We start from the raw sequence: 72089 nt of genomic DNA, 5'->3' as shown, positions 1-72089 counted from the left end.
TCTTCCGAAATTCATTTTTGTGATACGCCAACTTTAAAATCATCAATATTTTGCGTTTTATTATGTTGATTATGCTTATTGACGGTAATTTTACTGAATTATTCAAAAAATAGGGCATTAAGGTCTATGGCGATCAGTTTACGGCCAAATTAAGCAATGAACTTACACAATGCCATTTCTATACATTTAATCCATCTTCTTATAGGTCCTTATAACTATTTCAGGTAAAAAATGCAAAAATAATGAAGAAAATATTACAGGGTGCTAGGTTAGGTTAGGTTAGGTTATGTGGCAGCCCGATGTATCAAGCTCACTTAGACTATTCATTCCATTGTGATACCACAGTGGTGAACTTCTCTCTTATCACTGAGTGCTGCCCGATTCCATGTTAAGCTCAATGACAAGGGACCTCCTTTTTATAGCCGAGTCCGAACGGCGTTCCACATTCCAGTGAAACCACTTAGAGAAGCTTTGAAACCCTCAGAAATGTCACCAGCATTACTGAGGTGGGATAATCCACCGCTGAAAAACTTTTTGGTGTTCGGTCGTAGCAGGAATCGAACCCACGACCTTGTGTATGCAAGGCGGGCATGCTAACCATTGCACCACGGGTGCTAGGTAGTTGCAAATGTTTTGAACAGGTCGAATCATACGATTCTTTACCTTTCGTGAAATAACAATTTTTAGTAACAGCCCATTAATTATTATTATTATTTATTAATAGATTTATTTATTCCGTACCATATAAACATATAATAAACTAAATACATATAAATTTAAATTAGAAATCTATATTGGCTTGTATATTGTACGTTTGTTAGTATTTTGTTTATATGTAATATCTTGAAAAAAAAATGTTTCCTCATTTTGTTCTAAGTGTTGAATTCATTTATAAGAAAAGTTCTATATTTTATGCATGATTTTAGATATTTATATAAGGTATTAAAATTCGTGCCATTTAGTATCGTATATACTTCATTTTCAGTAAGGATATTTCGGCCAAAATATTGTCTTCTAAAATTACGATATATTGGACATACGCCGATAAAGTGAATCGTATTTTCAGACGCATCCATGTTACATATTGAACACAGTCCGTTAGTATTATCTCTAAAACATCTAGCATTCAGATCTAAAAGATCACATCTAGCTCGGATAATTATACCAGTGGCACGACATGAAAATACGGTAGATAGCGCTGGAGCGATATTGTAACTCAGTTGGGGGTACAGATCGTGAAATTGCAAATTAGACGCATCTATGCAGAAATTTTCAAATTCCTTAGACCTAAACCTTTCCATTATGTCTTGCCAAAACACACATATGGGAACTGACGTGTCCGGTGTAACATAGTCAAGGTACTGGCATAGAGTTGATTATTCATTAGCCCAATATATATTTAATTCAATAACCCTCTCAGCAAGAACACGTGGAAGTCTATGATGTCCGAGTTTCAGAACCCTGTTTATATATCTAAAATGTGACTCTAAAGTAGATACATACATGGAGCCACATCCCATCTCTAGATGCAAAACATAATTCGGAGTATTTCTGGGGAGATATAGCATTCTCTTAATAAAAAATCGGAGCAGTTTCTCAACATCTATAAGTTTTTCGAAGCCCCAGATTTGTGCGGCATAACACATTATCGATCTGGAACAGGCATCAAATATTCTCATCTTATTCTCTTTCGAGATATTTGGGTGATTAATATACTTCCCCCAAGTAGAATTTATAGCAATCTTAGAGGCAGTGAGTTTTTTGTTTACATGTTTTCTAAACGAAAGATTATATGTCAGTTCAACCCCAAGATAAGTATAACAATTAACCACGTCTATCCGCTGATTCGCAAAGTACCAATCCAAATTAGACGCGATTCTGGAGCTCTTGCGAAAACCCATAACCTTTGATTTTGTTAAATTGACCTTTCTAGGCTATCAATCATCTTCTGGAGGTCTACAGAATTATCGGTAAGTAGGACAATATCGTCCGCATATAACAAAACCTTTATTTCCACATTTTCCACACTCACGCCACATGGTAACATGGATGGAAGGTCATTGACGTATAGAGAGAACAAAATAGGGCTTAGTCTACAGCCCTGTTTAATTCCAGTCTGTACTGGGAACGAGTCAGAGAAAGAACACCCATCCCATATTCTACTCTCGCACTTTTTATATAGAAGCATCAGAAGTCTGATTATCTTTGACGATAAGCCCATACACGAAAGTTTGTAAAATAGACTATTTCTGGGTATCAAATCGAAAGCGCAAGAGAAATCGACAAAAAACGCATATGTTCTCTTACTATCTGATTCCCTTATCTTGACTATATTAACTAGGTTGAATATGCTATCAATGGTTGAATAATCCTTACGGACTGGAATTCAGTCGAGTATGCGATTCAAGATAATACCGTTGAAAATCTTACAAACAGAATCAATAAGAGAAAGTCCTCTGTAGTTAGTTACTAAAGTGGGATCACCTTTTTTATGAAGAGGTATCAGAACAGATTGCGTGAAAGATGTTGGTACTGATTCCGACAGGAAAATATTGTTAAAAGTCCGCAAAAGTAGATCAAGAAAGTTGGTGGGAGCATATATGTAAAATTCATATGGTATGCCATCCTGACCTGGACATTTGTTAAGTTTAAGGCCTTTAATAACTGTGTATAATTCGATATGTTCAATTGGGGGGTCAAGAATATCATTTACAACAAACGGCATACACCAGCTCACATTACTGGAATCATCTCTTTCGAGTAACATCGTACCAAAAAATGAATGAAAATCATTGCTACACAGAGCAGTCCTTTGTTTGAATAGGTCGGTTTTAAAGGTATTAGCTAGGCTCCACCAGTCTTTGCCGCAGTTGACACTATCCAATTTCACCAAGTCATTATTGTATGACTCCAGTTTCTTCTCCCTACATAATTTTAGAAAGTTCGATCTGGAAGTATAATAACGTGTTTTACTGTCAATCGTATGAGTTCTCTTAAATACTTTTAGATTCCTAAGCATAGCTGATCGTAACCGAAAACACTTGCAATCGAACCATTTCTGTATCGGCTTAAATAAGCATCTTTTCGAATCCCTGGCATATGCCTGCCTCATTTTGATACCTAGATTACGTATCTGTCCCTCTGGACCCATATCATTGAATGCCGAGTCAACTTCTGCAAGATTACTTAGTCTACACTGATAATCAGAAGCGAGATGCATATTCCAGCCCATTAATTTCCCCAATTAGAATTTGGAAATACCACTCGATAACGATTATTTTTTAAGTGGAAGCGTTAAAGTTATTGTTATGGGAGATATACCTAGATTAAGTTCATGGTAGGGCTAGTTGCAAATGTTTTGAACAGCACTGTACATTAGAGGTGTGCACGTGAGTGAAATTTCATTCACACTCACGCACATTCACGAAGTAAAATGTTTGTTCACGCACGATATGTTTGGTAATCACTCACACTCACGCACGTTCACGAAATGTAAACAGGTACTCACGCACGCTCACGCACGAACTACTTTTGAAGACTTACGCTCACGCACGATTCACGACAATTAACGTGACTCACGACAAATTCGCGGGACTCACGACATTTTCCAACACGGAAGGAGGAACTGTAACAAAATTAATAAATAGGAGATAGTTCGACAGCTAAATAGAATTCAGTTATCGGATCAGAAAGAATTAAATCTTTATTTTATTCGTGAGCGTGATTTTGCAGAAATTTTATTGACGCACATTCACGAACCGATTTTATTTCTCACGCACGACATATTATTTTTAGTCCCATTCACGCACATTCACGAAAGTGTCTTCAGATTTTGTTTACGAGTCTCGTGATTCACGCGTGTCACGACAGTTTCGTGTCACGCGCACACCTCTACTGTACATACATAAATCGGAGTGGTTGGCATTTTTTATACCCACACGTTGTCGCTAAATCCGATTTGTGCCACAACAATTTTCACAGTTTCAACAATTATTATTTTGAGTAAAAATATTCAAGTTTTAGGTAGCAAAAATCTAAACTAAAAAAGGTTTGTATAAAAAATGTAGAGAAGCATGATATACACAAAGTTGTAAACCAGCTGATCGCTATGAAAGTTATTAATATTCCTTCAAATCAAATAAATCGTCAATTTTTACAAGCCTCTTAATACTTTGCTCATAAATTATCAAACTGTTACACGCACAACGTTTGAAAACAATAAAAATGTTGCTGCCATGAGTAGTCAACATCTCTCCATAGTAGCTTGCCAATTTAACGCTACCAAATACTTCGATAGCATAAGTAGCAATGCATTTCTTATTTGAAGGAAAGAGGTACATACCGGCCTTTAGCGATAAAATGAAAACAATTTTTGCTTCCCTAAATTTTTTGGAATAAATAATAATTTGAAAGAACCTGTGTAAAAATATTCCTATTCATGTTATTTTGATCCTATCACTAAAATCCGATTTGCTTTCGTTGTTCTCGAATTTCATTTTATCTTTCAATACCAAATAAATTGTGGTTTCAGTTTGTTTCTAGTGTGAAATTTTTAGTTCATCTGAAATGTATCCTAGGAGGCTAAAGGCTGAATGAAATGTACTCAACATATTGCAAATGAAGTTACTGTAAAAGACAATGAAGCAAGTCGAGAGGAATGCAGAAGAACAAACAATTATCTGAACACATCTATTTGACATGCAATGACCCCAGAAGTGCTTTTATTAAATTTTGTAACAATATTACAACAAGTCCTTGTAGTTTCTCACTTTGAACGAAGAAGGGGCAAACAGAGGGTCACAATCAATACAGCACAGGCCAATCCAGGCCAGCATACCACATCAGTACATCAATAATGGAAACAGTGGCAGCAATATCAGAAATTACAAAGTGAAGAGCACCATCATCAAATTCCCTATTAAAGTTTACAAGAAAAACATGTTTCGTTGGTCTCTATTAATGAAACCTTCACACAGATACACAAACAAACTTCTATTATGAATAGCGTTTGTGCACATAAACACACACTATTACATACAGAATAGACCGCACCAAGGACATGCCCAACAAAAATTCCAATAAAAATAAACTTGAAGCTTTTCGAAAGTAGTTTGTTTGCTTTTTTCTCCTCGTTTATGGGGGTTTTGTGTGTTTATGCCTTCTTCTATTCTGAAGGATTTCTATTTCCTTCCTGGGTTTTGTGCTTAGGGCCTTCCCTTCTGGTTTCGTTCAAACAAACACCCCGCCCCCCGACATCTCTTAGCCTTCTGCAATTGCCATTGCCTTTAAAACCCCCTCAATGAAAATACAATAACAATAAAATTAAATGTGAGAATATTTGGGATTTGTAGATTTAAAGTCTCAAGGACTTGATGATATCTTTTGAACTTTTCCACTACGAATGTGCTTTGACATGGCATGGTGGCTACCGCCAACAAGACCTTCATAAACAAATACCAGTTTCCCAAATACAGGAAAGCAGTCCGTCCAAAAACAAAATAGACTGTCTTTGAATGACGTCAGACCGTACCACACGATGTCGAAATTCGACGTTGCTTAGAGATATTTGTATTTCCTGCCCCAAGTAGGCCTCCATTTGTTCAAAGGCTTAATGTATTTCCGTTTGACTACAGGAATTCACAAATAAAGGCATGAAGGAAAAGTCCTGTTCCATTGCTTTTAATATCCTCAACACCTGGGATAATTATGTAACTAAGAAGCGGTTTTTACGATATTCATTCAAACAATGATTTCCTTTTGCATTAACTATGTTACTTCAAAACAGTTACCAGTCGATAGTATCTATTGCTGGCGTAGGCAATATTAAAAGTCGGATAAGCAAATATTATTTGCATTATGCTATACGCAGAAAAAATAAGACCAATATATTAGAAATTTTACTCTGGAGATTTTGATGTCCATTGCGCGGTAGAAATAAATGGGGGAACCTCCATTTGAAGCCATTCTTGGTTGACGCCTGCTGAGTAGAGGCGTGAACGTGACACGAAATTATCGCGACTCACTCTTGAGCCGTGATTCACGTACAGTGACTCACACGTCTAACCGGACCCTACCAACGTTAGGTTTAACTTTTTTTTATCAAATCTCTGTTTATTATTCTATTATAAAGCAAAAAGGCACGAAACGGTCACTCTTAATATACACTGTTAGAAAAATATGTTTTTCATATGTTCCGATATAAACAAAATGTGTTTCGGGCGCAATTTTTAAACACAATATATTTAAGTGCAAACATGTAATGTTCCTAAACTAACTCTAAATGTTTGGGACACATATGTTAGTATGTTAGAATATATTATGTTTGAGGAATGTTTCATAAAAATGTGTGAATGTAAACATATATACATTTACAAATTTCCAGTAAACATATATATGTTGTGATATTTTATTCAGAGAGCGACAGAGAGAGAGAGTATAGAGAAAGAAATAGAGATGGAAACCGGGAGGGTTGACGAAAGATATCAACATAACACAGCGAGAGAATCAAAAGAGAGCAACTTCTGTGAAACCGCTTGTATGTTTTTTCGGAAAACTGTTTTATGATAAGGCCAAACATTTGATATGCTTAAGTCTAAATATTATTTAATTTGAATATTAGAATGAGTATTCGGAGTTAAGAGAAAAGACATTCGGAACCAAGAGAATAGACATTAAAAAAATAGCATGTGTTTTTGCCTTGAGAGCAGCATTTTATGTATGTGTGGACATGTCTTTTGTTTATCAGTTTGGCATTATGGGCACACTTTTTTCTTGGTCCGTTAAAAGAAATCGGAACGTACGAGGAGTTAGTCAAAATATTCAGACAAAGGAAATTAAAAAGAAACGGTGGAAAATATACAAAAATTACAAAGGCATCTTCATAAAAATAACGAGTTGGGACAGTTGGGACAGTAAAATGAAAAAAGGAGGAAACAGTGAAAAATTAAACAGTAAAATGTATAAAAACGAAGGTTAGTTCCCCTTTATTAATAAGTAGTCCAAGAGGACTTGACGGACACCTTCAAATACAAAAGCGGGCATTAAGTTCGAGTTTTGCAGCTAAAACAATTTAAAAAGTTTATTTTCTTTAAAATGAATTATTAAAAAACAAGTAAGGCAAGTCTAAAGTCGGGCGGGACCGACTATATTATACCCTGCACCACTTTGTAGATCTAAATTTTCGATACAGTCCGTCCGTCAAATGTGTTGGGTGATGAATATATAGAGGTTTGTCACAAATACATACATTTAGATATCACTCCATCTGGTCAGAATTTGATAGAATTCTACAAATTCTATAGACTCAAAATTTAAGTTGGCTAATGCACTAGGGTGGAACACAATTTTAGTAAAAACCAGTAAGGAAAGTCTAAAGTCGGGCGGGGCCGACTATATTATACCCTGCACCACTTTGTAGATCTAAATTTTCGATACCATATCACATCCGTCAAATGTGTTGGGGGCTATATATAAAGGTTTCTCCCAAATACATACATTTAAATATCACCCCATCTGGAAGAATTTGATAGACTTCTACAAAATCTATAAACTCACAATTTAAGTCGGCTAATGCACTAGGGTGGAACACAATGTTAGTAAAAAAAATATGGGAAACGTTTAAATCTGAAGCAATTTTAAGGAAACTTCAAAAAAGTTTATTTATGATTTATCGCTCGATATATATGTATTAGCAGTTTAGGAAAATTAGAGTCATTTTTACAACCTTTCGACTAAGCAGTGGCGATTTTACAAGGAAAATGTTGGTATTTTGACCATTTTTGTCGAAATCAGAAAAACATATATATGGAAGCTATATCTAAATCTGAACCGATTTCAACCAAATTTGGCACGCATAGCAACAATGCTTATTCTCCTCCCTGTGCAAAATTTCAACTAAATCAGAGTTAAAAATTGGCCTCTGTGGACATATGAGTGTAAATCGGGCGAAAGCTATATATGGGAGATATATCTAAATCTGAACCGATTTCAACCAAATTTGGCACGCATAGCAACAATGCTAGTTCTGCTCCCTGTGCAAAATTTCAACTAAATCGGAGTTAAAAATTGGCCTCTGTGGTCATATGAGTGTAAATCGGGCGAAAGCTATATATGGGAGATATATCCAAATCTGAACCGATTTCAACTAAATTTGGCACGCATAGTAACAATGCCAATTCTACTCCCTGTGCAAAATTTCAACTAAATCGGAGTTAAAAATTGGCCTCTGTGGTCATATGAGTGTAAATCGGGCGAAAGGTATATATGGGAGATATATCTAAATCTGAACCGATTTCAACCAAATTTGGCACGCATGGCTACAATGCTAATTCTACTCCCTGTGCAAAATTTCAACTAAATCGGAGTTAAAAATTGGCCTCTGTGGTCATATGAGTGTAAATCCGGCGAAAGCTATATATGGGAGCTATATCTAAATCTGAACCGATTTTGCTGATATTTTGCAAGTTTTTCGAGACTCATAAAATATTCGGATGTACGGAATTTGAGGAAGATCGGTTGATATACACGCCAATTATGACCAGATCGGTGAAAAATATATATGGCAGCTATATCTAAATCTCAACCGATTTTTTCCAAAAACAATAGGGATCGTCTTTGAGCCGAAACAGGACCCTATACCAAATTTTAGGACAATCGGACTAAAACTGCGAGCTGTACTTTGCACACAAAAATACATCAACAGACAGACAGACAGACAGACAGACAGACGGACAGACAGACGGACAGACAGACAGACGGACATCGCTAAATCGACTCAGAATTTAATTCTAAGCCGATCCGTATACTAAAAGGTTGGTCTATGATTACTCCTTCTTGGCGTTACATACAAATGCACAAACTTATTATACCCTGTACCACAGTAGTGGTGAAGGGTATAAAAATATGGGAAACATTTAAATCTGAAGCAATTTTAAGGAAACTTCGCAAAAGTTTATTTATGATTTATCGCTCGATATATATGTATTAGAAGTTTAGGAAAATTAGAGTCATTTTGACAAATTTTCGACTAAGCAGTGGCGATTTTACAAGGAAAATGTTGGTCGAAATCAGAAAAACATATATATTGGAGCTAAATCTAAATCTGAACCGATGTCAACCAAATACTCCCTGTGCAAAATTTCAACTAAATCGGAGTTAAAAATTGGCCTCTGTGGTCATATGAGTGTAAATCGGGCGAAAGCTATATATGGGAGATACATCTAAATCTGAACCGATTTCAACCAAATTTGGCACGTATAGCTACAATGCTAATTCTACTCCGTGTGCAAAATTTCAACTAAATCGGAGTTAAAAATTGGCCTCTGTGGTCATATGAGTGTAAATCGGGCGAAAGCTATATATGGGAGCTATATCTAAAACTAAACCGATTTCAACCAAATTTGGCACGCATAGCTACAATGCTAATTATACTCCCTGTGCAAAATTTCAACTAAATCGGAGCAAAAAATTGGCCTCTGTGGTCATTTGAGTGTACATCGGGCGAAAGCTATGTATGGGAGCTATATCTAAATCTGAACCGATTTAAACCAAATTTGACACCCATAGCTACAATGCTAATTCTACTCCCTGTGCAAAATTTCAACTAAATCGGAGCAAAAAATTGGCCTCTGTGGGCAAATGAGTGTAAATCGGGCGAAAGCTATATATGGGAGCTATATCTAAATCTCAACCGATTTGGCTGATATTTTTCAAGTTTTTCGAGACTCATAAAATATTCGGATGTACGGAATTTGAGGAAGATCGGTTGATATACACGCCAATTATGACCAGATCGGTGAAAAATATATATGGCAGCTATATCTAAATCTGAACCGATTTTTTCCAAAATCAATAGGGATCGTCTTTGAGCCGAAACAGGACCGTATACAAAATTTTAGGACAACCGGACTAAAACTGCGAGCTGTACTTTGCACACAAAAATACATCAACAGACAGACAGACGGACAGACAGACAGACAGACGGACATCGCTAAATCGACTCAGAATTTAATTCTAAGACGATTGGTATACTAAACGATGGGTTACAGACTTTTCCTTCTTGGCGTTACATACAAATGCACAAACTTATTATACCCTGTACCACAGTAGTGGTGAAGGGTATAAAAATAAAAGGCAAAACAGGGTCATTTTAGAGCAATAATGCCAACTTAATACCGGCCTTAAAGGTAAAAATGAAATTAAGTACAAAACACGATAAGTTTTAAATGCATTTAAAATGCTAGTAAAAAACTGTACACGCCTAAATAAATTTATGTGTATATTATAAAATTATTTATGCATGTTTATACTCGACTCCACGTTCTTCTTTTGCTAGAGTTTTTGAATTCCTTCCAAAATTTCAAACTTTTATACCAAAAAAAGTTTTTTATTACAAAATTGTTATTTTTCCAATAAAAAAAAATAATATTTTATCCAAGAGCTCAGTCCAGTTCGTTTATATCAAGCTCTGTTTCTGACTGTAAATCTTTAATATCCCACATTTCGAAGTTTCATTATAAAAATTTAATATAGTATAAATATAAATGTATAAACTAAAAAAAAAGTGGTGTTCGGTCTGAGCAGGGATTGAACCCACGACCCTTGGCATGAAAGGCGGACATGCTAACCATTGCTCTACGTGGCGCTCCAGACTATGCTACATAAATATAACTTATAACGATAATAGTCTATTGATGGCCATAACAGCTACGTAGCCCAGTGGGTAGTGTGATGGCTTACAAAATGTATGGTTCTCGGTTCGATTCTCCGTCCAGGAGAAAGGTAAAATTTAAAAAAAAATATAAAATTGAATAATTTCTTCAACATTATTTGTATTACAGAAAAAGGTGCCAAGAACTAAAAAATTTCGTAGAAATGAAAATTATGTGAGGGAATGAGCACAATCTTCTTTGGGGAAAATTCTTCCAAGCATATAATATTTTTGGGCTCAAAATGCTTCCAAACATACAATATGTTCACATAAAACAAACATATTAATGTTTCGGCAGTATCCAATAATATATATGCTTCCTTCAAAATATGTTTGGAACATATGTTAGAGAAGCGATTTTTTTTTGAGGGTGTATAAATTTAAAAAATGTAACAAAACGTATGAAATGCATTCCACACATCTAACTAGATTATTCAAAAAACGTATTATTATTAATATTTTGTCGCATATCCTTTAGCAGATATTACAGCTTCTAGTCTCTTTGGTACACTGTTAAAAAAAATATGTTTTTCATATGTACCGATATAAACAAAGTGTGTTTCGGGCACAATTTTTTAAACACAATATTGTTACGTTTTTATATTTAGGCGTTTTTAATTACCCGTCAATTAAAATACTGTTCGTTTCAATAACGTTAATCTACAATTTATTTACTCTGACTTTACACTAATTCACTTTTCAATTCGTGCACACTGATGTTATTCGTTTGACGCTTTAATTAAGACTGACTCGTTAGCAGCATGCGAGCGCTTTTATATATGACGGTCTGGCAATGCGAGAATATTCTGGCAGCACTACAATATTCTGGCAACGCCAGAACATTCTTTGACAACGCTAGAAGAATCTACGACCATTAAGTTATTCATCTGGTGGCTGCCAAACACACATACACTCACATAGATATAAGCTCGCATTACTACAACAACATTAACAATGACAATAGACAATGAGATGAAATGAGAATGCAAAATAACAAAGCAAAGGGGTTGTTATACTAAAGGGTGATTCTTTTGAGGTTAGGATTTTCATGCATTAGTATTTGACAGATCACGTGGGATTTCAGACATGGTGTCAAAGAGAAAGATGCTCAGTATGCTTTGACATTTCATCATGAATAGACTTACTAACGAGCAACGCTTGCAAATCATTGAATTTTATTACTAGAAAAGTTGGCAGAAAATCCGCTTTTTTATCGACAAATTTTGTTCAGCGATGAGGCTCATTTCTGGTTGAATGGCTACGTAAATAAGCAAAATTGCCGCATTTGGAGTGAAGAGCAACCAGAAGCCGTTCAAGAACTGCCCATGCATCCCGAAAAATGCACTGTTTGGTGTGGTTTGTACGCTGGTGGAATCATTGGACCGTATTTTTTCAAAGATGCTGTTGGACGCAACGTTACGGTGAATGGCGATCGCTATCGTTCGATGCTAACAAACTTTTTGTTGCCAAAAATGGAAGAACTGAACTTGGTTGACATGTGGTTTCAACAAGATGGCGCTACATGCCACACAGCTCGCGATTCTATGGCCATTTTGAGGGAAAACTTCGGAGAACAATTCATCTCAAGAAATGGACCGGTAAGTTGGCCACCAAGATCATGCGATTTGACGCCTTTAGACTATTTTTTGTGGGGCTACGTCAAGTGTAAAGTCTACAGAAATAAGCCAGCAACTATTCCAGCTTTGGAAGACAACATTTCCGAAGAAATTCGGGCTATTCCGGCCGAAATGCTCGAAAAAGTTGCCCAAAATTGGACTTTCCGAATGGACCACCTAAGACGCAGCCGCGGTCAACATTTAAATGAAATTATCTTCAAAAAGTAAATGTCATGGACAAATCTAACGTTTCAAATAAAGAACCGATGAGATTTTGCAAATTTTATGCGTTTTTTTTTAAAAAAAAGTTATCAAGCTCTTAACAAATCACCCTTTATGAGAGAGTAAGAACTAACATTTCGATATGAAAATAAGCAAACAAAAGAACATGAAAGAAATGTAGGAAAGTACCAGAAAATAAATAGATGGTTCCAACAAGTGATAACGAAATTTTATCGTTACAATTTGAAATTTTAAATTAAATTAATTTGAAATAAAAATAATATGTGTAACTAAACATATATAAATTTACAAATTTCTAGTAAACATACTCGTATGTTGTGATATTTTATTCAGAGAGCGACAGAGAGAGAGTGTAAAGAAAGAAATATAGATGGAAATTCTGAGGGTTGACGAAAGATATCAACATAACACAGCGAGAGAATGAAAGGAGAGCAATTTATGTGAAACCGCTTGTACGTTGTTTCGGAAAACTGTTTTATGTGTTCATTTGTTTTGGCTATGCGCTTGGCATGTTAATAAAGCTTCGCCAAAAATTTGATATGCTTAAGTCTAAATATTATTTAATTTGAATATTAAGTTGAGTATTCGAAGTAAAGAGAATAGACATCCGGAAGCAATAGACATTTAAAGCAGTATATACGGCCGTAAGTTCGGCCAGGCCGAATCTTAAATACACACCACCATGAATCAAATATTAGGTTAGGTTAGGTTGAAGTGGCAGCCCGATTAAGATTCAGGCTCACTTAGACTATTCAGTCCATTGTGATACCACATTAACTAAAAGTACCTATTACATATAGGCACTTCTAGTTTTAACCGCTGAACCTTCTCGATTATTTTTCTTCGTTGAACCAACCAGATTGTTCCAAAAACATTAACAGACTGCGTAAGTGAACGTTTTCCAGATCCGTCAGTAATCTGAAGCTATATGCTCCTAAAAGTTGCTTGCGCTTTACACAAAATGCAGGACACTCACACAAGAGGTGTTTAATTGATTCCTTTTCCTCCGCATCATGACAGCTCATACAATAGTCATTATACTTCGCGCCAATAGTTTTTGGCAAATCGCCTATTAGGCAGCGACCCGTTATAGCATATATCAGAAGTGATATCTGACGTCTCGAGAACACTAGCATATCTAGAGTGCGGTTTAAGTTTAAATGGGTCCATATTTGCTTGGTGTCGTTACAACCCTTGCAACTCTCCCATCGAACATTTGCCATCATAACAGCCTTCTCACGTAGCATGAGCTTGCAGGTAGCCAGGGGCATACCATCAGATTTTAGTTCTCCTGGAATATGTAAGGTTGTCCCTAGCCTTGCCAACTCATCCGCTTCGCAGTTCCCCGGTATGTTCCTATGGCCAGGCACCCATATTAGGTGAATATTGTACTGCTCAGCCATCTCATTGAGAGATTTGCGGCAGTCGATGGCCGTTTTCGAGTTGAGGAACACAGAGTCCAAGGATTTTATTGCAGGATGGCTGTCTGAGTAAATATTAATGCCCACATTTTTGGAACATTACTTCTCAGCCAATTCGCCATCTCTCTTATTGCTAATATTTCAGTCTGAAAAACACTACAGTGATCATTAGAATATACTCCGAAACCCACTTGTCCATACAATTTGGAGCCATCAGTGTAGAAATCTATATATTCTTTATTCCCCGGCGTCTGTGTGCATCACGCCTCACTGTTGGGGATTAGAGTCTCAAACTTTTTGTCGAAAAGTGGACTCGCCAAAGTGTAATCCACTACGTTAGGCACATCTGGCATTGTTTTGAGGACCGAACTGTGACCGTAACTTTTCTCCGACCACAGCGATAGCTCGCGCAACCGCACAGCCGTTGTTACAGCTGACAGTTTGGCCAAAATGTCTAAAGGCAATAGATGCAGCATGACATTAAGGGAATTTGTTCCTGTCTTGCTGAATGCGCCTGAGATACACAAACACGCCATACGCTGAACTTTGTCTAAGCTCGTTGGCTGGTGAAGTGCCGGCCACCAGACAACAACACCATATAGCATTATAGGTCTAACCACTGCCGTGTATAGCCAATGCACAATTTTTGGTTTTAGTTCCCACTTTTTTTCTATTGTATTTTTGTACTTCTACAAAATCTCTAGAATTAAAATTGAAATCGGCTAACGCCCTGGAATGAAACACAATGTTAATAAAAAACATGCGAAATATGAAGCGAGAGAAATTTTAATGCAATTGTACAAAAGAGATTTATGATTTTTCAGGCGATACATATGTATTCGAGATATAGGACAATTAGAGTAATATTTACAATTTTTGCTACTCAGCAGTGGCGATTTTACAAGGATATTGGTTAGATCTCGCCAAGATATGTGGTCAAGTGTGGGTTGTGATATATTATTTGGTCAAGTCAGGCGACTTGGAGCCTTATTTAAAACTCAACCGTTCTATGGAAAGTCTGGCATTACAGTGTGTAGGATATGACTAAGATATGGGGAAATCATCACAAAATTTTGTATAAAGTGTGGGAATTTGGCCATATTTATTTGTATAAACCGGAAGAACGAATATATGGAGGCTCAAGTCTGATCTAATTTGGTATCATTTAGATACCAAATTAGATCAAACTTGACACACTTAAATATAATATTAAATATATTCTCCGTGGAAACTATCCAGTCAATTGCAGGAAAATCCCATTGAAAATGGGTCTAAAATATGAAATAGTCTACCATATTTTCCCAACTCTGGTGTACATATATATGGGAGCTATACACCTAAAATAAAGTGACCACACCGTGGAAGAAATAGTTTATTTTAGAAAATTTTAACTAAACTAGTTTTCTAATTGCAACATGTTACAAATAAGTTAATATTTTTTTGTCAAATTGAAGAAAATTTTTTAAAAATAATTAATTTTTTCTGTTGTTTAAGAAAATTTCATATGTTGGAAGAAAAAATTGGATTTAAAAATTGTTAAAATGTCTTTAGCGCTATACGAAGTTCGAGACAGTTACAATTTTAGTAAAATTTACTCATTTGAGAGACTTATGAACTCAATTTAAGCAAACTTCTGCCATTTTAGGAAAATATGAACTATTTTATTTTTTAGTAAAATTGTGCACTATATTTGTATACAACTTTTTTCTTGTTTTTAGTTCACGTCATTAAAGTTAGCAAAAAATTATTCAAATAAGGAACATTTACTCATATTGTGCAAAATTTAACTAAAATCAACTAGTCGTCATGAACTAAAATAAAGTTCAGTTAGCATTAGAGCCCCTTTTTTCTGGGTGTATATAATCTGAAACGATTTTGACTAAATTTGACATGCATAGCTAGAATATTAATTCTGCTATCTCTGCAAAATTGCATGTAAATGGGAGTATAACTCTGGTCCCCGTGGTCATTTTAATTTAAATCGGGCGAAAGATATATATGGGAGCTATATCTAAATCTGAACCGATTTCAACCAAATTTGGCACACTAACCGATACTGGTAAACGTACTTCTTGTGCAAAAGTTGAAGCAAGTCATGGCTTTCGGGGCCATATAAAGGGTGATACGGTCAAAATTTGGTCAGGGGAAAACGCGTGTAAATCGGTGAAATCGTTTATTTAAAAAATCAAATTAAATTTCTTTTTCAAGTTCAATTAGTATAAAATTCAGGAAAAGTATTCAGTTAGGCTTTCGCTTTTCCAAATCCGAATTGCCGGGCCTCACTCTTGACACCTGCCATCAGATTTTGTACAGCCACCTTGTCCACCTTCTTCGCCGCAGAAAGCCAGTTTGCCTTGAACTGCTGCTCGTCCTTAGCAGCTTTTTTGGTCTTCTTTAGGTTCCGATTGACAATAGCCCAGTATTTCTCAATTGGACGGAGCTCTGGCGTGTTGGGAGGGTTCTTGTCCTTGGGAACAACCTGCACGTTGTTGGCGGCGTACCACTCCATGGCTTTTTACCGTAATGGCAAGTAGTCTTGTGTCGTTCCGGAACGAACTAGTTCCAATGAACGGTTCACTAAAAGGAACGACTGTCACTAGTTCCATCTCTTTCGTTCTCATCGTTCCTTTTGTCATTTAGTTTTATTTTCAATTTACGCTCCATCGTTCCTCGGATCGCAGTTTGATTTTTTTACTTCTGTTTGAGCCATTTGCCAATTCATTCATTTTGGCGCGTATGTATTTAAACCATTGATTGATATGCTGCTATTTAATAGAATCTTTAATTCCATCTCAGGCTCTTCACAAACGACAAAAAAATCGTAATTTCTTGCAATGAATAATTTTGCACAGACTATAGTATTATTCAATCCAAAAATCCATCCAAAGAGTTTGGCTTCCTGAATTTAGTTACTTCCTTAAATTTTTTTATATTACTATAAACTATTTGAAGTAATTTCATTCAATTTTTCCATATTTTTGTATCTTTCAATTGACCACGAACTTCGTTACACAAAGTAAACAAACAATGTAATGTCTGTCTTTAGTAGATGACAGTGATGACAAATACACAAATCCGGAACGAAAAGGAACGATGGAACGATTTGAAGGAACTAGTTCCTTTGTACAAAAGGAACGATGAGTCCGAATCACTACGGTGAACGATTTTGCCCAAGACTAATGGCAAGATGCCAAATCCGGCAGCAGACGTTTACTCAAACACTCTTTCACGTAAATTTCTTGGTTGACATTCCCGGAAGCTATGAAAATGCTGCGATGAAAATGCTGAAAATATCTGCTACCTTTCCCCTTCCTTTTGCCGTATAAAACTCCTGTCTCGGAAGCTGCTTGTAGTCGGCTTTGACGTAGGTTTCGTCGTCCATTACCACGCAGTCAAACTTCGTCAACATCGTCGTGTACAGCCTCCGGGATCGCGCTTTGGCCGTCGTATTTTGTTTATCATCGCGATTTGGAGTCACTACCTTCCTGTAAGTCGATAGTCCGGCTCGTTTTTTTGGCTCGATGCACGGTTGTAGACGATACACCCAGCTTATTTGCGGCATCTCGGAGAGAGAGGTTAGGGTTTCGCTTGAAACTAACGGCAACTCTCTTTGTCGTCTCAGCGGCTTCTGGTTTTCGATTTCCCCCCGATCCAGACTTCCGGGCTGTCGACAAACGTTCCCCAAACACTTTAATTACATTTGTAACGGTTGATTTGGCAACTTTTAGCGATTTTGCCAGCTTTGCGTGCGAGTAGCTCGGATTTTCGCGATGCGCGAGCAAAATTTTGATACGCTGCTCTTCTTGCTTGGACGGCATTTTGACAACTGAAGAGTGAATTCCAAAATCAAAATAGGAGCAACATTCTACATACACACACACTGTCAAAATGAGGGGTGTTCAGGTTTTTTAAATGCAAAATTGAAAGAAATACGTCAAGTTTGTATTGACCAAATTTTAACCGTATCACCCTTTAAGTCCAAATCGGGCGAAAGATATATATATATATATATATATATATATATATATATATATATATATATATATATATATATATATATATATATATATATATATATATATATATATATATATATATATATATATATATATATATATATATATATATATATATATATATATATATATATATATATATATATATATGGGAGCTATATCTAAATCTGAACCGATTTTTTTATCAATAGCGATTGTCTTTGTCCCAAACAACGACCCTATGCCGAATTTGAGGACGATCGGACTTAAACTGCGACCTGTACTTGCGCACAAAAATACATGAACAGACAGACAGACGGACATCGCTAACTCGACTCAGACTTTAATTCTAAGACGACTGGTATACTAAACGATGGGTCTCAGACTTTTACTTCTTGGCGTTACATACAAATGCACAAACTTATTATACCCTGTACCACAGTAGTGGTGAAGGGCATAAAAACATGCATTTATTGTAAAATGTGTTAAAGCATGCAAAAACGAATATTTTTAGCAAAATATGCAAAACCAAATTAATGCGATTGAACAGCAAATTCCACGATTCGCAAAGATAACTAACATGCATTTGCGTGAGATTCCTTGGCGCTTTCTTGTTCTCGTACAAATTTTTAGTAAACTAACTAAACTTTGTTTTTATACATTTTACTGTGTAATTTTTCACTATTTCCTCATTATTTCATTTTACTGTCCCAACTCTAAAAAGAGTGTAGTGCCCTTTCGTTATTTTTATGAAGACCCCTGATTTCTTTTAACGAACCAAGAAAAAAATTGTGCCCATAATGCCAAAATGATAAACAAAACACATGTCCACACATACATAAAATGCTGCTCTCAAGGCGAAAACGTATGCTGTTTGTTTTTCAAATGTCTATTCTCTTGGTTCCGAATGTCTATTATCTTTATTCAAATTAAATAATATTTAGACTTAAGCATATCAAATTCTTGGCCTTATCATAAAACAGTTTTCCAAAACAACATACAAGCGGTTTCACAGAAATTGTTCTCTTTTGATTCTTTCGCTGTGTTATGTTGATATCTTTCGTCAACTCTCCCGGTTTCCATCTCTATTTCTTTCTCTATACTCTCTCTCTCTCTCTCTCTGTCGCTTTGAATAAAATATCACAACATATGTATGTTTAGTCGAAATTTGTAAATTTATATATGTTTGTATAGATTTTTATGAAACATTCATGCCCCAAACATAATATATTCTAACATATTAACATAGATGTCCCAAACATTTAGTGTTAGTTTAGAAACATTACATGTTTGCACTTAAATATATTGTGTTTTAAAAATGTGCTCGAAACACATTTTGTTTATATCGGAACATATGAAAAACATATTTTTCTAACAGTGTACAAAATTCTACCAAAACAGATAAAAGCAGGGAGAAAAACTGACATTTCGTACATAAAAATTGCTACAGATTTTGCTCGATTAAAAACTTTAGAACTCATTTCTAGAAATCAGCTGTTTATTTTGTTAAAAAAAAGAATTTGAAGATAAGATTTGTCTTGTATTAATAAATCATAAAAACAATACAATTTCAATCCAGTTACAAGCATACGAATACAATTAGAATAGAATAGAAAGATTTTGTCTTTACTTTCAAAATTTGGTATTGATTCCGAGCCAAAGAAGCGGAGAATACAAGTAAGGATACTTTTAAGACACAATTCTCTTTTAAATTTGGGTTTCGTTTACATGCCTCTACACGGACGAAAAAGACTGTTTTTCATATGTTTGGGTATAAACATTATATGTTTGGAACTCAAATTTTTAAACACAATATTTTTTAGTGCAAACATATAATGAACATAAACTAGCATAATATGTTTGGGACATATATGTTAATATTTTAGAACATATTACGTTTGGGACATAAAATGTTTGTAAATATAATATGCTTGGATTCAAACATATATTAATTTAGAAATAGTCCATAAACATATATGTGTTTACAAAGAGACACAAAGTGTATGCTGGAAGTAAAATAATGAAAGTAACCAATTGGCGCATTACAAATATATATACACAAAGAAAATTTCATTAAATATAGGAAAAATACTACGTGTGAATATAAACAAGTATAAATTTACATATTATGAGTAAATATATAAAGGGTGATTTGTTAAGAGCTTGATAACTTTTTTTTAAAAAAAAACGCATAAAATTTGCAAAATCTCATCGGTTCTTTATTTGAAACGTTAGATTGGTCCATGACATTTACTTTTTGAAGATAATTTCATTTAAATGTTGACCGCGGCTGCGTCTTAGGTGGTCCATTCGGAAAGTCCAATTTTGGGCAACTTTTTCGAGCATTTCGGCCGGAATAGCCCGAATTTCTTCGGAAATGTTGTCTTCCAAAGCTGGAATAGTTGCTGGCTTATTTCTGTAGACTTTAGACTTGACGTAGCCCCACAAAAAATAGTCTAAAGGCGTCAAATCGCATGATCTTGGTGGCCAACTTACCGGTCCATTTCTTGAGATGAATTGTTCTCCGAAGTTTTCCCTCAAAATGGCCATAGAATCGCGAGCTGTGTGGCATGTAGCGCCATCTTGTTGAAACCACATGTCAACCAAGTTCAGTTCTTCCATTTTTGGCAACAAAAAGTTGGTTAGCATCGAACGATAGCGATCGCCATTCACCGTAACGTTGCGTCCAACAGCATCTTTGAAAAAATACGGTCCAATGATTCCACCAGCGTACAAACCACACCAAACAGTGCATTTTTCGGGATGCATGGGCAGTTCTTGAACGGCTTCTGGTTGCTCTTCACTCCAAATGCGGCAATTTTGCTTATTTACGTAGCCATTCAACCAGAAATGAGCCTCATCGCTGAAAAAAATTTGTCGATAAAAAAGCGGATTTTCTGCCACTGATTTTGGTAATAAAATTCAATGATTTGCAAGCGTTGCTCGTTAGTAAGTCTATTCCTAATGAAATGTCAAAGCATACTGAGCATCTTTCTCTTTGACACCATGTCTGAAATCCCACGTGATCTGTCAAATACTAATGCATGAAAATCCTAACCTCAAAAGAATCACCCTTTATATGTTGTGGTATAAGACTTCGCCAAAAATTGTATATGCAAGAGAAAATTCATTCGGAACCAAGATAAAATATATTTGAAAAAAAGAGCATGAGTTTTGTTTATCATTTTCGCATTACGGGCACAATTTTTTTGTTTCGTCAAAACAAATCGGAACGTACACTGAAAAAAAAGCATGCCCGGTTCCAAAGATTTTGTCTTTACTTTAAAAATTTTGGTATTGATTCCGAGCCAAAGACGCGGAGAATACAAGTAAGAATAATTTTAAGACACAATTCTCTTTTAAATTTGGGTTTTGTGTACTTGCTTCCAGGAAGCAAATTTTAATTTTCGCTTTTTCAGTTTTTTTTCGTCGTATGCTATTAAAGTCCTTTAAAAACGAGTTAACGACAACTTTATTTTCCAAATTAAGACTTGACTTCCAGTAGAAATTATGCTATGTTTCAAGTAAAAAACGTCTTTAAAATAAAGTGTTGAAAAACATGTCCTATATTTGAACGATTTTTTGCTTTGTAGTCAAGATGCAAAAAGATAACAAATTTAAAGCCAATTTCATTAAATTTGAAGAATTTTTCTGAATTATTAAAGTCAAATTGACCTTAGCCCAAACATTTTTTCATTCATGTTATGATACCCATTTTTAAGTGAAATCACTTAATTATAAGGACAATACGACATCAGTGAAAAATTTATCGACTTTTGGACAAGGAAAAAAACTTTATATTAAAGAAATGCGTCTTCTATGCTAAGCAAAATTCATATTCGCATTTTAAAGACATGAAATCTTTGACCTCACGACAATATTTTTTTCAGTGTAGGACGAATAAGTCAAAATATTCAAACAAAGGTAATTAAAGGGATCTTCATAAAAACTAACGAAAGGGCACTATACACTGAACAAAAAGCATGTCCGGTTCCAAAGATTGTGTCTCCACTTTAACAATTTTGGTATTGATTCCGAAACAAAGAAGCGGAGAATACAAGTAAGGATGCTTTTAAGACACAATTCTCTTTTAAATGGGGTTTTGTGTACTTGACTCTACGAAGCACATTTCAATTTTTCGCTTTTTCAGCTTTTTTTCATATGCTATAAAATGTCCGTTAAAAGCAAGACTTCCAGTAGAAATTATGCTATGTTTCAAGTAAAAAATGTCTTGAAAATAAAGTATTGAAAAACATATCCTATTTTTTAATGATTTTTGCCTTGTAGTCAAGATGCAAAAATGCAACAAATTTAAAGACAGTTTCATTAATTTTAAAGATTTTTTCTGAATTATTAAAGTCAAGTTGACCTTAGTCCAAAAATTTGTTCTTTCATGTTATGATACCCATTTTTAAGTCAAATCGCTTAATTATAACGACAACACGACTTCATTGAAAGTATCGACCTTTGAACATGGAAAAAATTTATATTAGAGAAATACGTCTTCTAAGCTAAGCAAAAGTTGTACTCTTATTTTAAGGACATGAACTCTTTGGCCTCACGACAATATTTTTTCAGTGCACTCTTTTTAGAGTTGTGAAAGTAAAATGAAAACAGGGCGAAACAGTGAAAAATTAAACAGTAAGATCTATAAAAACAAAGATTAGTTCCTCTTTATTAATGAGTAGTCCAAGAGGAGTTGACGGATTTTTTCGAAAATAAAAGCGGGCATTGAGTTCGAGTTTTGCCGCTAAAATTATTTCTCATTTTAGCGGCAAAGCCAGAATAACATTACAACTTTTTTCGGTAAATTGTATTATAACATGGTGGGGAAGGATCCAAAGCAACAACTGAATAAGTTTATTTTCTTTAAAAGAAATTATTAAAGAAAAGTAAAAGGGTAAACATGGCCATTTTAACGCGATAATACCAATTTATACCGGCCTTAAGCATTAAATTAAGTACAAAATTATTCGTTAATAAAAAATTCATATTTATTTGTATTTCTAAATTAATGGTGTTACATGCTAGCAAACAATTGTTCACACCAAAATAAATTTATGTGCTGTTGTAAAATTACTGTTTAGAATTTAAATATAATGTGCTTTTGAATGGTTATCGTTAACCTTAGGATTCGATGGAAAAATATTTTTATATACTCGAATTCACGTTCTTCTTTTGTAAGAGTTTTTGAATTTCTTCGATAATTTTAAACTTGTATACAAATACCTTTATTTGTTACACAATTTTTATTTTTGCAATAAAAAATAATATTTGATTTGAACTCAGTCCATTTCGTTTACATCAAGCATTTTTATACCCTCCATCATAGGATGGGGGTATATTAACTATGTCATTCCGTTTGTAACACATCGAAATATTGCTCTAAGACCCCATAAAGTATATATATTCTGGGTCGTGGTGAAATTCTGAGTCGATCTAAGCATGTCCGTCCGTCCGTCCGTCTGTTGAAATCACGCTAACTTCCGAACGAAACAAGCTATCGACTTGAAACTTGGCACAAGTAGTTATTATCGATGTAGGTCGGATGGTATTGAAAATGGGCCATATCGGTCCACTTTTACGTATAGCCCCCATATAAAGGGACCCTCAGATTTGGCTTGTGGAGCCTCTAACGGAAGCATATTTCATCCGATCCGCCTGAAATTTGGTACATGGTGTTGGTATATTGTCTCCAACAACCGTGCAAAAATTGGTCCACATCGGTCCATAATTATATATAGCCCCCATATAAACCGATCCCCAGATTTGGCTTGCGGAGCCTCAAAGAGAAGAAAATTTCATCCGATCCGGCTGAAATTTGGTACATGATGTTGGTACATGGTCTCTAACAACCATGCAAAAATTGGTCCATATCGGTCCTTAATTATATATAGCCCCCATATAAACCGATCCCCAGATTTGGCTTGTGGAGCCTCTAAGAGAAGCATGGGCCTTTTCGGAAACGCAGTGTTGCGCTGCAACTGCTGCGCAACATTGATTTTGTTGCGCAGCTGTTACCGATCAGCTGTTGCAGCTGCTTTTTTGTTGCATATTTTGTTTGCAATTTAGAACGCAAAAACACCACAAATGGAAAAGTATATAACAAATTTTATTTGTGAATTAGATGACTCTTCAAATGGGTCAAATCTATATTATTTACAGAAAAAAAGGTATCTAAAGTATAAAAAGCGAAATTTAATACTGCAACAAGTTTGCAAGACGATACGAAGAATTCCAAAAATTTTGGGATACTTTGAAGTCGTCAATCAATATCCGGATGATGTTTTTTTCAATCACTTCCGTATGAGCCGATCTACATTTCAAGTAAGCATAACAATATTTGTTAAACGTGTGTGTAAAATCCCTGATTTCAGTCCTTGCTGTGTGCGCTTGAACCATTCTGGATAACACGTAGCAAGGGCCGTTGTGCGTATAATTTGGAAGAATGCTTACTTATCACTTTGTGGAAGATGAGTAATGGTTGTGTGAGCTTGCGGCATATAAGTGATCGATTTAACGTAGGAATGGGCACGGCCCACAGCATTTTCTATAAAACAGTAAAAATCATCTGTTGCTTGAAGAAAGAAATAGCATGGCCATCTGTATCCCAACAAGAACTTGTTATGGAAAGGTTTCAAAACAGTAGGGAAATCCTTTTCCTTATGTTGTTGGATGTGTCGACGGCACACATTTAAAAATACAACAACCAAAACTGGACGCAATTAGTTACTACAATAGGAAAGGATTTTACTCCATCAACATGCAAGTGAGTTTCATGAATTTTATAAATTATATAAATGCTTCTTACATACACATTTTTAAATTGCAGGCTATATGCGATAGCCAATTTCGCTTTTTAGACGTTTTCATTGGTTACCCAGGAAGTTGTCACGATGCCAATGTGTGGACAAACAGTCCAATATACAAGTCCATAGTAGGTGGACCAGTGAAACTTGCTAAAAATTCCGTAATCTTGGGAGATTCTGCATACCCTATTTCAAAGTTCTTATTGACTCCATATAGGGATAATGGGCATCTTTCACGCGAACAAAGGAAGTTTAATTATTGCCTAAGTTCTACTCGTGTATTTATAGAACAATCCTATGGAATTTTAAAAAACAAATTTCGCATATTGGATCGCTTGGACACAGCTTGTCTGAAGAACGTTTCAGAGATTGTACTTGCATGTACAATCCTCCACAATTTCATTGTAAATAATGGAAATCCATCGGAATACTTACCACAGGATTTTGATTTACTACACAATGGTGAATCCGAAAACTCGCCCACACTTGAAATGTCACCAGCCACAGATGAAGATGGCATTTCATTGCGAAATAATTTAACAACATTATTTTCATGTTAAAACACAAGTGTGTTTAATAGTTTAATTATAACAACAAAACTTATAAAACTAAATAATTATTCAAAGAAAATAAAAAAATTCATGTTAAAACACATGTGTGTTTAATTATATAACAGTTGAATAAAAAAACAAAACTTATAAAACTATAATTATTAAAACAAAATAAAAAATCAGTCCATTCATTTGGTTGTACTACAATAAGGCACTAACAAAGGTAATTAGGTTTAGTCGTGGACAAATACTCTCTCCAAGACGTCTTTCAGCTGACTCATGGTATTTATTCTTTGCTGTTCCATGAGTAGCTTTCTCTCCTCCATTGCCATAAGTTCCTCATGGCGCTTTTGCTCATTCAAGGCTTCATTTTCTAGATACTGCAGAATTTCATTACTACGTTTCTTCTTTTTTGGTTGTGGTTCACCCTCATTAGATTCGTTCAAACTTAGATATTCATCTAGGAAATCTTCACCGTTTCCTGATGTCTGGGGTTGATCTAATGACGCAATAAGATTGCCGACAGGTGGATCAATAGAATGTCTTGTACCATACACTTGGTCAAAATCATCGAAAAACTCCCATTTAGTAGCGTTTCTTCCAGTCTCCTTGTTTCTCTTTTTTATTCTTTTATAGGTCGTTTGCATATTTATAAATTTCCTATTTGTCTGCTCCTTCGTGAGCGTGAAATCAGGTTTATTTTCCTTAATTTTGTCGACCACTTTGCTCCATAACACTGATTTTTTTTCGGCCTGACGCAAAGTCGCCCTCCATATCCAACCGTGCTCTTACTATTAATTTAGTTGTCTTGGAATCAACCTCTACCCTAAAAAATTATAAAAATATAATAAAAATATTATAAACATATAATATAATATATAAAAAGCAAAAATAAATTGAAAATTTTAATACTTACTCGTCCTCTGCATCAGCCATTTTTATACTGCGTGTTTTTACTACGTTTGCGCAACATATGCTACATTGTTGCATTTTAGAACATATGACGCTTGCAGTGTTGCCGGATGTTGCAATTATGAATGTGATGCGCAGCAGTTGCAGCGCAACACTGCGTTTCCGAAAAGGCCCCATATTTCATCCGATCCGGCTGAAATTTGGTACATGGTGTTGGTATATGGTCTCTAACAGTCATTCAAAAATTGGTCCACATCGGTCCATAATTATATATAGCCCCCATATAAACCGATCCCCAGATTTGGCTTGCGGAGCCTCAAAGAGAAGCAAATTTCATCCGATCCGCCTGAAATTTGATACATGATATTGGTATATGGCCTCTAACAACCATGCAAAAATTGGTCCACATCGGTTCATAATTATATATAGCCCCCATATAAACCGATCCCCAGATTTGGCTTGCGAAGTCTCCAAGAGAATCAAATTTCATCCAATCCGGTTGTAATTTGGAACATGGTGTTAGTATATGATCTTTAACAACCGTGCCAGAATTGGTCCATATCGGTCCATAATTATATATAGCCCCCATATAAAACGTTCTCCAGATTTGACCTCCGGAGCCTCTTGGAGGAGCAAAATTCATCCGATCCGGTTCAAATTAGGAACGTGGTGTTAGTATATGGTCGCTAACAACTATACCAAAATTGGTCCAATCACACAGAAATTGGTCCATATCGGTTCATAATCATGGTTGCCACTCCAGCCAAAAATAATCTAACAATATTTTATTTCTATAGAAAATTTTGTCAAAAGTTTATTTCTATAGAAAATTTTGTTAAAATTTTATTTCTGTAGAAATTTTTGTCAAAATTTTTATTTCTATAGAAAATTTTGTGAAAATTTTATTTCTTTAGAAAATTTTGTTAAAATTTTATTTCTGTACAAAATTTTGTCAAAATTGTATGTCTACTTTGTCAAACTGAATTATATACGTATTGGATCGATCTTTTTTGATTTAATATATACCACGTATGGACTTACATAAAATTTAGAAGATGGTGTTAGGAGGTTTTAAGATACCTTGCCATCGGCAAGCGTTGCCGCATCTTAAGTAATTCGATTGTGGATGGCAGTGTTTAGAAGAAGTTTCTACGCAATCCATGATGGAGGGTACATAAGCTGCGGCCTGGCCGAACTTACGGCCGTATATACTTGTTCTTTTCTGACTTTAAGTCTTTTATAAAACACACTTTACAATTTCGTAGTAAAAATTTAATATAATAGTATGTAATGCTGAACACCTTTTCGGGAACTTCCGAACGAATCTGGAATATATGTTAAAAAATATATTTAAAAAAAATGGTGTAGGTCGAAGCAGGGATCGAACCCAGGACCCCTGTCACGCAAGGCGGACGACCAACCACTGCTCCACGCTGCCAACAAATGTATGTTTAACAATGTTATGTTGTTAAACAATGTTATGTTTGCCATCGGCCCGTGGGCGCCGCAAGCTATGCTATATAAATATAACTTATAACGATAATTATCTCTTGATGACCATAACAGCTACGTAGCCCAGTGGTTAGTGTGCTGGCTTACAAACTGTGTGGTCCGCTGTTCGAATCCCCGTCCGGCAAAAGGTAAAATTAAAAAAAATTATAAAATGTAATAATTTCTTCTACAATGTTTGTATTACAGAAAAAGGTGCTAAGAATTAAAAAAACTCATGGAAGTGAAAAAAATGTGAGGCAATATACAATTAGGCAGAAAAAAATTTTGAGCACAATATTCTTTGGGAGAAAATTCTTCTCAGCATATAATATTTTTGGGTCCAAAATGCCTCCAAACATATTATATGTTCACATAATAACATATAGTTTTTTGGAAGACAACATTATTGAATTTGGATGGAAAAATACAAAATGTTTGGAACTTAGACTACCCAAACATATTATATTGTTTAGACCAATATGCTTTCAAACATATTATATATTGAAAGAAATCAAACATATAATTGTTTGGGCAATACCCAAAAATGTATATGCTTGAAGCAAAATATGTTTGGGAGTATATGTTACAGAAGCGAGTTTTTTTGAGGGTGTAGGAGGCAAATGTTTATTTTTCGCCTTTTCAGCTTTTTTTCTTCATATGCTATCAAAGTCTTGTAAAAACAAGTTAACGACAACTTTATTTTCCAAAATTAAGACAGGACATAATTGCTGTGCACAAAAATCAATTGAGATTTGAGAGAAGGCAAGTGCAGGAGTTCTTTTACGCGCTTAATCAATATTGAGTCGGAATCGTCATGTTCCCATACTACTTCATCAAATTTTTCGATGTGCTGCCGCACTAAATATTAGAGGGTTTTACTCCTTCAAATAGATAATGGACAAAAATTCAAAATATGTACAAAAACATGCATTTATTGTAAAATGTGTTAAAATATGCAAAAACGGATATTTTTAGCAAAATATGCAAAAACAAATTAATGCCATTTAACAGCAAATTCCACGATTCGCAAAGATAACTTAACCGTGTCTGTTTTAGGATCAGCAGTAAAACCATGCATTTGCATGAGATTCCTTGGCCTAGTCATTATATATCGCTTCCTTGTTCTCATTGATATTTCGTACATAAAAAATTGCTATAGATTTTGCTCGATTAAAAACTTTGGAACTCATTTGTAGAAATATAGCTGTTTATTTTGTTAAAAAAAAGAATTTGAAGGTAAGATTTGTCTTGCATTAATAAATCATATAAACAACACAATTACAATCCAGTTACGAGCATATGAATACAATTAGAATTCCAGTTAGAATATTCTCAAGAAAATTCGGTTGTGCAAAATACTCAATATTTGGATATAATTAATCAAATCTGACCAAAGGACTATAAAAACAATGCGTAATGTTAACACCCGTAATAAGAGCGTTCATAAATCAATACCTACACTGAAAAAAATATTTACGTGATATTAAATATCAATTTTAAATTTTTAAAATAATGAAATTTAAATTAAAAGAAAGTTTATAATCTTTGCTTCAAAAATTTTTTTCATCAAATTTATGACATACAATTTGAAAATGTACGTCCTTTCGTTAAATTGACATGTCTTTAAACTAAGGCAAATTTTCCTTAAAGTAAGGAAACACATTTTTGATTTAAAGAAATCGTCCTAAAATTAACTGAAATGTTGAATCTTTAGATTTAAGATAAAAACGCTTCAAATATAGGCTAAGACTTATTTTGAGGATTTAGCATCTTTGGTTTAAAGTTTTTTTTGGAATTAAGAAAATATTTTTTACTTCGAAGTATCCGTCATAATTTGGATTTCTAAACTGACATTTGTTTGTACGTGAATAGCTTTATTAATATACCGGAAAAATAGAATGAAGATTCGGTAAATGAGATCTGTATCCTAGTTTTAATTTTATAAATCCTAGATTTAAAGCCAGATAGGTCGCGAAAACATTTCCTTATTTTAAAGAAACCTCATCGTTGGCTCAGAATCAATACCAAAATCCTTAAAAGAAAGTCAAAATCTTTGGATCCATCTAAACTTTTCTTTGAGTGTAAATGAAGCAACAATACCTCCAATATTAAAACGTCGATAGAAAGACCTTTACATGTTCAAAAAATTGATCCTGTAACATATCCTCCCAAACACATTCAGCTTCAAGCATATATATTTTCAGGATATGTCCAAACAGAATATTGTTTGTATTGTTGAAATATATTATGTTTCACCTTAGGCATAAATGTTTTTAAGGCGCCAATTGGTTACTTCAATTTTTAACAAATGGAAATAATTTATTTGAACTTTATACTCCAAGTATTTATGTTATTTATATGTTACATAAAAGTCAACAAGCAATCGCGAACATTTACGTTTTACATATTCCTTAATATTGGACTTTTAGCCTCATTTTGTTGTGATTATGTCTTTCTTTGTCTCTCTCATTCGCCATTTTTAGAGAGTACTAAGAACTGTTCTCTCGGTCTCTCTTTCTAAACACATATATGTTTATAGGCAATTTCTAAACCAAATTTTTAAATGTTTGCATCCACACACCCATAGAAAAAATCATGAAAGTGAATCAAGAAACATGTGGTGTCAAACGGAGAACAGACGGTGTCAATCTGACAAAAATTTAATGACAACATGCGTTGTCAAAACAACAACCAGCGTTCATGGTCTGAAAACGTAATGGTTACGAATTTGTAAAAAGAAATAAATATTTCGCTGCAAGTAGAGGATTTTGATGAGGAATATGGGAATGCCGAAACGGCCATCCATCCAACCATTTTGCAGTCTAAAGGACTTTGCCCACATAAATTTGACAAACATATTTTCCTTTGTTGGTTAAGCTGCTCTTGTAGTTTTGTCAACGTATAAGTTATAAGCTGAAATCAAAACAATAATAATAGCTGAAAAAATTTAAATCTTGAGTCAATTTTTTACAAAGTCAGTCAATGGACAACAAGCCAGGCATTCGAGTTTCTCCACATTGCCACTCTACATTTTCCACGAATTTCTCAAGTCATTTCTGAGCTTACCCGAACATACAAATACCGAAATTTAAGACACACGAAATTTTCTTTAAAACAAATTTTATAGTAAAAGTTCTACTCACTGTGATTCTTATTGCAACATTTCTAGTTGAACTGTGTCTTTTTAGTCTTTACCCAGACTTTTTCATTGTTGTGTTGTCAACTTCATTAAGCTTCAGACAAGAGTATTTTTTACATGGAAGTAATGGTATAAACTTAAAATTCAATTATGCCTTCTGATCTAATACCAACGTCAGCCTTCACAAGCACCATTTATTATACATAATCCGATTAAATTCAACGTCACTTTAATCTGACAACGACTGAGGAGCTTAATTTTTATTGATTTTATGACACACAGATACGGAGATACGGATGTGCTCTCGGCAAGACAACTACTACTGAATTTTGCTAAACATTCCGTAAGTTTTGACATTGAGGAACTAGATAGTGTTGCCTAAGAAACCAATTTGACGATTCATTTCTTTTCACTCTAAATGTAAATGTCAATATAAGTTTCTGCCAATGACGTAGAGACGTAGCGGCAGAATGTAGGGACTTTTTCACTCAACACAATTTTTAATATTTTTTACATTTTGGTATCTTTGTCTAACCAGTAACATTTATGTTTCCTTAAAAAAACACGAGTGTTCCAACACACAAAAAAAAATTTTTTGATTTCAATCACGAAAATCATGGATTCAATCATTTTTTTAATTGAAATGTCTTCAATCACGAAAATGATAGTATCAATCACCCATTTTGATAGAAAATCAACACGATTTTCAATTAAAAATTTAATTGACTTTTGTCACGGAATCAATTAATTGTGTGATTGAATCAATTAAAAACGTGATTGATTTTTAACATAAAACTCAATGACTGTTTTAATTGAATCAATTAAAATTTTAATTAATTTCGCGACAAAAATCAATCAACTATTTGATTCATTCAATTAAATAATTAATTGAAATTGGCTATAAATTTCAATCAAAAAATTTATATATTGCGACCCGAAAATCGTATTTAGTTTTATTTGAAATAAAAGGAAATATGTGTTTCTTATAAAACATATTTATTTTATTTTTATTTTATTTGCAAAATATTTTATAAATAAATTTACAAAATATAGTTTAAAGGTGCCTAATAACTAGATCATATGCACCTGTCGGTGTTTAAGCATATACTGTTTGTTACAAAAGAAAACTAAACTATTCAGTTGTCGTAAATAAGAAGAAAGAGAAAAAAGAATAGGTAATAACACATATTTAATATTTTATTATTTTTTGAATTATGCAATAGACAAATAAATTTGGTTCTTGTCATTTGTGTTCTGTTCTAACATAACTTACACATACAATTACTATCAATAACAACTATAGGGTGAATAAATAAACTATATAAATCATTATCTTCCTTATAATAATAACCATGTCAGCATGTTCCTTCTAATATGTAGATGCGCCTAGATTTCCAATAAATCAGCAGCCTGTCAGCTAAATTAGTTTGTTCAATTAAAACTTGATTTTGTTAAACATTACCTTAATAGAATATCAAATTCAATTCTTAGTTCCAGATTGCAGGTTTATAATCTTCTTTTGCAGTTGTAGTTGTAGTTGTATATTGATGATACTTTGCAAATTCTGGAAATAAAAAAAATATAAATGGAAAATACATATTTTTATTATTTTCGGATATTTTTCATATTTTAAAATCCAAAAGAAAGAACTTTTTTACCATTACATAATTCAGCTCATTAGTTTATATATCAGATATACTGCTCTCTACTTGGGCTCAAACTGGAAAAGGCAGGTAAAACAAAAATGCAATTTAATGCCAACGCTACTTCGCAACTTCATGGTGAATCTTCCAACAAACTCATACCGGTTTTAAGAAAACTATGAGTGTACCCACTTTTTGATTGCAAACATATTCTTATATATTTGATAAAGGGATGGAGTTGATGGGATTAATTGGTAAATTTCACGAAATAAAATTGTTCACTAAAAGAAATGAATAAAAAATATATTATTTTATTCCGTTTAATGTAAACAGGATTCAATGGAAAACGGTACTCAGATTTCACAATTTCTTACCTTTATTAAACGTAGATTGTTTTCCATTTTTACAATGCCACAAAACACAAACAGGTAATTTCAAATGCGTTCTCTCATATATTTTTTTTCAAACCATTACCACGTGGCCATTTGTTGTTGCACACTTTATTTATTTATGCACACATTTTGAATGCAGCAGACAGAATGTCGCCAATCATGTTTTTCAATTTACGCGAAAAACAAAAACCCAACCGTTCGTTACTAGTTACTTCCACAGACTGATCTCTCCATCATACATTGTTGAATAAATACCCATTCTCTTGTTCTCTTTTCGCTCTTTCCATTGCTCAAAATTATTCAATTTCAATCACAAAGGTGATTAGATCAATCACATGTGTAATTGGAAACGGAAAAATTTTCAATCACGTTTGTAATTGAAAATTATTTCCGAATTGATTAACAAATTGATTGAATCAATTAATATTTTAATTGGAAAAGTAACAAATATCAATCATTTTTTTTAATGGTTTTTATGCGGATTTGATTAAATAATTAATTGAATATATTAACATATTAATTGAATCCGTTTCCAAATTCAATTAAGTGTTTAATTGAAAAAATTTTGGTGATAATTTTTTGTGTGAAAATAGTCTAAAATTTTGGACATTTTTTTGAACTATACTCGAGAACATGAAGTACTTTCAATAGGCCATAGAGAGAATAGAGACTTTGTGAGTTTCAAATGAGAGACTACACCGAAAAACAAGTTTACTATTTTTTATGAAAAATGAACTAACCCATAGAAAGAATTACCATGATTTGGCGCCAAAGATTTTTTTCATCTAGATAAGTTCATGATTTTCTTATAAATTAGTTCATGTATTGCATCGTATTTCAGTTCATTATTACTATGCTGTGGCAAGAATATACTTAAACTCATTCAAAATATTCCTGCTATCCGGAAAAATGAACAATTTTTTGGGAAACCTGTATTAAGAAATTGGTTTGAAATAAACTGTTTGTCAGTATAATTTTCAAAAAAGTAGAGAAATTGAGGAATCAAAGGTACAACAAGCCTGTATACAACTAAGAAATTTTTCGTAGAAAACAAGTCAATTTTCAATAACCACCAGTATTTTATTTCAAAAAATTATTATTATATTACACAAAACTATGGCTTATGATATACAATAAAGGAAATATTTTTATTCGTATGTTGGATGCAGTTACTTATCGGTAGTTTGTAATTACTTCTTCAAAGAAGTAATATTCTATGTTATTAGGACTAAACCAAATTATTTCAATTTCCATGTTTTCTATCCACACTGAAAAAAAAGCATACTCGGTTCCAAAGATTTTGTCTTTACTTTAAAAAAGCGGAGAATACAAGTAAGGATACTTTTAAGACACAATTCTCTTTTAAATTTAGGTTTTGTGTACTTGCTTCTAGGAAGCAAATTTTAATTTTTCGCTTTCTCAGCTTTTTTTCTTCATATGCTATCAAAGTCCTTTAAAAAGGAGTTAACGGCAACATTATTTTCCAAATTAGGACTCGACTTCCAGTAGAAATTATGCTATGTTTGAAGTAAAAACCTTCTTTAAAATAAAGTTTTGAAAAACATGTCCTATATTTGAACGATTTTTTGCTTTGTAGTCAAGATGCAAAAAGACAACAAATTTAAAGACAATTTCATTAAATTTAAAGCATTTTTCTGAATTATTAAAGTCAAGTTGACCTTAGAATATAAATTTTTTCTTTCTTGTTAAGATACCCATTTTTAAGTCAAATCACTTAATTATAAGGACAATATGACTTCATTGAAAAGTTTATCGACTTTTGGACAAGGAAAATAACTTTATTTTAGAGAAATGCGTCTTCTATGCTAAGCAAAATTTGTATTCGTATTTTAAAGACATGAAATCTTTGACCTCACGACAATATTTTTTTCAGTGCATATGAAAGATATATGTGGCATAAGTTGCTATATTCATTGAGTTGTTGTCCAATTCCATCGATTTTGGATAACTTTTGTTGGGCGGATTTGTCTTATAAGCATCTGAAATTGCAAAATTATACCAAATATAAGAAAAATAGTATCATATTCTATCGTACACATTGATTTTTAACTTACGGTTTTCAAGAGTATTTCCTAGAGCCAATAAGGATATCAGCTTAGTTAGCATTAAACAGTAAGAATATTCCAAAAAACTGCCTGCAAGTGAAAATAATTATTTTTAATCATTTGAAATTTTGGTTTTATTAAAAACTGTCCAAATACCGTTTATAGAAAAACTTACCACATTGAAAAATCCATCCAGTAGGTACATTATTGGAATCATATCCATGGACTAATGGGACGTTTTTGAAATTATTCTCAGAATATATTTGAAATAAAAAATATTATAAAATTAGACATAATTTCCACTTGTCAGTATAGCATTTAGTATTTAAGGTGGATATTAAGTTCGAGTTTAGCGGCTAAAATCGAAATTGTCATGCACTCAAAAAAAAAGTGAACTCTCTATTTCACTAAAGCCAATTTAACTTTATTTTAGTTCATGGAATTATTATGTTTGGAGAAAGTTTCCTTTACTCTAATAATTTTTTGTGTACGTTAGTTAAATTATCTAAACCCGAGGAAAAAAATATACTCAAATGAAGCATAAAGATAAACTAAATTCGTGTCTTCCAGAAAATAGTTCAGAATTTCTTTAAATTTGTAAATTTTACCAAAAATGCGTCCATCATGAACTTCGTATGTCACTAAAGACATTCTTGCAATTTTGAACTCCAAGTTTTTCCTTCAAACTACAAAATTTTCTTTAACAAGTGAAAAATTTTAGTTATGTGTAATAAATGTTCTTGAATTTGTCGAAAAATATTTACTTATTTTTATGACATCGGCGTGATGCCAACGTTTGTAATACTATTTAGTTAAAATTTTCTACAAATATTCAAAATTTTCTAAAATTAACCGAAAGTTTTCTTCCTGGTGGGTTTTTTCAGTGTGATAAGTTTTCTTTAAAATCCATTATAAAAAACTTGGTTTGTTCTATTCTCCATCAAGTTATATTTAAATTTGTATCGAAGACGTATAATTTTATACTTTTCTTAGTGATTTATTTTTAATTTTAGCGGCTAAACTCGAAATTAGTACTCATCTGTAGGAATTGCTGTAACATAAAAAATATAGATTCAAAAAACTGGTTGCATCTCCAACCTGAGATCCAGATGTAGAATAAATATAGATCTTCCTATTACCACTCATGTTGTACATTTTTTATGTAAATCAATAAAAAAATCCGCACTAATTTTAAACTATTAACAGAAATATACAGTTCCTTAATCTGTTATTTGTTTTTTTTTTTTTTTAATCAATAAAAAGCGTTTTGATTTCTCTAACATCACATCATTCATTTCTCAGTTTCTAAAATGTTTCGAAATAAATGTATTTTCATTAATAAACACCAATACCGCACGTACAATTTTGCAAAATTAAATCCACGTGTGCAATTCATAAATGCATCAACAGAACTGAATGCAGCAATAAAACTCAAAGATACAAATAGTCATAAAGGATACATACCTGCCGTAAAGAAAAACAACTCCACACACACACTATCCCTTTCTGATCTCGCTATTGCAAGAAAACAACTCTCACCACAAAATATACCAACAACACACAAGCAACATTCCATTGTCTCTTGAATCAAAACAACCAACAACAGCATAAATGACGCAATAACAAACACAATCATACGAGATATACACAAAATGTCTCTAAAAACTCCCTCACATGATGCAAAGATTTCATTACTCTCTTCTCACTTCATTTTCCAGTACCACGTTAATTGATTAGTAGGAATTCTATCTATAAGTTAAGGTAAAATATATACCAAATTTATGAGCAATCTAGAGCAATCTATAAAAAATAATATACACCCGTCAAGGATTAACTACTTTTTATTTTACTTTATCTAAAATTTTCAATGTGAGGAAAAACACTCCAACATATAATAAAAAGGGAAATAATCTGTAGGTAGCCATCCGTATGATGGTAATGTCGTTACCTTAATTTGTACTACAAAAATTTTTTTCCATATAAAAGTTTTTCTTAGTAAATTGTCCACATTTCGTAGTAAGATTTTTATATTGCCCATGAATTTTTATAATAGAATTAACGATGCATTAACTACTGTGTTGGAAATTTATTTAAAGAAAAATCCTTCCATTTCGTAGTTAGTGAACTAAAAAAACATTTACTGAATTTTTATAAGTTTTCCTTTAGCTAAGTTAATTTTCGTTGTGGTTACGTTGTGTTGAACTATGTGGAAGTTAAAATGGTCCTTAAATTTGCAAGACACTTTTTTCTGTGTACGTATCTAAATACCAAAACTTTATTCCTTTAAGGGACTGTATTATTTTTGTGATTAATGTATTGTTAAAAGACCTAATATTATTTTTATGTAGTAGAACCCAATTTTTTAATTTTTGTTTAAATTTAACGAAAAATGGGGAAACTGTAGGGAATTTTTTTGGGAAAGTAGTAACTTTTTGTGGCCTTGTAGGGTAAACAGTGCCTGACAACACTGGATGTTGCACACATGCATACATATCTCTGCACATTCATTTGTAGCATCCAGAGAGAAAACAGAAAAAATGCATTCCCAATAAACACAGTATGAGCGTTTTTCAAATGCAATAACTTTTCGGTTTGAGGGTAATTGTAATTGTAATAAATTCAATTTGACATGAATCAGCTCATCGTGTTGAAGATAATACGAGAAAACTTTGACAAAACACTACCCTAAAATGCAACGAAAAAAGCATGTGGTTTTAATACTTCTTTGTGCAACGAAGTTCGTGGTGAATTGGAAGAAATAAAAAAAAAAAATAAAAATTTTAGACAAATAACTTAATTTACTCCAAATAGTTTATAATAATAGGTAAGTGAAAATAAAATTTTAAGCAAGTCACTATATTTATATCTCTTTGCCGAAAACTAAAATTGTGGATTCTACGTTCTTGAAAACATTAAAAGCTGACCCATGAAAAAATATTGGACAATTAAATGGAATTGCTTCAAATAGTTTAACATATAATAATTGATAAATCAATAAGAAAAATTAAATCAACATTTTAGAGTAGTCACTACATTTAAATCTCTTTGCAGAAAACTAAAATCTTTGGATGCTACATTCGTGCAAACATTAAGCAGCTTGCCGATGAAAAATGAGTGGTTTACCGACAAGAAAAAGTTTCACGAAACACAAAAAAAGCGTCGCCAAAAAAGTAATGAAAATGTTCTTTTTGGATCCGGAAGTGGTACTAAATCGACGCGGAAGCAATGAATTTAATATGGGCTTGCCATAGGACGGAAGTCCTCCATTTCAACAGCCGTTGCACTGAATTTGCATCACTTCTTTAGGTGTGATCCGAATTCAATGTATTGGATGTAAATTAAAAAAATTCTGCACAGAAAAAAAAGTGTCTTGTAAATTTAAGGACCATTTTGACTTCCACATAGTTCAACAAATTTACTGTAATATAGTTCATTTTTCGTAACCACAACGAAAATTAACTTAGCTAAAGGAAAACTTATAAAAATTCAGTAAATGTTTTTTAGTTCACTAACTACGAAATGGGAAGGATTTTTCCTTAAATAAATTTCCAACACAGTAGTTAATGCATCGTTGATTCTATTATAAAAATACATGGGCAATATAAAAATCTTACTACGAAATGTAGACAATTTACTAAGAAAAAATTTTGTATGGAAAAAAATTTTTGTAGTAAAAATTAACTTAACGACATTACCGATTCGTATGATGGCTACCTACAGATTATTTCCCTTTTTATTATAAGTTGGAGTGTTTTTCCTCACATTGAAAATTGTAGATAAAGTAGAATAAAAAGTAGTTAATATAATCCTTGCCGGGTGTATATCATTTTTTATAGATTCCTCATAGATTTGGTATATATTTTACCTTAACTTATAGATAGAATTCAAACTAATCAATAAACGTGCTACTGGAAAATGTGAGTGCATCATGTGAGGGAGTTTTTAAGAGACATTTTATGTATATCTCGTATGATTGTTTGTGTTTGTTATTGCGTCATTTATGCTGTTGTTGGTTGTTTTGATTCTAGAGACAATGGAATGTTCCTTGAGTGTTGTTGGTATCTTTTGTGGTGAGAGTTGTTTTCTTGCAATAGCGAGATCAGAAAGGGATCGTGTGTGTGTGTGTGGAGTTGTTTTTCTTTACGGAGTTGTTTTTCTTTATGGCTATTTGTGTCTTTGAGTTTTATTGTTGCATTCAGTTATGTTGATGCATTTATGAAGTGCACACGTGGTTTTAATTTTGCAAAATTGTACGTGAGGTATTGGTGATTATTAATGAAAATACATTTATTTCGAAACATTTTATAAACTGAGAAGTGAATGATGTGATGTTAGAGTAATCAGAAACGCTTTTTATTGATAAAAAACAAATAACAGATTAAGGAACTGTATATTTCTGTTAATAGTTTAAAATTAGTGCGGATTTTTAATTGATTTACATAAAAAATATACAACATGAGTGGTAATAGGATGATCTATATTTATTATACATCTAGATCACAGGTTGGAGATGCAACCATGTTTTTGAATCTATATTTTTTATGTTACAGCAATTCCTACAGGTGAGTACTAAGTTCGAGTTTAGACGCTAAAAATAAAAATAAATTACTAAGAAAAGTGTAAAATTGTACGTCTTCCGATACAAAATTAAATATAACTTGATGGAGAATAGCCCAAACCAAGTTTTTTATAAAGATTATTTTTTTATAATGGATTATTAAAGAAAACGTATCATGAAAATTGCGATTTTAGCCTCTAAACTCGAACTTAATGTCCACCTTAAATACTAAATGCTATACTGACAATTGGAAATTATGTCTAATTTTTTTTCATTTTTTATTTCAAATATATTCTGAGAATAATTTCAAAAACGTCCCATTAGTCCATGGATATGATTACAATAATGTACCAACTGGATGGATTTTTCAATGCGGTAAGTTTTCTATAAACGGTATTTTGTCCGTTTTTAATAAAACTAAAATTTAAATTTATTAAAAATTATTATTTTCACTTGCAGGTAAACGGGTCTTGTAATGGTATTTTTTTTGAATATTCTTACTGTTTAATGCTAATTAAGCTGATATCCTTATTGGCTCTAGGAAACACTCTTGAAAACCGTAAGTTAAAAATCAATATGAACGATAGAATTTGATAATATTTTTCTTATATTTTGTATAACGTTGCAATTTCAGATGCTTATAAGACAAATCCGCCCAACAAAAGTTAGCCAAAATCGATGAAATTGGACAATTCAATATATCTTTCATCTGGATAGAAAACATGGAAATTTAAATTAATTAGTTTAGTCCTAATAACGTAGAATATTACTCTTTTGAAGAAGCAATTACTAACTACCGACAAGTAACTGCATCCAACGTACTAATAAAAATATTTCCTTTATTGTATATCATAAACCATAGTTCTGTGTAATATAATAATAATTTTTTGGAATAAAATACTGGTGGTTATAGAAAATTGACTTGTTTTGTACGAAAAATTTATTAGTTGTATACAGGCTTGTTGTACCTTTGATTCCTCAATTTCTCTACTTTTTTGAAAATTATACCGACAAACAGTTTATTTCAAACCAATTTCTTAATATAGGTTTCCCAAAAAATTGTTCATTTTTCCGGATAGCAGGAATATTTTGAATGAGTTTAACTATATTCTTCCCACAGCATAGTAATATTGAACTAAAATACGATGCAATACATGAACTAATTTATAAGAAAATCATGAACTTATCTAGATGAAAAAAATCTTTGGCGCCAAATCATGGTCATTCTTACTATGGGTTAGTTCATTTTTCATAAAATATAGTAAACTTTTTTTTTCGGTGTGCGATATTTTGTCAAATAAGTAATTTTTATAATTTTTAATGGATTCTAACGCTTGTCGGAAACGTTTGACCTCAAATATTTTCAAAAATTCACAATTTTTTCAGATTTGATTTAGCTTTTTTTCGACAAAATTTAAATGAATTCTAACACTGTTTTTAACCTATTTGAAACAAAGAAAGTTAAAATTACCCATTAAAAGTATGAAAAAACCACGTTATAAAAAATTGAATTAAAAGAACTTCCTGGGTACACGGACGAAAAAGACTGTTTTTCATATGTTTGGGTGTAAAAATTATATGTTGGGAACTCAAATTTTTAAACACAATATTTTTAAGTGCAAACATATAATGTTCATAAACTAGCACATATATGTTAATATGTTAGAACATATTAACATTGGGACATATATGTTAATATGTTAGAACATATTATTTTTGGATCATAAAATGTTTGTAAATGTAATATGCTTGGATGCAAACATATATTACTTTAGAAATAGACTATAAACATATATGTGTTTAGAAAGAGAGACATAAAGTGTATGCTGGAAGTAAAATAATGAAAGTAACCAATTAGCGCCTTATATACACAAAAAAAAATTTCATTAAAGATTGGAAAAATACTATGTGTGAATATAAACAAGTATAAATTTACAAATTTGGAATAAACATATATATGTTGAGATATAAGACTTCGCCAAAAATTGTATATGCTTAAGTAAAAATATTAAAATGAGTATTCGGAAAGAAAATTCATTCGGAACCAAGAGAAAATATATTTGAAACAAGTAGGTTAGGTTAGGTTAAAGTGGCAGCCCGATTAAATTTCAGGCTCACTTAGACTATTCAGTCCATTGTGATACCACATTTAACTAAAAGTACCTATTACATATGGGCACTTCTAGTCTTAACCACTGAACCTTCTCTATTATTTATTTTTGTGGAACCAACCAGATTGCTCCAAAAACATTAACAAACTGCTTAAGTTAACATTTTCCAGGTCAGCCAGTAATCTAAAGCTATATGCTCCTAAAATTCGCTTACGCTTTACACAAAAAGCAGGACACTCACACAAGAGGTGTTTAATTGATTCCTTTTCCTCCACGTCATGACAGCTTATACAATAGTCATTATACTTCGCACCTATAGTTTTTGCAAATTCGCCTATCAGGCAGCGACCCGTTATAGCAGATATTAGGAGTGCTATCTGACGCCTTGAGAACACTAGCATATCTAGTGTGCGGTTTAAGTTTAAATGGGGCCATATTTGCTTGGTGTCGTTACAACCCTTGCAAGTTTCCCATCGAATATTGGCCATCATAACAGCCTTCTCACGCAGTAAGAGCTTGCAGGTGGCCAGAGGCATACCAACAGATTCTAGTTCCCCTGGAATATGTAAGGTAGTTCCTAGCCTTGCTAACACATCTGCTTCACAGTTCCCCGGTATGTTCCTATGACCAGGCACCCATATTAGGTGAATATTGTACTGCTCAGCCATCTCGTTGAGAGATTTGCGGCAGTCTATGGCCGTTTTTGAGTTAAGGAACACAGAGTCCAAGGATTTTATTGCAGGTTGACTGTCTGAGTATATATTAATGCCAATATTTGTTGGAACATTACTTCTCAGCCAATTCACCACCTCTCTTATTGCCAATATTTCAGCCTGAAAAACACTACAGTGATTAGGTAATCTTTTCGCTATTCGAATTTCCAGATCTTTAGAATATACTCCGAACCCCACTTGTCCATTCAATTTGGAGCCATCAGTATAGAAATCTATATATATTTTATTCCCCGGGGTCTGTGTACACCACGCCTTAATGTTGGGAATTAGAGTTTCAAACTTTTTGTCGAAAAGTGGTTTTGCCAGGGTGTAATCCACTACGTTAGGCACATCTGACATTACTTTGAGGACCGAACTATGACCGTACATTTTTTCCGACCACAGCGATAGCTCGCGCAACCGCACAGCCGTTGTTGGAGCTGACTGTTTGGCCAAAATGTCTAAAGGCAATAGATGTAGCATGACATTAAGGGAGTCTGTTCCTGTCTTACTAAATGCGCCTGAGATACATAAGCTCGCCATACGCTGAACTTTATCTAAACAAGTAGGTTTCTGAAGTGCCGGCCACCAGACTACAACACCATATAGCATTATAGGTCTAACCACTGCCGTGTATAGCCAATGCACAATTTTTGGTCTTAGTCCCCACTTTTCCCCTATTGCCTTTTTGCACGAGTACAAAGCTACCGTGGCTTTTCTCGCCCTCTCTTCAATATTAAGCCTAAAATTCAGCTTCCTGTCCAAAATAACGCCAAGGTATTTTGCACACTCACCAAAGGGAATTTCAGTACCCCCTAAGGAAATGGGCCTAACCGTGGGAGTTTTGCGATCTTTGCAGTACATGACTATTTCTGTCTTTGCTGGATTTACACCAAGACCATTATCTTTCGCCCATTTCTCAGTCATCCGGAGAGCTCTCTGTATAATATCTCTGATTGTGGATGGGAATTTTCCCCTGACTGCTAGCGCCACATCATCTGCGTATGCCACCACTTTTATCCTTTCTTTTTCTAGAGAAACCAGAAGGCAACATTCCAAAGAAGAGGTGATAGAACTCCTCCTTGGGGAGTGCCTCTGTTCACATACCTTTGTATGTTTGCTTGCCCTAGTGTGGCTGAAATACGTCTCTTCATTAGAAGTTCGTCTAACAGCCTAAGTATACCTGGATCAACATTCAGAGTTGTCAGTCCATTTAATATCGAGCTCGGATGGACATTATTGAACGCCCCTTTGATGTCTAGAAACGCCACGATTGTGTATTCTTTGACAGATAGTGAGCTTTCAATAAAGCTGACCAGTTCATGCAATGCGGTCTCAGTAGACCTGCCCTTCGAGTATGCATGCTGTCGTATCGAGAGCAAACCTGAATCCACGCTAGTTCTAAGATACATGTCTATCATCCTCTCCAGGGTCTTAAGTAGGAATGAGGATAAGCTGATTGGTCGGAAATCCTTCGCACTCGAGTGAGAGGTTTTTCCTGCTTTAGGTATGAAGACGACTTTTGTTTCCCTCCACTTTTCTGGAATATATGCTAAGTTTACACATCGTTTATATATCACCGTCAACCAGGCGATAATTCTTTCAGCCACTGCCTGTAACTCCGCCGGAGTAATTCCATCAGGTCCGGGGGATTTGAATGGTCCAAAGCTATTTAAAGCCCATTTTATTCTAGATTCCGACACAATTTCCTCGATAGGAAATGATCGCTGAGCCTCTGTTACACCACTGGAACATGATTTACAGGGAAGTGTGTGTCCAAAAGTACCTCCAACGTCTCCTCACTGGACGTTGTCCAATTTCCCTCCGATGTTTTAATTAAACCTGGAGCGGTGTTAGTGGATGCTAGTACCTTCCGTAGTCTGGAAGCCTCTGACGTATTCTCAATACTGCTACAGTAATCATCCCAAGAGTTTTGTTGAGACCTTCTCAGTTCTCGTTTATATTCTCTCAGATTCATCTTGTAAGTGTCCCAATCCTCCGGAGCTCTTGTGGACTTTGCTTTGTTAAAGAGCTTCCTGCAGGATTTCCTCATATTACTTAACTCCGTAGTCCACCATGGCGGCCGATTTTTTCCCCTTGGCTTTCCTCTAGGGCAAGCAGCTTTCAGTGAAATGTTGAAGGCCTTAGTAATCCGCTCCACTGCGTGTTCGATATCTTGCACAGTGCTCATATTTGTCTCCGGCATTTCCGGTATCATCGAATTGAACGATTCCCTATACCTATTCCAATCAGCTTTCCTAACATTTGGCGGAAATATGGTCTTTGAAGTACGAACAGCCAATCTGAAACTGATGTAGCGATGATCTGAGAAGCTATGTTCCCTCAAAATTTGCCACTCAGATATCTTATCATTCAGTTCCGAAGAGGTCAACGTGACGTCCAAAACCTCTTGTCTGTTCCTGGTGACTAAGTACGCAAAATAAACTCTATTAGCGACTCTCCCCTTGCATTAGTATCACTACTTCCCCAAATACTATGATGTGCATTTGCATCGCATCCCATAATGAGTTTTGTCTTTGTTTTTAGTGACTCCTCAACTAAGATCTTAACGGCACAGGGTGGCATATCCCTATCATGTCCCATGTAGACCGAAGATACCCAATATTTGCATATCTTTAGACTGGCTACGACAGTGTCTGCATTGATCAATGAAGGAAGCAGAAACAAGTTTAGTTCGTTTTTAGCAATTATACATGCTCGATTTATATCGTTACCGGTATTATGCAAAAGTTTGAAACCCGGAGTGCTTAATTCACAGATCTTGTTCTTATATATGTATGGTTCTTGAATAAGAACTATATCTATGTCTCCTTTCATCAGGAGAACTTTTAAGGCAGCACAAGCGGCCTTACAATGGTGAAGATTTATCTGGATGAACCGTAGAACCATCCACATTTTCAACCACCGTCACATCAGCCGCTTCAATTGAGTCATCAAGGGCTTCCTCTTCACAGATCTCGGTGACTCACGCAACAATCCGCGGTTCAGCTTTGGTGAGGCTTGAGCCTGTAGAAACTTCCCGCCTATGATTTTCGCCATAGTCTGCAGGTTTTATGTCTCCTTCGGCTTCGCTAGGAGATTTTTTCACTGCTTACTCTACCGGAGGCTTGTCCGTTTCGGTATCCTTTGGCTGATCGCTTTTGTATACCTTCATATGGATATCATGAAAGCCATAACTTACGCGTCCTTGGGTCTGGGCTAGATGTGGCAGCGACTCTATGTTTAATATAAACACCGCATGTCGTCTTGGTCCATCCACCTCATCCAAACGACCAACCTTCCAATCGGCGGTTGGAAGATCTGGGTTACATTCTTTTAGTCTCTCTAGTATTGACTCAGGATCAGGAGGGTTTGCCGGTATCCATGCATGTGCTCTAGGTTTAGCCGGTATGTCTTTTTTATCGACTAACTCCAAAGCGGCTCCTTCCCAAACTTCACCAATTAGCATCAATGCAGCTTTAAAGCAATCCATAGACCTCTGGTCTGCAAAAGCTATTAACTTATATCGTCCTTGATACCATCCAGCATCTTGCTGTCGAGGACTTGGTCCGGGAAACTTTTTTCGCACCTCTGAGTAGACACCAGACATCGCGTTCTCAATTTCCCCCCATTTTTGCCTTGGAATCATACCGTCCAATGCTCCTTTATTAATAATAGCCATCACAAGGCTGTCTTTTGCAACTGAGGCAAACGATCTTTGATCCCGTTTAGAGGATGGTAGTTCATCCGGTGATCGTTCCCTTTTTCCAGCTTCAAGAATTCCTTGAGCCCATTTTAAGGAATCGCTTTGCTTAGCCGACAACGTGCTTGGGTCGACTGATCCTAATTTCTTTAGGATAAACAAAGCATTTCTTCGTTCCTTGAATCTCTTTCGAGAGGGATTGCCTCCTTTTGATGTCGTCACCTTAGAAAAGGTTCGACTTGCCAAAGTGTCACCGCCAGTCGACCCGTCTACAGGTCGACTAATTGGGCCTGACTCTTGGTCGCTGCCCAAATTTATAACTTCAGTCGTTACCCGTCCACTGGGCCCTGAAGTTAGCAACCCAGTGGATGACTTTGAATTTCGCTGCATGGTGGTTTATTATTTCCACCACACGTGAAATTCGTAATAAGTACTTATTACGATGAAATACTCCGCTATTAGAAAACACGTCCGTTCAGTTCGACGGTTGAATAAGGATCGAAACAAGTAAGTAAAGTAGAAAGTCGGGCGGGGCCGACTATATCATACCCTAAACCACCCTTACTGAATTAGTAACCATAAGCATTTGTGGGGTAACATTGATATAGGTCTGGGAGATAAACCGCAGTTGCATATTTAAGAAAATTAAGGGGTACATGATAGGCGATTTTGCAAAAACTATAGGCGCGAAGTATAATGACTACTGTATGAGCTGTCATGATGCGGAGGAAAAGGACTCAATTAAACACCTCTTGTGTGAGTGTCCTGCATTGTGTGTAAAGCGCAAGCAACTTTTAGGAGCATATAGCTTCAAATTACTGGCGGATCTGGAAAACGTTAACTTAAGCAGTCTGCTAATGTTTTTGGAACAATCTGGTTGGTTCAACAAAGAAAAATAATCATGAAGGTTCAGCGGTTAAAACTAGAAGTGCCCATATGTAATAGGTACTTTTAGTTAATGTGGTATCACAATGGACTGAATAGTCTAAGAGGCGACCGGACATATCCCCCAACGGACATATCGCCCAAAATGATTTTTGGGCGTTATGACCTACCTTGGGGCGGTCATATCGCCTAATTTTAATTTGGGCTATATGTCCTCCCCCATGACGGTCATAAGCCCCGAAAAAAAAAATTGGGTGTTGTGACCCTTTTTTCATTAAAAGAATATTTTTAAACTAAAGCAACAAAATTTATTTCGAATATTCCAATAATGTATAAACTGTTTAATCAAATATATGGTTAGTTCATATTATTTAGATATATACATTCTACCAACAAAGAGAATAAATGACAATGTATTGTTGTGTTCTTACTATATTTTCAATATTATACATATTTTAAAAAAATACTTCTATAACTTGTCCCACAATTTGTCGACAAAATGGACATAAAGTAAGGGTGCCATTTGCGGTATGCTTTTTTGAATTTCACTAAAACAAGATTTGCAAAGTTTTACATGTCTGCATGGCATCAGAACCATATTTTTTTATTTTTAAAACACATTTCGCATAAGGTGCCGTCCGTAGGTACACTTAGTATCTCTTCGTCAGACTCGCTGTTTTCCACCACGGGAATTGTGTCCGGAATGCTAGGTGCCAGATTGTTAATCTTGTTTGTCATCATCATCAAGAACATTTTTATCGTAATTTCTTGTTTGGATAGTTTTAAAGACAGCGTTTTTATTTGTTCACTTCTATCTTTGTTTCGCTTTTTAGGCCGTTCCGAAAGTTCTGAAACTCCATCAATTACTTGCTTGAAATCGACATATTTTTGGAACTCTTCTTGTCTTATGAACTGTAGAAATTCCCAAAAGTTACCATGCATAGGTATGTGGGAACACAGATATCCGTTATAACTTTCTACAGCGCTGGTTGTTCGAACACATTCCCCGAATACAGTAAATTTCTGTGGAGTTTCCTGTGAATTAATTATATTAGTCATTAATACTAATTTAAAGTTGAGTGTAATTGCTCTTACCATTTCGATCCATTGTTTTTGAAAGTAAGAAAGAAAGTTTTCAAATAAATTTTCCGAGTTTTTTTTTAACATTTCATGGATCGATAAGCCTCTTGTTTACAAATTTGGAACCCGTCTTCTATTGCATCTGCTCGAAGAAGTGGTACAACCAACATTTTCTTAAAAATTCTCCTGGCTTCATCGGTAGTTTTAACTGCTCTTGCTAGCTCAGGATTTTTAGCCATTTTACGTCTCAGCGCCTGACAGAAATGGAACCAGCATCCCTTCAGGCGCACATCTGGAAAAACGGCTAAAATGGCACTACGAAGACTCCTTTTGAAATCGCTCGTGAAAGTGGTCGGTTTCAACTCAAAGATGTTTGCGTTTATAAATTGAAAAACATGTTCATATATTTTTTTTGTCTTTTTGGTCATTAAGACATAAGTGAAAGGAAAAACCTGAAAAGTAGGGAGTTGTAAATTATGTGCTTTAACACAACACGCGATTCTCTTTTAAATTTGTTCCATTCAGTTCGTCCTCAAATTCTTGCATTACTCTTCTTATTATCTTGTTTTAAACCATTAAAAAGTTATACTTACATGTCGCTCGAAACCTATGTAAATAATAAGCAATTGATTGTATCCACAAGGTGGAACGACAGCAAAAGTGGCATCAATCAAATAATGCCTATCTTCTTTATCCATGTTAGTTATTATTTCCGTAACTGGTATGGAACAGAAAAGAGTGTATGCGAAATTGGCTTCCAAAATTGTGGTTTGATAGAATGCCTTTTCCGCCACACTTTCGCACATCCCGTATTCTTTCATATTCTCTTCTCTTGAAAATAACGTTACAAATTCTTGGGGATTTTGTGGTGGTTTTGGCATTGCAGCACTTTTTATTCTTCTCAAATGTCTTTGCATTTTATTGAATACAACGAGATCTGCACTGTCTTTCTGATTTCTACACTCTGAGTTAAAAACAGTGCGTATTTTGTTCACTACCAAGCTGCGTTTCGAAACTCCTTCTTTTATAGCCGTTTTTAATTTAAACTCCGACATTAATTTCTCTTGATCCTCATGTCCGTCATGAGGAATTTTATGTTTGGCACCTTTACAAAACTCTCCATTTATTATTTGTACTGATGCCTTACAATTCTTTTGGTAACACACATATCTTATAACACTCTCATTTTTCTTATTGGTTCGCAAATAACTGACTGAATACTTCAAAAGCCACTGCACCCAAAAATATGTTTCAACTATTGTACCGTTATGTTGAAAAGAAGTAATACAATTTTTGCCGATAATATTACAAAATATTTTACATATTTACATACCACATCTAAAATTTTGAATTTGGGGATTATGACCGCGAATTGTGTGGTCATATCCCACAAAAAATATAGGGGCGTTATGTCCGCCTATTTTTCGGGGCTTATGACCGTCATGGGGGAGGACATATAGCCCAAATTAAAATTGGGCGATATGACCGCTCCAAGGTAGGTCATAACGCCCGAAAATCATTTTGGGCGATATGTCCGTTGGGGGATATGTCCGGTCGACAGTCTAAGTGAGCCAGAATCTTAATCGGGCTGCCACTTTAACCTAACCTAAGGGGTACATGTTTATGGGTGCTTTGCCTCAATCTGACTATAGCTCATAGTCAGTGTTGCCAGGGCAAATGTTCGGTTTACCCTACAAGGACAAAAAAGTTCCCTACTTTCCCATACATTCCCAAACAACTTTCCCTACACTATTTTCGTTAAATTTAAACAAATTTTACAAAACAAAAATGGTTCTAAGTACTTTTATTATCTTAAAACATGAAAATGCAACGTATATAACCTAGAAAAAAATTTGTATTACCACCACGGTTGCCACAGTTGGTAGAATTCTAAAAAATAGTATTTTTTTTGTTAAATCTCTATGGAAATAAAATTTTGGAAAAAGTTTATATTTTTTTTGAGAAATTTTTCTATAGAAATAAAATATTGATAATAATAATTTCTATAGAAATAAAATTTTGAGAAAAAATCAATAGAAATAAAATTTTGAGAAAATTTTTTATAGAAATAATATTTTGAAAAAAAATTCTATAGAAATACAATTTTGACAACATTTTCTATAGAAATAAAATGTTGACAAAATTTGACAAGGGTACCTTGTGCACAATTTGAGTAAGATCAGTTAAGAAATGAGGTCTCAATGGTCAAACATAAAATTATTAGGGGCAAATTTTTCAAAAATCGGGCGATACATATATGGGAGCTATATCTACATCTGAACCGATTTCGATGAAATTTTGCACATATAGTTAGTGCTATACAACATTACATATAGCCAACTTTGAGTAAGATCGGTTGATAAATAAGGGCTTTATGGCTAAATTTAGAAAAATCGGGCGGTACATATATTTGGGAACTAAATCTGAACCAATTTCGATGATTTTTTGCACATCTACTTAGTTCTATAGAAGATTACAGTTAGCCAACTTTGAGTAAGATCGGTTGATAAATAAGGGTTTTGTGGCCAAGTTGGTGAAAATCGGGCGATACATATATATGAGAGCTATATCTAAATCTGAACCGATTTGGATGAAATTTTGTAGACTTGAAGGGCGATAGAAAAGATTATTTTTTGCCAAATTTGGTGACGATCCGTGTCTAAAAAAGCGCAACGTAACCCCATTTGTCGAAATCGGGCGATACATATATATGGGAGCTATATCTAAATTTGATCCGATTTCTTCCAAATTCAATAGCGTTCGTCCTTGTGCCCAAAAAACTCCCTATACCAAATTTCATCAAAATCGGTTAATAATTGCGACCGGAATCCTGTGAACAACAAATACATGGACAGACGGACGGACGCACTGTTAGAAAAATATGTTTTTCATATGTTCCGATATAAACAAAATGTGTTTCGGGCACAATTTTTAAACACAATATATCTAAGTGCAAACATGTAATGTTCCTAAACTAACTCTAAATGTTTGGGACACATATGTTAGTATGTTAGAATATATTATGTTTGGGGCATGAATGTTTCATAAACATAATATGTGTGAATGTAAACATGTATACATTTACAAATTTCGAGTAAACATATATATGTTGTGATATTTTATTCAGAGAGCGACAGAGAGAGAGAGAGAGAGAGAGAGAGAGATAGTATAGAGAAAGAAATAGAGATGGAAACCGGGAGGGTTGACGAAAGATATCAACATTACACAGCGAGAGAATCAAAAGAGAGCAACTTGTGTGAAACCGCTTGTATGTTGTTTCGGAAAACTGTTTTATGACAAGGCCAAAAATTTGATATGCATAAGTCTAAATATTATTTAATTTGAATATTAGAATGAGTATTCGGAGTAAAGAGAATAGACATTTGAAAAAAAAAAAACATGTAAAAAACTGTACGCCCCTAAATAAATTTATGTGTATATTATAAAATTATTTATGTATGTTTATACTCGACTCCACGTTCTTCTTTTGTTAGAGTTTTTGGATTCCTTCCAAAATTTCAAACTTTTATACCAAAAAAAGTTTTTTATTACAAAATTGTTATTTTTCCAATAAAAAAATAATAATATTTTATCCAAAAGCTCAGTCCATTTCGTTTATATCAAGCACTGTTTCTGACTGTAAATCTTTAATAACCCACATTTCGAAGTTTCGAAGAAAAAGGTGCCAAGAACTAAAAAATTTCGTGGAAATGAAAATTATGTGAGGGAATGAGCACAATCTTCTTTGGGGAGAATTCTTCCAAGCATATAATATTTTTGGGCTCAAAATGCTTCCAAACATACAATATGTTCACATAAAACAAACATATTAATGTTTCGGCAGTATCCAATAATATATATGCTTCCTGCAAAATATGTTTGGAACATATGTTAGAGAAGCGATTTTTCTTGATGGTGCGGACACCAAGCGATAGATCGACTCAGGAGGCATATATTTTGTGGGGTCTAAAATCAATATTTCTGGTAGGCACAATTTTGGCAGATCAAACTTTTTATACCCTGACCACTATGTGGTTTAGGGCATAAAAAAAGAGCGTAAGTTTTGTTTATCATTTTCGCATTACGGGCACAATTTTTTTTTGTTTCGTCAAAACAAATCGGAACGTAGGACGAGTAAGTCAAAATATTCAAACAAAGGTAATTAAAGGGATCTTCATAAAAACTAACGAAAGGGCACTATACACTGAAAAAAAGCATGCCCGGTACCAAAGATTGTGTTTTTACTTTAACTATACACTGAAAAAAAGCATGCCCGGTTCCAAAGATTGTGTTTTTACTTTAAAAATTTTGGTATTGATTCCGAGCCAATGAAGCGTAGAATTCAAGTAAGGATACTTTTAAGACACAATTCTCTTTTAAATGTGGGTTTTGTGTATTTGACTCTATGAAGCAAATTTAATTTTTCGCTTTTCCAGTTTTTTTCATATGCTATAAAAAGTCCGATAAAAACAAGACTTCCAGTAGAAATTATGCTAATTTCAAGTAAAAACGTCTTTAAAATAAAGTGTTGAAAAACATGTCCTATTTTTTTTAACGATTTTTGCTTTGTAGTCAAAATGCAAAAATGCAACAAATTTAAAGACAATTTCATTAAGTTTAAAGAATTTTTCTAAATTATTAAAGCCAAGTTGACCTTAGTCCAATTCTTTTTCATGTTATGATACCCATTCTCAAGTCAAATCACTTAATTATAAGGACAACACGACTTCATTGAAAAGTTTATCGACTTTTGAACATAGAAAAAAACTCTATATTAGAGAAATGCGTCTTCTAAGCTAAGCAAAATTTGTATTCTTATTTTAAGGACATGAAATCTTTGGTCTCACAACAATATTTTTTTCAATGTGCTCTTTTTAGAGTTGTGACAGTACAATGAAAACATTGGGAAACAGTGAAAAATTAAACAGTAAGATCTATAAAAACAAAGTTTAGCTTCTCTTTATTAATAAGTAGTCCAAGAGGAGTTGACTGATACCTTCGAAAATAAAAGCGGACATTGAGTTCGAGTTTTGCCACTAAAATTATTTCTCATTTTAGCGGCAAAACTCGAATCGGTAAAACCAGAATAACATTATAACTTTTTTCGGCAAATTGTATTATAACTTGGTGGGGAATGATCCAAAGCAATAATTGTAAACTTATTCAATTTCTTTAAAATAAATTATTAAAGAAAGCAAACAATTGTTCAAACCTAAATAAATTTATGTGTTGGTTGTAAAATTATTGTTTAGAATTTAAATATAATGTGCTTTTGAATGGTTATCGTTAACTTTAGGATTCGATGGAAAAATATTTATACACAGAAAAAAATTTCCGTAGTTAAACTAAAAAAAAAAATTATTTGTTTGTAGTTAAATTTTATTATTTTTATCGACATTTTTCACAGCTTAATGAAATCTTACTTTTTTTAAGTATGTCTCAAAAATTTTATGAGCTAAACGTGAGTATAAAGTTCAATGACCATACACATAAGTTCAATATGATCTAAAGAAGATTTTAATACGATTCCCAAAAATAGTAAGAATGAACTACTGTATTGTTAAAATGGTCATGATTTGGCGCCAATGATTTTCTTCTTTACTTTTAGTTATTTTTTTCTTCTATGAGATGATGTAATTTCGTGAACTGCATTTAAAAAGTACAACAGGGCATTAAATTTTCTTGGTTTTAACAACGCTTTGTGGAAATCTCAAAATGTGGAGTAAAATTTAGTTCAATTTTCGTGCGAGGTAGTTCATTCTTCCTATAAAACAGTTCACTTTTTTTCGGTGTATATATACTGGACTTCACGTTCTTCCTTTGTAAGAGTTTTTGAATTTCTTCGAAAATTTCAAACTTTATACAAAAACCTTGTTTTGTTTCAAAATTTTTATTTTTGCAATAAAAAAAAATATATGATTTGAACTCAGTCCATTTCAAGCACTATTCTTTTCTGGCTTTAAGTCTTTTAAAGGGTGATTCTTTTGAGGTTAGGATTTTCATGCATTAGTATTTGACAGATCACGTGGGATTTCAGACATGGTGTCAAAGAGAAAGATGCTCAGTATGCTTTGACATTTCATCATGAATAGACTTACTAACGAGCAACGCTTGCAAATCATTGAATTTTATTACCAAATTCAGTGGCAGAAAATCCGCTTTTTTATCGACAAATTTTGTTCAGCGATGAGGCTCATTTCTGGTTGAATGGCTACGTAAATAAGCAAAATTGCCGCATTTGGAGTGAAGAGCAACCAGAAGCCGTTCAAGAACTGCCCATGCATCCCGAAAAATGCACTGTTTGGTGTGGTTTGTACGCTGGTGGAATCATTGGACCGTATTTTTTCAAAGATGCTGTTGGACGCAACGTTACGGTGAATGGCGATCGCTATCGTTCGATGCTAACAAACTTTTTGTTGCCAAAAATGGAAGAACTGAACTTGGTTGACATGTGGTTTCAACAAGATGGCGCTACATGCCACACAGCTCGCGATTCTATGGCCATTTTGAGGGAAAACTTCGGAGAACAATTCATCTCAAGAAATGGACCGGTAAGTTGGCCACCAAGATCATGCGATTTGACGCCTTTAGACTATTTTTTGTGGGGCTACGTCAAGTCTAAAGTCTACAGAAATAAGCCAGCAACTATTCCAGCTTTGGAAGACAACTTTTCCGAAGAAATTCGGGCTATTCCGGCCGAAATGCTCGAAAAAGTTGCCCAAAATTGGACTTTCCGAATGGACCACCTAAGACGCAGCCGCGGTCAACATTTAAATGAAATTATCTTCAAAAAGTAAATGTCATGGACCAATCTAACGTTTCAAATAAAGAACCGATGAGATTTTGCAAATTTTATGCGTTTTTTTTTTAAAAAAGTTATCAAGCTCTTAACAAATCACCCTTTATAAGGCACACTTTACAGTGTCGTAGTAAAAATTTAATGTAGTAGTATGTAATGTTGAACACCTTTTCGGGATATTCCGAACGTATCTGGAATATATGTAAACAAATAAAAAAAAATGGTGTCGGTCGAAGCAGGGATCGAACCCAGAACCCTTCACATGCAAGGCGGGCCAACCACTGATCCAAGTCGCCAATAAATGTATGTTTAACAATGTTATGTTTGCATCGGCTCGTGGGCGCCGCAAGCTATGCTATATAAATATAACTTATAACGATAATTATCTCTTGACCATAACAGCCATAACAGCTACGTAGCCCAGTGGATAGTGTGCTGGCTTACAAACTGTGTGGTCAGCTGTTCGAATCCCCGTCCGGCAAAAGGTAAAATTAAAAAAAAAATTATAAAATTGAATAAATTCCTCTACAATGTTTGTATTACAGAAAAAGGTGTTAAGAACTAAAAAACTCGTGGAAGCGAGAAAAATGTGAGGGAATATAAAATTAGGCAGAAAAAAATTTTTGAGCACAATCTTCTTTGGGAGAAACTTCTTCTAAGCATATAATATTTTTGGGTTCAAAATGTGTCCAAACATATTATATGTTCACATAATAACATATAGTTTTTTGGAAGACAACATTATTGAATTTGGATGGAAAGTACATAATGTTTGGAACTTAGACTACCCAAACATATTATATTGTTAAGACCAATATGCTTTCAAACATATTATGTATTGGAAGAAACCAAATATATAAATGTTTGGGCAATACCCAAAAATGTATATGCTTGAAGCAAAATGTGTTTGGGGTATATGTTACAGAAGCGATTTTTTTGAGCGTGTAGTTAAAAAAAAGACCATCATTGGGAGTGCATCTTCTGAATGTGCTTTTAAAGTTGTGCCTGTGGAAGAAATTCCAATTTTTTTGCTGGGATTTCAAAGTGTAACCATTAAAATTGTTAAAAACCTGATATTATCCAATTTCACTATCTTCTGGATGAAAATATGCATCACATCGTCAGTTTAATTTACATCCTATCATCAGTTTAAAATGGATATTATGTGAATTCCTTCTGCTGGAAATCTATTCTAACACGCGGTCCAGCACGTTCCTAATTTCAAATTGCCCGCATATTAATTAATTTTAATGCAGTTTTATTACACCAACAGGAGGGAAATCGAATTATCTATGCAAAAGTGTTTACAAATAAAGTTTTGTTGTTTTGTTCTTATTTGTTGATATCCCGAGTAAAAAATGAGAGATCTAATTTGATACAATTTGATATGAGTAGATCCGAAATATAGTAAGATCTAATCATATCTAATTACTATGGAATTAGATCTGATCAGATCTCAAAATTGGTCTAGATCTAATGCCTTAGATATGATTATATATATCACTATATATAGTTGGATCTGATGTTAGATCTCTTCATATGTGGAATTATATATAATAATATCTAATTGTGTCTCATCATATCTAGGTAAACATGCTGGGATCTAAAGCGACCAATTTTGAGATCTAATCATATCTACTTAGATCCCCCAATTTTTACACGGGATGTTTAATAAGATATTTGTTAAAGCCTATAAGCTTTTTTACAGGCTGATTTTATATAATAAAAACGAAAAATGTTTTCAAATTCTTTTTAGCAACTAAAAGTAAAAAGCATATTCAAACATTTCTGAGGCAGACAAAATACGCAAAAATTGTCAAAACATACACATTTCGTTATACATATTGATTCGCAGAAAATCATACACAAGCTGATGCATATATCTATGCGTGTATATCAATAAACGCATTTGCATTCATACTCGTATTGATGTTGCGAGAATGCATTGCAATGATTTTAATGCATCTCTTTGCTTTTGACTTTGTTTTTGATTTTAACAATTCTATTGCCCAGGCTGGCACAGTGGCTTCTTTGAACAATATTTATTTTCCAATTAGTATTGTAGTTATTATATATATTATTATATATTTTACTTTGACGAAAATGAATAAATTAGACAAAATTCATAGAACTTTGGCTTTGACTTTCAATTATACAAATTTTGGTGTAAAAGTGTTTGCAACAATGTTAATTTTTAATTTGACTCGCATCGAAAATTGTTTGAGAAATTATTGAGTAGCGATGCATTTCAATTTGAGGATAACACTTGAGAAATTATTACTAATGTGTTGAATTTTACTGTTGAGGGTAATGTCTGTTTTTTGTTGAGAACGCGATTTTCTCAACAATTTCTCAAATTGACTATTACCCTAATACTTTGGTATCAAATGAAAGGTAATTTTGTGTAGATGGCGAAAAAATTATGGCGAATCGCAATAATTTTTTAAATTGATGCATTTTTCATGGAGAAAATTGCATTTTTCTAAAATTATTGACGTTGTTGTCGTTGTTGTGTTGCAGTTTGAGAGCGTGAGTTGTGGTAACGTGTGGGGGTGTGTGTGTACATTGTGTGTGAGGTTTTGTTATGCTGGCATAGGAGAGTAAGTTTGAGAGTGATAATGAGAGAGTTGATTGGGAGCTAAAGCAATGGGAATAATGCAATTGTGCACAGAAAAAAAAATTCCGTAGTTAAACTAACGCTAAATTTAACTTATTTTTATTGGAAAAATATATTTGCTTGTAGTTAAATTTTATTATTTTTATCGAAATTTTCCATAGCTTAATTAAATCTTACTTTTTTAAGTATATCTCAAAAATTTTATGAACTAAACGTGAGTATAAAGTTCAATAACCGTACACATAAGTTCAAAGCAAAAGAAGATTTTCGTACGATTCCCAAAAATAGTAAGAATGAACTACTGTATGATTAAAATGGTATTGATTTGGCGCCAATTATTTTCTTCTTTACTTTTAGTTAATTTTTTCTTCTATGAGATGATATAATTTCGTGAACTGCAGTTAAAAAGTACAACGGAGCATTAAAATTTCCTGGTTTTAACAACGCTTTGTGGAAATCTCAAAATTTGGAGTAAAACTCACTCTCTAATTGAGTCGCAAATATGGTATATGGTGGCTGTATATGCTGCTAATAACAACTGCAATGCTTTAAAATCTCTTCAGAGCTTACAGAACATAGCATTGAAGATTGTTTATAACTTGCTTCGGAATTTTTCGACAAGTCGATTGTACATGGATGTTGCAAAAAATGTTTTACCAATAAATGCGATATATACTTATCACACCCAGAAAAAAGTGACCCCTTCTTTAAGTTAAAATGAACTCATTGTGAAGAAAGTTGATCTTCGTATAGCGCCAAAGACATTTTTATTTGTTTGAATGATGTGATTTTCGTAGAAATTAGGTAGAATGCATTCCGTATATTAGTTAACATTTTCCTATAGTTATGTACCACTATACTACAGAATGAAAAAATTTAACTGAATTGAATTCATATATGGAATGATTTTATTGAACTTTTTGTCATTCATTTGGACAAATCTTACATATTTGTGGTAAACCTTTTACTTCAAATTTAGATCTGCTTACCTTACCTTAAATACAATTTTATGTATTTATATAAGCAATTTTTTCTTCAATAAAAGACATGTTTTATTAATATATTAAATATATTTATTTAGAATCAACAGCATCGACTGGCCTTGAAATATTAAAACACATTTTTTCTTCTTGTAGTACCTTTCACTTTGAATAATTTGCTGCCAAGCAATTTTGTCCACCTTTTACAATTTCAATACCTACAAATATAAACAAAAAAATAACTAATTTTTTCACAAAATGGTAGCGTCACTGAATATTACCTGATAATTGAAGATTCCAAAATGAAGTCGAATGAAGGGGTTGTTATTCTGCTGGTGGTTTCTTTTTTATAAACCAATTTTCAAAAAACGAACATTTTTCTCACTAATTTAAAATAACAAATATTTTATATATTTTATTTGTTTTTTATAATATTATTTTACTATATTATTTTTTAACAATCTCTCCGTATACCATAACAACGCGATTCCAACTAAAAAAACAACCCACGCGCAAACATATCGATTACATCAAATACAGGTATCGATTACAGGTAGATAAAAGAAATGTAGGAAATGTTCCTATATTCTAACAAGTGTGTTTTCTTAAGTTTTGAAAGGATTGAATACTTATTAGTACGAATGAACTAAAAGATTTTTCTATGCCAAGTGTTATTCGTATGTATGATAAGCTTTCTATAATAAAGGAAGTCAGAATTATCATTTTATAAGAAATCTTACTAAATTTGAGGAAACTTGGTTTTAGTTCGGTTTTTGTTTATTTTTACGAATGCTTTGTTATCAGTAAATAAAATTTTCTTGTTCAGTAGTAAATTCTTATACCCAGCGAAGAAAACAGTATTAGTAAAATTCCATGCCCTATTCTAGTTTATGAACTATTCCTAACTGCTTTCAGTTCAGGATTTTTTTACTGAAACAAGTAAATTTTATTATTTCACACAAAATATTAACTGAGTGGAAATAAAATGGCTAAACTAAATTGATTAACATTTTTTCCTTTAGTTTCGAAAACACTTTTTTCTGGGTGCAAGTTTTAACATTTATATATAAAACCCTAAACAATTTTGGTCTTCACAATATTGAATTTAATCATTTGAAATTTCAATACAAGAAATCAATCAAATTTAAGAGTAGCACGCTGTCGTTTAGAGAAAACCAAACAGAGGATTGATTATATTGGAGGAGTTATGTACAACGAATTACCAAATGAAGTTAAATTAGTAAATAAAGTTTCACAATTTAAGAGGAAATGCAAGGAATTTATTTCAAATAATTTGAGAAACTTTATTTAATTTTGCATGTAATTTACAAACAAGAAAAGTTTGCACATATTTACATAAAAGACATAATAATTAATGTTGTAAAACACAAATGTCCATATATAATTTTTTTTCTTTTTTTTCGTTCTTTTAACTACACCCTCAAAAAAAATCGCTTCTTTAACATATGTTCCAAACATATTTTGCAGGAAGCACATATATTATTGCATACTGCCGAAACATTAATATGTTTGCTTTATGTGAACATATTATATGTTTGGAAGCATTTTGAGCCAAAAATATTATATGCTTGGAAGAATTTTTCCCAAACACGATTGTGCTCATTCCCTAACATACTCGTAATTTTCACTTCCACGAAATTTTTTAGTTATTGGCACCTTTCTCTGTAATACAAATAATGTTGAAGAAATTATTCACTTTTATAAATTTTTTAAATTTTACCTTTCGCCTGCACGGAGAATCGAACCGAGGACCATACAGTTTGTAAGCCAACACACTATCCACTGGGCTACGTAGCTGTTATAGTCACCAGTAGATAATTATCGTTTTAAGTTACATTTATATAGCATAGTTTGCAGCGCCCACGAGCCCATGCAAACATAACAATATTTAACAGAAACATACATTTGTTTGCCACGTGGAGCAGTGGTTAGCATGTCTGCCTTGCATGCAAAGGGTCGTGGGTTCAATCCCTGCTCCGACCGAACGTTTTTTTTTTTTTTTTTTTTTTTTTTAATTTACACATTTATATTTATACTATATTAATTTTTTTAAATGAAACATCGAAATGTGCGTTATGAAAGATTTATAGTCAGTAACAGTGCTTGATATAAACGAAATTGAAAGATTTTTGGATAAAATATTATTTTTTATTGCAAAAATAACAATCTTGTAATAAAAAACTGTTTTTGTACAAAACTTTAAAATTTGGAAGGAATTCAAAAACTAACAAAAGAAGAACGTGGAGTCGAGTATAAACATACATACATAATTTTATAATATAAACATAAATTTATTTAGGAGTGAACAATTTTTTACTAGCATTTAACACCATCGCTCTAAAATTACTTTTATTTTTCTTTAATAATTCATTTTAAAGAAAATAAACTTTTTAAATTGTTTTAGCTGTAAAAGTCGAACTTAATGCCCGCTTTTTATTTATTGTGTCCGTCAACTCCTCGTGGACTACTTTTTAATAAAGAGAAACTAAACTTTGTTTTTTTACATTTTACTGTGTAATTTTTCACTATTTCCTCCTTATTTCATTTTACCGTCCCAACTCTAAAAAGAGTATAGTGCCCTTTCGTTATTTTTATGAAGACCCCTGATTTCTTTTAACGAACCAAGAAAAAAATAATGCCAAAATGATAAACAAAACACATGTCCACACATACATAAAATGCTGCTCTCAAGGCGAAAACATAAGCTGTTTGTTTTTCAAATGTCTATTCTCTTGGTTCAGAATGTATATTCTCTTTATTCAAATTAAATAATATTTAGACTTAAACATATAAAATTTTTGGCCTTATCATAAAACAGTTTTCCGAAACAACATACAAGCGGTTTCACAGAAATTGTTCTCTTTTGACTCTTTTGCTGTGTTATATTGATATCTTTCGTCAACTCTCCCGGTTTCCATCTCTATTTCTCTCTATACTCTCTCTGTCGCTTTGAATAAAATATCACAACATATGTATGTTTAGTTGAAATTTTAAAATTTATATATGTTTGTATTCACACATATGATTTTTATGAAACATTCATGCCCCAAACATAATATATTCTAACATATTAACATAGATGTCCCAAACATTTAGTGTTAGTTTAGGAAAATTACATGTTCGCACTTAAATATATTGTGGTTTAAAATCGTGCCCGAAACACATTTTGTTTATATCGGAACATATGAAAAACATATTTTTCTAACAGTGTAATAAGTGAATTTAATGTATTAAACTAATTTTTGAAAGATACAATAAAGTACAAATTATATAAAAAAATTATTTCAATTTTCGTGCGAGGTAGTTCATTCTTCCTATAAAACAGTTCACATTTTTTTCGGTGTGAGATAGGTGGGAGGGGGAGTGTGGTGGGTGGTTTTATGTTTTACGTAGTAAAGTGATCAGTTAGCCGTATATATTTCTAAAGGCGTTAGAAATAGTAATTTTGTAAAGTATAGTAATATTATACTTATTCAAGAAAATTTAGAACAATAAATTACACAATTTTAATTTATTTAAGTCTGCAACCATAGGGATGTCATATATTTGAATATTTGAATAATATTTATTGAATAATATCCGCACAACAAGAATACAAAATTCTTGTAATTATAGTACGGGGAGAAAATCCTACATATTTTTAAAATCTTATAACTAATACAATTATATAAAACAAATTCAAATATAGAATTAACACAACAAATTACAAATCACAACAAGGAAAAAAACATGACAAATTTAAATTTTGAAATTTAACAAAAAGGAATGTAGTGAATAAAAAAAAAATATCCTTTAATTTTTAATTAATATAACTTTAATTTTTAATTAATATAATTAATGCAAAAAAGTATAGATTATAGCATAGAATTAATTTAAAGAAGATATATAAAATAGCAATTTAATTTTTTTAATTAAATGTAAGAAATTAATCATCAAACAAGTATATTCGGCCGTAAGTTCGGCCAGGCCGAAGCTTATGTACCCTCCATCATGGATTGCGTAGAAACTTCTTCTAAACACTGCCATCCAGAATCGAATTACTTAAGTTGCGGTAACGCTAGCCGATGGCAAGGTATCTTAAAACCTCCTAACACCATCTTCTAAATTGATGTAAGTCCATACGTGGTATATATTAAATCAAAAAAGATCGATCCAATACGTATATAATTCAGTTTGACAAAGTAGACATAAAATTTTGACAAAATATTCTACAGAAATAAAATTTTCACAAAATTTTCTATAGAAATAAAAATTTTGACAAAATTTTCTATAGAAAGAAAATTTTGACAAAATTTTCTACAGAAATAAAATTTTAAGAAAATTTTCTATAGAAATAAACTTTTGACAAAATTTTCTATAGAAATAAAATCTTGGTAGATTATTTTTGGCTCGAGTGGCAACCATGATTATGAACCGAATAAAATTTGAACAAAATCTTCTATAGAAATAAAATTTTGACAAAATTTTCTATAGAAATAAAATTTTGACAATGATGAAAATTTTATTATGAACCGAATAAAATTTTAACAAAACTTTCTCTAGAAATAACATTTTGACAAAATTTTCTATAGAAATAAAATTTTGGTAGATTATTTTTGGCTCCAGTGGCAACCATGATTATGAACCGATATGGACCAATTTTTGTGTGATTGGACCAATTTTTGTATGGTTGTTAGCGACCATATACTAACACCACGTTCTTAATTTGAACCGGATCGGATGAATTTTGCTCCTCCAAGAGGCTCCGGATGTCAAATCTGGAGAACGTTTTATATGGGGGCTATATATAATTATGGACCGATATGGACCAATTCTGCCACGGCTGTTAAAGATCATATACTAACACCATGTTCCAAATTACAACCGGATTGGATAAAATTTGCTTCTCTTGGAGACTTCGCAAGCCAAATCTGGGGATCGGTTTATATGGGGGCTATATATAATTATGAACCGATGTGGACCAATTTTTGCATGGTTGTTAGAGACCATATACCAATATCATGCACCAAATTTCAGCCGGATCGGATGAAATTTGCTTCTCTTTGAGGCTCCGCAACCCAAACCTGGGGACCATATAAACATGGGCGCTATATATAATTATGGACCGATGTGAACCAATTTTTGCACGATTGTTAGAGACCATATACCAACATCATGTACCAAATTTCAGCCGGATCGGATGAAATTTGCTTCTCTTTGAGTCTTCGCAAGCCAAATTTGGAGATCGGTTTATATGGGGTCTATATATAATTATGGACCGATGTGGACCAATTTTTTCATGGCTGTTAGAGGCCATATACCAACATCATATACCAAATTTCAGCCAGATGGGATGGGATTTGCTTCTCTTTGAGGCTCCGCAAGCCAAATCTGGGGATCGGTTTATATGGGGGCTATATATAATTATGGACCGATGTGGACCAATTTTTGCATGGTTGTTAGAGACCATATACCAACATCATGTACCAAATTTCAGCCGGATCGGATGAAATTTGCTTCTTTTAGAGGCTCCACAAGCCAAATCTGGGGATCGGTTTATATGGGGGCTATATATAATTAAGGACCGATATGGACCAATTTTTGCACGGTTGTTAGAGACCATATACCAACATCATGTACCAAATTTCAACCGGATCGGATGAAATTTGCTTCTCTTTTAGGCTCCGCAAGCCAAATCTGGGGATCGGTTTATATGGGGGCTATATATAATTATGAACCGATGTGGACCAATTTTTGCGTGGTTGTTAGAGACCATATACCAACACCATATACAAAATTTCAGCCGGATCGGATGAAATATGCTTCTGTTAGGGGCTCCACAAGCCAAATCTGAGGGTCACTTTATATGGGGGCTATACGTAAAAGTGGACCGATATGGCCCATTTTCAATACCATCCGACCTACATCGATAACAACTACTTGTGCCAAGTTTCAAGTCGATAGCTTGTTTCGTTCGGAAGTTAGCGTGATTCCAACAGACGGACGGACGGACATGCTTAGATCGACTCAGAATTTCACCACGACCCAGAATATATATACTTTATGGGGTCTTAGATCAATATTTCGATGTGTTACAAAGGGAATGACAAAGTTAATATACCCCCATCCTATGATGGAGGGTATAAAAAAGTATAATAAATAAATAATAAATAATAAAACTACCAAATATATATATATATATATATATATATATATATATATATATATATATATATATATATATATATATATATATATATATATATATATATATATATATATATATATATATATATATATATATATATATATATATATATATATATATATATATATATATATATATATATATATATATATATATATATATATATATATATATATATATATATATATATATATATATATATATATATATATATATATAATACAAATAATAATAATAATAATGCCATATACGGATATATGGTTGTTACAATAGGGGTATAACATATTTTTTATAACTATAAATTTCATACGAAATTGTAAAAGAGAATAAAATGATCGTTTGAAATGTTTGTGTACATTCACAGAAAAAGTAAACTGTTTTGTAGTAAGAATTAACTACCACGTTCGAAAATTGAACTAAATTATACTCCATATTTTGAGATTTCCTCAAACAGTTGTTAAAGCCAGGAATACTCTGGGGTACGTTTTAACTACAAGTGATTCCATGATTTCATTTCATAGAAGAATAATGAACTAAACATAAAGAACAAAATCATTGGGGCCAAACAAAACTAACACTTTTTTTTTCTTCATATGGGGCCGATTTCGGCCTTCAAACGCTCCAATAACGCCATATAACAGTCACTGTTGATGGTTTTCCCTTCTCAAGATAATCGATAAAAATTATTCCATGCGCATCCCAAAAAACAGAGGCCATTACTTTGCCAGCGGACTTTTGAGTCTTTCCACGCTTCGGAGACGGTTCACCGGTCGCTGTCCACTCAGCCGACTGTCGATTGGACTCAGAAGTGTAGTGATGGAGCCATGTTTTATCCATTGTCACATATCGAAGGAAAAACTCGGATGTATTACGAGTTAACAGCTGCAAACACCGCTCAGAATCATCAACACGTTGTTGTTTTTGGTCAAATGTGATCTCGCGCGGCACCCATTTTGCACAGAGCTTCCGCATATCCAAATATTGATGAATGATATGACCAACACGTTCCTTTGATATCTTTAAGGCCTCTGCTATCTCAATCAACTCCATTATACGGTCATTCAAAATCATTTTGTGGATTTTTTTGATGTTTTCGTCGGTAACCACCTCTTTCGGGCGTCCACTGCGTTCACCGTCCTCCGTGCTCATTTCACCACGCTTGAATTTTGCATACCAATCAATTATTGTTGATTTCCCTGGGGCAGAGTCCGGAAACTCAGTATGACGCCAAGTTTGTGCTTCCACCGTATTTTTTCCTCTTCAGAAAACAGTATTTTATCAAAACACGAAATTCCTTTTTTCCCATTTTTTTCACAATAACAAAAGTTGCTTCACAAAAGACGCTCTATCTCACAAACTAATTGACTCACAGACGTCAAATTTTGACACGAGTCATTTGAAGGTTGGTACTATATAAAGATAATATGCATTTAATACTAGCAACGCCATCTATATGTCAGACCGGGGACTTATCAGCCAACCTGTTAAACGATGGTAATAGAATGGGTGAAGGAGTATTGTTATACGTATTTCGTTTAAGTAAATTTATAACAATAAATTACACTATTTATTTAATATAAGTTTGTATATTTTCAGAAGCAATATGAGGATATATTTTGATAATTTCATTACCTTTTTTGCTCAAAAATTTGATTGAGATTGAGTTAAGGAAAATTGTAGACAAATGTAACTCAACGAATATAAATATACGAATATTTTTGTCAAGAACATTTAGAAAACTAAAGTAATTTAGAAAACTTTGTTACTTTATATTAATTTAAATATGTAGCCACTGAAAAGAGATGCTATACAAAAATATGTGGTTGTTTTAAGAGGGTTATAATGCCGATCCCAGTAACTTCATTGCCATATCTGGGTAATTACAAAAGTAAGCAAAAAAAATTGGCAAATTTCGATTGTTTTATAAACTGGAATTTGAGTATGTTAAGTGCGAGAATAACCTTCAAATTAAACTTAACAATTTGTGTAAAAGAAAAATAGTAATCGCATTATAAAAGTCATCATAAGATATTTTTGTGGACATTTCAGATGTTTTTATACAAAATCAGTTCCATACTTTTGAATGATCTTTCTTTAGTTTTTTACATTTACATGCATTACATAAACTGTTTCATTAAAATTTGTGCAAATCGGGACAAACTATTTATGTTCATTAGCATTGATCAATGTAAATGTGAAGATTTAGGAGAAAATATACTTTTATAAATTTGCAGGAAAAAGGATAAATGTGGCCAGACTATAACACAAGAACGACAACAACGTCAATAATTTTAGAAAAATGCAATTTTCTCCACGAAAAATTCATCAATTTAAAACGATTCGCCATATCTACGCAAAATGACCTTTCTTCTGATACCAAATTTAACACACAACACCACCTCCCACGCCCGCATTATGTACCTAAAAAAGTGTGGCCTATTAATATATAATACAATCAAAAAATACGTAATCACTTATTCGTAGATATACCAAAGCATGCAAAATAGCCACTTATTGTCTCAGGGAACCAAATCTCGAAAATATTGATTTCTCTCGCCGATTACAATGGATCAAAATATGGCGAGTAATGCTGTAATATGATCACTACTTGAATAGAAACGAATATTGTAGAAATAAACAAAAAATCATCTAAATAAGATCAGACGCAAATTAATTTCACACATAAAATAAAAATTAACGTTGGTTGTTTAAGGGAGTTGAATTCGTGAATTACGTTATAATATACCTAATAGCCCATTCACATTAGGTTCGAAATCTACTAAAAGTAGATATGAAATCCCTTTTTTATAAGGCAAATGACAGTTGAAATCTAGTTTAAGTGCATTTTGGAAGTGTAATGTGAATGATGTATAATAAAGCATTTATTTTAAACATAATATGGTAATTTCATTAGTTTAAAACACAGTAATTATGAAATATTTGTGAAAAAATTTTTAACGGAAAAATCTTCAGAATTACCGTTACATTACATATTCTTATTGAGTTTCTTATGCAAATGCTCGATTATGTGTATAATTATACCTAATGGTACCATCATTTATTATATTGTATTAAGTCATGAACAGCCAACCTCATAAAAATTTCGGAAACAATTACGAAAATTACGGGAAGTCATTACAAGTTAGTCATTATGACTCACCGCAATGTAATGCAACGTCTAATGACAGTTTTACTCCTGGTAATGGCAATTGTAATGAAATGTGCTTACCTAGTTTTTGCTGGGATATTACTCCTCCGCATGCACACTCACATAGACTTTATTGCACTGTCCGAACAGCGTTATGCATGAATTGAGAAGCTTTGAATGACTCAGAAATGTAACCAGCAATACACTGACGTGCATTTTACGAAACATTCTTCATTAATTAAAACATTTTTTTACTTTATGTTTTTTTTCATGCTTATTTATTTCATACCACTTTTTCTGCTGTAATGCAATGTGGAAGCCTATATTAGATTTTATACATTTTTAATTTTTTTTTTGCCACACTGGTAGAAAAAGTTTCGTTAATATGATGAATTTCTACGTTGTATTAACGAAATTCTTCATTAAAAGTCAGCCAACGTAGCATATTTACGAAACCCTTTATGGAATAGATTTTGTAGTATTAACGAATAATTACGTTGCTATTACGTAGCCTTTTCGTTGTATTAACGAATATTATTCGTTGTATGAATGAAATTTATTCATTGTATGGATGCAGCTTATACGTTGTATGAATGAAAATCATTCATTATATGAACCCAGATTTTTCATTGTATGAATGAAAGGCGAACGTTGTATAAATGAACACAAACGTTATAAAGGGTGATTCTTTTGAGGTTAGGATTTTCATGCATTAGTATTTGACAGATCACGTGGGATTTCAGACATGGTGTCAAAGAGAAAGATGCTCAGTATGCTTTGACATTTCATCATGAATAGACTTACTAACGAGCCACAACGTCGAATTTTCAGTGAATGGGCCCTAGAAAAGTTGGCAGAAAATCCGCTTTTTTATCGACAAATTTTGTTCAGCGATGAGGCTCATTTCTGGTTGAATGGCTACGTAAATAAGCAAAATTGCCGCATTTGGAGTGAAGAGCAACCAGAAGCCGTTCAAGAACTGCCCATGCATCCCGAAAAATGCACTGTTTGGTGTGGTTTGTACGCTGGTGGAATCATTGGACCGTATTTTTTCAAAGATGCTGTTGGACGCAACGTTACGGTGAATGGCGATCGCTATCGTTCGATGCTAACAAACTTTTTGTTGCCAAAAATGGAAGAACTGAACTTGGTTGACATGTGGTTTCAACAAGATGGCGCTACATGCCACACAGCTCGCGATTCTATGGCCATTTTGTGGGAAAACTTCGGAGAACAATTCATCTCAAGAAATGGACCGGTAAGTTGGCCACCAAGATCATGCGATTTGACGCCTTTAGACTATTTTTTGTGGGGCTACGTCAAGTCTAAAGTCTACAGAAATAAGCCAGCAACTATTCCAGCTTTGGAAGACAACATTTCCGAAGAAATTCGGGCTATTCCGGCCGAAATGCTCGAAAAAGTTGCCCAAAATTGGACTTTCCGAATGGACCACCTAAGACGCAGCCGCGGTCAACATTTAAATGAAATTATCTTCAAAAAGTAAATGTCATGGACCAATCTAACGTTTCAAATAAAGAACCGATGAGATTTTGCAAATTTTATGCGTTTTTTTTTAAAAAAAAAGTTATCAAGCTCTTAACAAATCACCCTTTAAATTTATGTTTATATTATAAAATTTTTTATGTATGTTTATACTCGACTCCACGTTCTTCTTTTGTTAGAGTTTTTGAACTCCTTCCAACAGTTTTTGTTACAAAATTGTTATTTTTGCAATAAAAAAATAATATTTTATCCAAAAATCAGTCAATTTCGTTTATACCAAGCACTGTTACTGACTATAAATCTTTAATAACCCACATTTCGAAGTTTCATTATAAAAATTTAATATAGTATCACCGTGTCCATTTATCCAATTTTTCTGCAACCAACACACAAAGAAAATTTCATTAAAACTCAGCCAACGAAAAATTTTCGTTGATATAACGAAACATTTTCGTTAATACAATGAAAACATTCGTTAATAGTACGAAACGTTACGTTGATTGACAGAAAATTCGTTATAATAACGAAAAATTTCGTTGTATTAACGAATTTGATTCATTGGCTGACTTTTAACGACACATTTCGTTAATATAACGAAACTTTTTCTACTAGTGAAGGTTCATTACGGTAATTGTTCCGCCTTCTTCATCTGAAAGTTCACTTCCCCGGGGCATTTTCACTAAAGATTAAAAATGTACACTAAATTTCTTGCGAATATACCAAAAACACCAATTTAACTCACCTCACCCATCTATGTTTATTATTCACAACGAAACTGTAATGAGCCTGTGCACTCTTCAGCGAAAAGAACGTAAATGTTGTTAATGTTTGCCCATCAGACACATAGAATGAAGCCGACCCATTTTTGTCGGCGGCGAATGATACTAATTTTTTGCCTCCGGCGGCGGCGGCTTGACGGCTAAGGCGATATAAATTTGTCTTATCGGCGGCGGACAATTATCCATAATAAAATCAATTTGATGTTATCCGAATGGTAATGAGATTAGTTGTACAACTTATCTTACAATCACTTTAATTCAAATGTTCTGAGCCAAATTTTTGCAGAATTATTATAGCAACTTGATATGGACGGATTTTGGGTGGAAAGTTAAACATTTTGACAAAAAATGCAACCATTATTAATATTTTTTTCTGATTCAAATCAACTTTGAGTCGAGATGAGTCGACAAATTCGGCGACGGCTTCGACTGGTAAAAACTAGTCGGCGGCGGCTAAAATCGGCGGCTTCATTCTCTGATCAGACAAGTTTTCTGTTGAACGTTTTACCGTTTGTTTTTCAAGACGCACACGCAAACATGTCCTTGTGGTGCTGGAAGTATCATTCTGCACCATGTAGTTGCTTCTTCACCAATAATTTTGCATACTAACTACTTTCATTTTTTCTATTCAACCGTCGAACGGAACGGACGTGTTTTTTAATAGCGTATAAAATCATCGTAATAAGTACCTACTACGAATTTCAAGTGTGGTGGGATATTAGGCCACCATGCAGAGAAATTCAAAGATATCCACTGGGTTGCTAACTTCAGGACCCAGTGGAGGGGTATCGACTGGAGTTATAAATTTGGGCAATGACCAAGAGTTAGGCCCAATTAGTCGACCTGTAGACGGGTCGACAGGTGGCGACAATTTGACAAGTCGAACCTTTTCCAAGGTAGCGGCATCAAAAGGAGGTAATCTCTCACGAAAGAGGTTCAAGGAACCCTTTGTTTATCCTAAAGAAATTAGGATCAGTCAACCCAAGCACGTTGTCGGCTAAACAAAGCGATTCCTTAAAATGGGCTCAAGGAATTCTTGAGGCTGGAAAAAGGGAACGATCACCGGATGAGCTGCCATCCTCCAAAAGGGATCAACGATCGTTTGACTCAGTTGCTAAAGACAGCCTTGTGATGGCTATCATAAATAAAGGAGCATTGGACGGTATGGTTCCAAAGCAAAAAATGGGGGGAAATTGAGAATGCTTTGTCTGGCGTCTACTCACAGGTGCTGGAAAAGTTTCCCGGCCCAGATCCTCGACACCAAGAGGCTGGTTAGTATCAAGGACGATTTAAGCTAGTCGCATTTGAGGACCAGAGGTCTGCAGAATGTTTTAAAGCTGCTCTGATACTAATTGGTGAAGTTTGGGAAGGAGCTGCTCTAGAGTTAGTCGAGAAGAAAGACATACCGGCTAGACCTAGAGTACATGCGTGGATACCTGCAAACCCTCCTGACCCTGAATCTTTTTTAAATAGACTGAAACTATGTAATCCAGATCTTCCAACAGCTGATTGGAAGGTTGGCCGTTTGGATGAAGTGGATGGACCAAGACGGCATGCAGTGTTTATATTGAACACTCAGTCTTTGCCACATCTAGCAAAGTCTCAGGGCCGTGTATGTTATGGCTTTCATTATATGCAAATGAAGGTGTATAAAAACGATCAGCTAAAGGATTCAGAAATGGACAAGCCTCTGTCTGAATCAGAAGTAAGCGGATCCTCTTGCGAAGTCGAGGGAGATAGCAACGTTGAAGACATGGATAGATACCGTATGCGTGAGGAGGCTTCTACTGCCTCAGAACTCACCAAAGATGAACATATGGATATTGCGAGAGTCACCGAGATCTCTGAAGAGGACATTCTTGATGACTCGATTGAAGCGGCTGATGTGACGGTTGTTGAAAATCTCGATGGTCCTACGGATCCTCCAGATAAATCTTCATCATTGTAAGGCTGCATGTGCTGCCTTAAAAGTTCTCCTGATGAAACAAAATATGTGAATTAAGTACTCCGGGGTTCAAA

General features: G+C 33.6%; 1 protein-coding gene and 2 long non-coding RNA genes across 3 annotated transcripts; 2 read left to right on the top strand and 1 right to left on the bottom strand.

The window, feature by feature from the left end:
• Positions 1-25486: 25486 nt before the first annotated feature.
• Positions 25487-26163, bottom strand: LOC142234031 (uncharacterized). Its single transcript, XM_075305095.1, has one exon. It carries the CDS (start codon positions 25988-25990, stop codon positions 25577-25579), a length of 414 nt encoding a protein of 137 aa, XP_075161210.1. The 5' UTR covers positions 25991-26163; the 3' UTR covers positions 25487-25576.
• Positions 26164-37502: 11339 nt separating this feature from the next.
• LOC142232669 (uncharacterized) lies at positions 37503-38792 on the top strand. The gene is made up of 2 exons (XR_012721165.1): positions 37503-37810; positions 38038-38792. It is a non-coding gene; the product is annotated as an uncharacterized LOC142232669 (long non-coding RNA).
• A 1238-nt stretch (positions 38793-40030) lies between these two features.
• LOC142233081 (uncharacterized) lies at positions 40031-40400 on the top strand. The gene is made up of 2 exons (XR_012721310.1): positions 40031-40103; positions 40179-40400. It is a non-coding gene; the product is annotated as an uncharacterized LOC142233081 (long non-coding RNA).
• The last annotated feature ends 31689 nt before the right edge of the window (positions 40401-72089 follow it).

Source organism: Haematobia irritans, chromosome 4, assembly GCF_050003625.1.
Source record: "Haematobia irritans isolate KBUSLIRL chromosome 4, ASM5000362v1, whole genome shotgun sequence".
NCBI classification, from domain to species: Eukaryota; Metazoa; Arthropoda; class Insecta; order Diptera; family Muscidae; genus Haematobia; species Haematobia irritans.
The sequence above is the reverse complement of the archived record's forward strand: the minus strand, read 5'-3'. Positions and strand labels throughout refer to the sequence as shown.

Excerpts from the sequence above, each read along its gene's own strand:
- LOC142234031 (XM_075305095.1), bottom strand. The coding sequence starts at position 25,990 with ATGCAAACGACCTATAAAAGAATAAAAAAGAGAAACAAGGAGACTGGA.